At 36.7% G+C, this 72,089-nt stretch overlaps 7 protein-coding genes and 1 long non-coding RNA gene across 10 annotated transcripts in view; 5 read left to right on the forward strand and 3 right to left on the reverse strand.

Annotated features, from left to right (window-relative positions):
• Nucleotides 1-14,405: 14,405 nt before the first annotated feature.
• LOC144359854 (uncharacterized) lies at nt 14,406-25,269 on the forward strand. The gene is made up of 3 exons (XR_013422086.2): nt 14,406-14,677; nt 23,193-23,447; nt 24,456-25,269. It is a non-coding gene; the product is annotated as an uncharacterized LOC144359854 (long non-coding RNA).
• LOC100378437 (uncharacterized) lies at nt 16,842-22,039 on the forward strand. 2 transcript variants are annotated; one of them, XM_078012803.2, is made up of 6 exons: nt 16,842-17,309; nt 17,551-17,638; nt 17,821-17,873; nt 18,353-18,422; nt 19,678-19,805; nt 20,494-22,039. In XM_078012803.2, exons 1-6 carry the CDS (start codon nt 17,028-17,030, stop codon nt 20,749-20,751), a joined length of 879 nt encoding a protein of 292 aa, XP_077868929.1. In that variant the 5' UTR covers nt 16,842-17,027; the 3' UTR covers nt 20,752-22,039. The 2 variants fall into 2 exon arrangements, with proteins under 2 accessions (XP_077868929.1, XP_077868928.1); XM_078012802.2 differs by having other exon boundaries at nt 20,118-20,614.
• LOC102800487 (uncharacterized) lies at nt 24,702-31,261 on the forward strand. The gene is made up of 7 exons (XM_006821670.3): nt 24,702-24,713; nt 27,055-27,131; nt 27,300-27,375; nt 28,380-28,433; nt 28,843-28,946; nt 29,090-29,171; nt 29,549-31,261. The coding sequence occupies exon 7, from the start codon at nt 29,554-29,556 to the stop codon at nt 30,262-30,264; it is 711 nt and encodes a 236-aa protein (XP_006821733.2). The 5' UTR covers nt 24,702-24,713; nt 27,055-27,131; nt 27,300-27,375; nt 28,380-28,433; nt 28,843-28,946; nt 29,090-29,171; nt 29,549-29,553; the 3' UTR covers nt 30,265-31,261.
• A 1,087-nt stretch (nt 31,262-32,348) lies between these two features.
• On the forward strand, nt 32,349-39,669 carry LOC144359848 (uncharacterized). 2 transcript variants are annotated; one of them, XM_078012786.1, is made up of 8 exons: nt 32,349-32,909; nt 34,194-34,251; nt 34,384-34,461; nt 36,044-36,076; nt 36,359-36,438; nt 36,594-36,648; nt 37,398-37,641; nt 38,735-39,669. In XM_078012786.1, exons 1-8 carry the CDS (start codon nt 32,568-32,570, stop codon nt 38,931-38,933), a joined length of 1,089 nt encoding a protein of 362 aa, XP_077868912.1. In that variant the 5' UTR covers nt 32,349-32,567; the 3' UTR covers nt 38,934-39,669. The 2 variants fall into 2 exon arrangements, with proteins under 2 accessions (XP_077868912.1, XP_077868913.1); XM_078012787.1 differs by having other exon boundaries at nt 37,398-37,589; nt 39,448-39,669.
• A 657-nt stretch (nt 39,670-40,326) lies between these two features.
• Nucleotides 40,327-45,985, reverse strand: LOC146750874 (norrin-like). The gene is made up of 3 exons (XM_085495444.1): nt 45,771-45,985; nt 41,945-42,102; nt 40,327-40,699 (listed from the first exon to the last, which is right to left on the reverse strand). The coding sequence occupies exons 2-3, from the start codon at nt 42,092-42,094 to the stop codon at nt 40,472-40,474; spliced, it is 378 nt and encodes a 125-aa protein (XP_085351570.1). The 5' UTR covers nt 42,095-42,102; nt 45,771-45,985; the 3' UTR covers nt 40,327-40,471.
• A 999-nt stretch (nt 45,986-46,984) lies between these two features.
• LOC102800601 (uncharacterized) lies at nt 46,985-53,216 on the reverse strand. The gene is made up of 8 exons (XM_085501388.1): nt 52,756-53,216; nt 51,741-51,921; nt 51,002-51,188; nt 50,272-50,439; nt 50,078-50,144; nt 49,935-49,990; nt 49,028-49,258; nt 46,985-47,496 (listed from the first exon to the last, which is right to left on the reverse strand). Exons 1-8 carry the CDS (start codon nt 53,211-53,213, stop codon nt 47,429-47,431), a joined length of 1,416 nt encoding a protein of 471 aa, XP_085357514.1. The 5' UTR covers nt 53,214-53,216; the 3' UTR covers nt 46,985-47,428.
• A 3,205-nt stretch (nt 53,217-56,421) lies between these two features.
• LOC146750875 (lectin BRA-3-like) lies at nt 56,422-62,493 on the reverse strand. Its single transcript, XM_085502839.1, has 4 exons — nt 62,427-62,493; nt 57,864-58,032; nt 57,390-57,610; nt 56,422-56,561 (listed from the first exon to the last, which is right to left on the reverse strand). Exons 1-4 carry the CDS (start codon nt 62,491-62,493, stop codon nt 56,422-56,424), a joined length of 597 nt encoding a protein of 198 aa, XP_085358965.1.
• A 9,172-nt stretch (nt 62,494-71,665) lies between these two features.
• The window catches only part of LOC100378588 (transcription initiation factor TFIID subunit 9-like), a 7,952-nt gene continuing 7,528 nt past the window's right edge, over nt 71,666-72,089 (forward strand). The window contains exon 1 of the mRNA XM_002738899.3: nt 71,666-71,826. Within this exon, the coding sequence (XP_002738945.1) occupies nt 71,688-71,826 (139 nt within the window). The 5' untranslated portion in view covers nt 71,666-71,687. The remainder of the gene's footprint in view (nt 71,827-72,089) is intronic.

Genomic DNA, 72,089 nt, shown 5'->3' on the forward strand with positions numbered 1-72,089 from the left:
GAATTAGAGCAGGTGTGTGATGAGCAATGTTCCATCTTTTCACCTGATTTTTACCTTAAAGAATACATAACTATGAAATTGAGGGCGCACATATTCTACTCTAATTAAGAAAGAATTTGGACATGTGTGGCAGATTAAAAACTGCCATTGTGACAATATTGGGGTTACATGACATCGTTTAACATGGTCCGAACGTATTTGATGTACAAAATCAGGTGTTCCTCAAATTGTTTTGAGTAGTATATAATGTTGTTCTATGTGAACTATGTACTTACTTGCTTCATGTTCTTTTATCCATATGCGACATAACTGTAATGCCAATGACGCATTTTGCTATTGATGTTCACCTTGTATTCCAAGCTCCGTGTTTTGTCCCTGCCAATCATACTCTTTCAAATTAGGCATGACTCGGTGCATGTAAATATAGAATGATACAGTCAATCACTTGATGCTTTTTATGGGTAACACACACATCAATGTTTTATTTCTCTCTGTGACCATTATTACAGACTGTACGTCATGGTCTAGTGCGATATAACATGCAAATACAATGGCATACAAGCAGATTGTCCTGTAATAACCTTTGCAAATGTTAAAACTAAAGTGATTTTTAGCATATTACAAACAATCAACATAAATACAGAAGCCACATACACACATACAAAGATGGCCATACATGATTTTATTCTCTGGGTAATGTATTTGGTAGATGTATTTTGTCATTGCATACTACAATAGAAATATTCTCGTGTCACTCCAGGGATTCCAGGATCATGTGATTATGACATTAGAAGTCTGTTATGTACTGTTACTAACAAGATCATTTCTATTGCATTCAGTTGTGTAGGTTCCAGATCTCGCATATAGCTTATGATGTTTCTATCACTTTATATACGTGTAGTTCTTTTGCTCTTGCAATTATAGTATCAAAGCTGGACGACCAGAGGGGAACACACCAACTGTGAGATTTAGTCATTCACTTATGTGATAAAAATACGAATTTTGTCAGATATTATTTTATAAAGAACCTTGCATTTGCATTCAGGTACTTACTACCGATTTACTAACCTTGCAGATACCGGCTTTATGCAAAGCTATTTTGTGTAGAGTTTTTCCCAACGTTTCTGTATGATCAAAATCAATGCCGTTTATACCAGTGACAGTTGGATATCGGATATATGTTATCATATGAGGCCATATTATTAGAATACAGTTTATTTTACATGTATTAACCATGTATTAAGAATCAATTAACATGTAATACATTTCGAGTGAGTGTAACTTGTAAACTCTTATCTACCTGCCTATCTGTACCTCAATCTAATCGCAATACTCAGAGAAAGATGTAAATAACTTGATAGAGACACTCAACATCCAACGAATATCTTGGACGACCCGATAAATGTACAAGGGGCGTTCAATAAGTAATGCCCCTGACCCATTTCCCATAGCAGGAGATTAATGACACTTAGCACAGTTATTAGCCTTTCTCTACATAGGAACCACCTAGAGTTATGCATTTCTCCCATCGTTTGATGCAGCCCTGGACACCCCAGGTTGGTTGTCCAACCACTTCGTAACTTCAGAAAGCAAGGCTGCATCATCTGGGAAACGCTTTCCTTTCAAAAACAACTTCATGACTGGGAAGAGACGAAAGCCAGAGGGTGCAAGGTCAGGAGAGTAAGGGGATCGGGAGGACTTCATAGCCACACGCCCTGGTCTGGCAACATGCGAGTTGTGAACCGGAACATTGTCCTGCAGGAGGAGGATACCTTTGCTGATCTTGCCCCGTCTCTTGATTTTGATAGCTTCTCTTAATTTCATTAAAAGTGAAGCGTAATAGGCTCCTGTAATTGTGGTACCCTTTGACAGGAAATCTGTCATCACTCATTCGTCCTGGTCCTAGAAGACTGTGAGCATGACCTTGCCAGCAGAGGGCAGCACCCTTGCCTTCTTTGACTGGGATTTGGTCTCTGGGTCATAGTGATGTACCTAAGTTTCATCCTGTGTAATCAGTCTTTTGAAAAACATTGACTCATCTTACTGGCACATCTCCAAATTCATCCTCAAGCACTCAACGCATTCTTGCTTCTGGAAAGGTGTGAGCAGCCTGGGAATCCATCTGGTAGACACCTTATACATATGCAAATGGTCACGATTTCCACAAATGGTCATGGTTTCCACAGACCTTGTACTAATCTTAACATCTTGGGCTATTTGGCGAGCAGTAATGCGTCGATCTTCCAAAATAGCTGTCTGAACTTGACAGACAGATGCCTCATCAATGACAGAAGAGGACGACCAGGTCTGGGAGCTGTTTCCACAGACTTCCGGCCATGTTTGAATTCACAATGTCGGCGTTTTACAAGGTCATATGATGGGGCATTATCATCATAAGTTTCTTTCATTTCATCAAAAGTCTTCTTTCAAATTGGTGTGCGTCCTTTCAAATACAAAAACCGGATCACTGCGAGACACTCAACTTTCACACAACTTTCCATTCCACACCTGGCTCAGCTCAAGCACCTGTAAATTAGAAACCACAATTAGTTGAGAGCTGTTTTTGCAACATAACCCATAGAGATGCAAATCATTACACATGCAACATTTCATCTAGTTCAACTAGAAGTGGTTCAGGGGCATTACTTATTGAACGCCCCTCGTAAATATTGAACTGTGTATTATATCCGTTTTGTAGGGGGAAAACACCTACGCCACCACACCCAGAAGGCCCGATTTCACAACCCTACTTGGCCCATATTATTTGTGAAAACAAATACCAAATACCATCCAAACACGCCATAACCTGTCGACATTAAATCCAAAATCACAAAATGTTCAAAATTCTTAATCGCAAACCTACTTAATAGGGGGTTCTCGATTAATAAATAAAAGATAAGAAAATGAAACATCATACATTCAAAAGTTATCTAGTTTTGATGAATGGTCAATTAATTATTCATATTTATAATTGACCGTAAATGATTCATTCATTGAAATAAACATTCATTCATATCATGTAATACACTATAATATCAATAATAATATCTCCCATAATAAATGCGTGTCTTCCCATTGCAATTATACATTTCAATTTAAACAAAGCACGTTACAAGTTATCAGGTACATAATCTTACGTTTTTTGTATAAAGACTAGAAATGCCATTATTGTCAAGAATTGGCATATCTCGGTCAAATTCACCACTACAGTTTTCTGTAGACATCAAACAAATATTCACTAAAATCTTTTTTTGTCAGTGGTACACCATTGAGTAGGATTCTTTCACGAACTTCTATCAGATAAGGTGAGCTAGGAAGAAAGACTAACTGGTGGAATTGTATTCGTTATGTTTGGTAGATCGATAACTGTTGTCACATGTGTTCACTAAAAATATTCACAACCGGTATTATATGACAACTTACGTAACGATAATACGATGATTGCCAAGTTTATCATTGTTACTTACGTGTATAGTCCGGTTTTGAATCCATGTGTTCGTAATATACTTTCACAAAAAGCAGAAACAGAACCCTTGCCCTTTGTACCACTTATATGAATGATTTTCAAACCATCTATCATGTCAAGCTGAAATTAAATGAATTGTTGACAAAAACACCATGACTGTTTTAAAATACAATGTGATATAAGAGTCTTGTTATTTTAAAAAAAAAAACTGCGTGAATTATCAATTTGGAATTATTCATGACTGACTATGAATTCAAAGACTGGCGGCAAGTTCTTAGATCGATCCCAACGATCGTTCTCTGTGGTCGAATTTCAACGCAGATATTGTAGTCTCTTCTTAGTATTTCAAATCGGAATTTTACTCACCGTTAAAATGAGATTGCATTATATGAAATCCCTGGCTTCGACTCGATTGTAGGTGTGACCAAAACAATAAAATGAATTAAATGTTGAAAAGGCATGAGATTGATTGTATCTATTATTTTGTTTTCCAGGTTCATTAATTTCAATTTCAAAAGGTAATATTTACCAGTGTAACTCAGTCTCCCAATAAGGTAACATTTTCGCGCTGTTGTATTTTGTATAATTACGTTAAAAAGAGAAACGGATATATAAGATCCATACGTATTAGTTATACAATTACCATTGTAATTTTATTCTTTTTTATACTATTGGTATATTTTTTTACTAGAGTTTAGTAGTTTCTCTGTTAACATTTTTTAGCGTGTAGTAGTTGTCGTATTACGGGGAATATTACATCATAATTAACTTGGTTTTTTCATGTTCTTGATATTAGGCCTGAACGGGTTACCATTGTTGACTGTGTTGGTAACTTTTAAAAAGTATTTTCAATTTGTACAGCATATTTTGTAGAAATTGTTACGGTTGATAGTAGAGTAATGTAGTATGCTTGGCTCGCTTGGTTAGCTGAGATGCCCACTTTTCATCTGATGTATTTTCCAACTATTTTGTGCAATACTTCATTAGTTATTTATCACATCTCACTGTTGTTACGTCACTGAAACTACTATCACGGGGAATTTCTTCTCCTCTGCGTTCCCCACACGTGCCAGGGGGAAATCTCGCCTCTGTCTCTATACACGTCTGCTTGAGGTACGGGATCGGGAAAGTCACTTAAACTTTACAGTCAAATAGACGCACACAACGAAATACGTTTCAACTCTCGTCTTTAGTCGGTTGGTCGAGTACTCTATAAAACACAGCACCCTGGGGAAAAGTCCCCAAGACTATCGCAAGGCTGACCCAAGACTGCCCGTAGACTGCGTCTATCCTGGTGTACTCGCCAAGACCAACTCAAACAACTTTATTCACTTTCAAAACCTTAACCAATTACAGAGCAGTTAAAAGACTCTAAGGCGTGGCCTTCACACATCCAACCAATAACACTAAGTACTGAACACGTCATATCTTTTGATTAATCGTTCACTATATTACTAACTGCGAATACCAACTGTCAGAAATAGTAGTCCGAATAGCGACGGTTATATCATCACTGAGTCGAGTTCCGTCCAGGACCTCGCAAGAACCTAAATGATGACAGATATAACACCGCCATTCACAAGTAATCAGCTAAATAAGTCGGACAACAGATATGCGCAAACAAATTCATGACACTACTGCGAATAACTAATTGTCGTTCCCTACACTGATGATGTCCCCACAGCTCATGGTCCTTATGATATATTCGTGTCAATACACGGACGTCTATGGGGCGGAACGACTGTGTCCCGGTACAGGACCTTACCGTGGCTCAAAATAATAAAAATTATATTATTAATACAGTTTGGTAATGTAAAGCAAGCACGTGTCATTAATTTGAAATATCAACGCTCCGAAACTCCGACAATCACTTGTTATATATATAACAAGAGAAGAAACAAAACATGCACCCGGGACATGCACACATCTCAAAATACAAAATACCTTGTCCAAACCAGTTACAAGTGCATATACGACACTGGGATATTGCAAAATGTCGACCGATTACATATAAATCATATATTGTTTCACATAATTTCTGTTCCTTGTGATACCAGATCCACTGTTTGCGCCAATCTGTTGACAGAATGGATGTCAAGTGTAGTTTGCTTGTATGTTACTATAGATGGCGTGTAAGTATGTGATACGAACAACGTTTGATAATCTTGACTCTGATAGACGACTTTAAGCTTCAGTATAGACCAAGCTATTTTAAAAGTGATGATGACGGATTAAATCAGGAGCCCACCAAAAGGCATTTTGCTCAAGTGAACAATGTCAACTGCTAAAAACCTCACCCGTGTCCAGAATATTTGTTTTCAACATTCAAAACATACTCATGGAAAGACGGAATACGTTCTCTTCTGCTATGTGGGTTTCCTTTTGGTTTCAGTTAAAAATCGTTCTAGAAATATGTAAGATACTATGATCTAATAGAGAAATTATAAATGCTAAGGGGTCTTCGATGAGATTGGTACACTTGCTTGATTTAACAAGTCGGATTAGAAGTGAGTTTGGATTCTAGACCAGTGTATATATGCCAAATACCTCAACCTGTAGACAGTGAGGAAGACAGATATGTATATAAGCTTCAGAAGTGGCCTCAAAAATATAAGACATTAGAAGTTCGTGGGTGAAATATCAAAACACATGAAGACCTGCTAGCTACTGGTGTTTATGTCAGTATAAATGGCAAGTATAATCTTGCAGACCATTGAAAGAAAAAGTCATATATAATGGTTAGTAGGGAATTCCAATATACATGTACCAGTTTCATCAAGAACTGCCATCAGAATACACTACCCATTTGATACTTAATTAGACTGGTAAGAAAATTGTACGAGAGAACTGCTACATAAATTAAGAATGAAATTAATCTGAAATCAAAAACTACTTGTTCAAGTACTGTAACTGATTTTTCAGATATCAATAGGCAAGGTTATAAGCGACATAGATCTGATAGAAATGACATAGTTGAGTGAGTTTATTGTAGATAATGCACTTAAAAAGATATGCTCAGCTTATAATAATGATCGTGCATTAACTTTGAACTTGGAGTTAGTGCATCAGAATTTAAACCTACCAAGTACTAAGACTGTTCATAAAGAAGAATCTCATTCAGTAGTTTCTTAAATACAGGATCAGCGAGTATAGAGTAATGAATAGACAAAAAAGGGGCCCACGGCCTTATTGGGGAATGTTTCTTCTTATTCCTTATTCTTCAAAATGTTCAATTCAAGTAAACATTTGATAATATAATATTGCATCTCAGTTTTATCCTTGAATGTTTCTGAATATTTACTCCAATACTCGTCGATATGATTGTCTTGTAAGCTGCAAAGCGTTTACAATTCCAGAAAACTGGTGCGGGTCGTATCAAAACAAAAACAGGTGAATGGTGATTCCACACGAAAAAGCAACGTTGAACTTTACAAACTTTATTTCAGATTATTTGAGCTGAAGCTGTATGATTGGTTACCATTCACAATATGATTATAAAGCTCATTTACTGTTTGTTGTATGAGTTAGTGTATCTATAATTCTGTTAAATATAATGGACGTTTTGGAAGAACGCATGCGTTACCATAGACTAGATAGAATCACACTCAACTACTAATACCATGTACGTGTTGTGTCTACATACTTTATAACATATATCCAGGTTGGCTTAAGTAGCCAATGACTGCCCTTGGGATGATTTAATTTCCCATTCAGACAATCAACTTACGTTTACATTAGTTTTACATCAAAAATCATAGACAAAACAATCTGATCTTGACAATTAGAGTATTGACATGGCCAAGTACTTCACAATTGAGCAATGTCACTCGCACTACTAAATAAATTAAAACCCAACCCATGTAGCTGATTGTATCCTGTACATCAGGATGAGAAATGTACTACATGACAGTGGCTTTTTGGGGCACTATATGAATAATAAACAGACAAAATTGCCTAAAAGCAATTTCAAAATTATTTAATAAACCATAACTTTATTTGACAGATCTTGCCGTATAGTCCAGTCATTCTAGCAAGAAAAGGGGGCCAACCCGTCACAAATTGCAACAGAAATAATTTCTTCACAGTGCTTTTCGGAAAGGTATCTACATTGACATACTAAAAGTCTAGGAAAATCTAGGCTTCCGAAATATACCTAATTAGCATATATTCAAAATGGCCGTTTTGCACATTTTTACAACATGGAAATATAACTATTTGGACATATCTTTAATTCTACATGGGGTATTTTAAAAATTCATGGTACTGTTTTGAGTCAGGGAAGGTATGAGAGTGCTAAATGTGTTGATTGGGTAACTGAAAATTAGCGTAAATCCAATATGGCCGCGATAATATAATTATTTAATGTAACTTCTCTTCCGGCTTTCTTGTATGTGGCATAAGTAATAAGTTTAAGATGCTAGAATGCTAGAATATTTTAAACAGAATCATACAATACAGAAAAGATGTAAATAAATGATTTTCTGGGTAGACGGACGCTTCATCTGCATGAATCCAACATGGCCGTCCCATCTAAAAGAAAAACTAGAGGAATGAAACACTTTGGTTGGATCTACAAATCTGCTATACTATATACACAATATACCATTTAAACGTAAATTTTCAACTCTGTAAATTATGTTATTGATTTAACAAACTGTATTAAATAGTTATAATTCTGTCCAAAAGTTTGAAAAATGTAATTGCTAATCGTCATTGCTATCTTCGTCAGATATCTGGACTACATTTGCGCATCCAGATCCTCAATATTGACCACAATCTGCAGAACATTCAAGGTTGTGCTTTCTACAGGTACATCTGAGACTGCGACAGTCTGTGGAGCAGTTGCATCTCACTATCCTCAAGAGAAATTCAGGGGCTGCCTCCTTGTCAGTCATTACAGGAATGACGATTGATTGTGGATCGCGTCCTGGGATTTGCTTCCTGGCGAGAAACCTGATTCGTGTCTTTATCATGACTTGATTGTCCATAAAGACGACACACTCGTTCGAGAATGACAGGGCCCCTAGTTCAGCCTGACCTGAGGCGAGGGTGAGTAGGAAGATTGTTTTCCAAGTCAAAAGTTTGAGTGGTGCTGATCAGAGAGCACAACCGATAAGTTCCAATTGATTGGTTTCCTCATTCGGGCTCTAGGCCTCTGATTGAACAGTTAACAGTCTCCTAATAGTAGGATACCCAGCTAGCCTCGTCCCCAGAGAATCCTAATAGTGACAAAGCTGACCTATAGCCAACAGTCGCTGAAAGAACAAATCCATTTCGTTCAAACAATGGACAAAAAGTCAGCTGTCTGGCCAACAAAGAAATGACATGGTTCTCCCTTCCACTACACCAATCAGTGTACGCACGTCCTTTCGAGTCATAGGCTGTATTGGTGGGATCCCTATTCGCCAGGACGTTGGCAGCCGACTGAGTGAGTCAACCAAGAGCCTTGATGCATGTAAGTGGTACACCGCTGGACTCAAAGGCAGTGTGCCATTCAGTTGGGACAGCAGATTTGGACTAACATTTCCAGCAGTAGTGGAAACCAAACCTTGCTTGGCCCAGTGGGCGCCACCCGCGTGCAGATGCGCTCCTGTCTAAGTTTCTCCAGTACCCGGTGAATAGCAGGAAGGGAGGAAAGGCTTACACGTCCATGTGGGTTCACAGGGGTCGACAAGGGCTCCTGGAGTCGGCAGGAGTGTCGTGTACGTCGGGAGCTTGGTGTTCTGGGGTGTGGGGAACATTTGACATTTGACATTTGATAGTCCCATCGCCGAAACAGTCTGAAGGTTACCCATTGGGGTTTCCTCCACTCCGTGTTCTGGAGATGGAGCCGTCATGACAGGCCATCCGCTTGACTGTTTCTCGCCCCTGGAAGGTGCTATGTGGCTAGCTCCACATTGTATTCCAGGTACTAAAAGAGAATTTTCTCCGCTAGGACTGACAATGATGGGGATCTGGTCTCCCTCCTTGTAGCTATAGGAGACCACCGTTGTGTTGGCCGTGCGAAGCAAGACTCTGTGGTCTTGAACTAAGTGAAGTAGTGCTAAGCACACTTCTTTCAGTTCGAGCCATTTGATATGGCAGTCCTGAATCTAATGCAGGGATCATATTTTCCATTGGGCTGGTTCGTGCAATAGGTGCGCTCCCCAACACGTGAGCGAGGTATCCGTTTCCAGAGTCATAGCTGTGGCGAGTGGGTCCAAAGAAACCCCCTGCTTGAAGTTGGCAATTGCCGAACACCAGGGCAAGGCATTCCTCACTTGGTCCGAGAGTGTTACTCACCTCTCCAGTTCCCGGTGTTGCAACAAAAGTGTGCTATAACGCGAACTGGGGGAACTACGTTGCAAACCGCTGACATCATTCCGGTGATTCGCATTACATCTCGGAGAGACACAGAGGGGATGCTGACTAGGCGTTCAGCTAGGTCATTTAGGCAATGGGCCTGAGGTGACCATAACTCCCTGACCATAACTGTTGTGTTGGCTAAGAGTGGGACTTGATCGATTTACTAGGAAGCACAACTGGTCTAGAAAATCTGGTGTTAGCCTTACTGTTTGACTAACCCCTTGTTGGGCTGTGTAGCAACCAGCCATCTAGGTACACGTTTATGTGTATCGATGTGATGTGTACTGAGTGCGATAGAAATGTGTGGGTTCAGTGGTTCCACATCTGGGTGATCTCTCCTCCACCGAGGTTAGACCCCTCGAGGCCTGTAGAATTCGGTACAATCTACAGATATTATTGGAATAAAACTCCAAACATATTATAAGTGTTTATTTCTCTAAAAAAAAGAAATAAAGCTGAAAAACGACAAATATTGTATTTAGATTTTTGGCGTTCAAAAGAAGCAGATGACAATTTATAGAACCTTGATCTACTGTTACCCAATTGTGTGAGCAGATTGAATTTAAACTTGTATTCCACCTGACAAAACTATTTTGCTTAGATTTGGCATAAATGCAAAATTATAGGTTTCATATTCATGACAATTTGTTTTGGTTTCCCAAATTTCTGTCAATTACGAAAAGAAACTATGTCATTTACGACGGTTTGTTGATCTGAAATTAACAAAAATGTTAAGATGTGTTGTATTCTAAATAACCTACCTATCTTTTGAAACTAATTGAATGAAACTGTTCAGAATTGTCAAATTTAATTAACAAAATATAGGCTTTCCACTGTTAAAATTCATAAGCATATGCAAAATACAGCAACATCATTTCTTTGATTTCTTTTCTATTTTGCGACACGTGCAAATGGATTAGTAATTTTTAAATAATAATTATTGCTTATCCCTTGTTATGTTTCATGTAAATAGTTGACTCACAGTGACATCAGCTTTTTTTTAGATCGTCTCTAAACTCGGCCAAATAACTAGTCTCATACAATCCTCCTTCTCTAAGTGACTTGTTAGAGACTGTTGAACTTGATTGTCTGTATGACAATTACTCCAATAACTAAAAACAAATATTATATACTATTCACAAAGCCTGTAGTTCAAATACACCAGCATAGTACTAGATGTACATTCTCTCAAAATAGTGTGCAAATCAAGAATATAAATTAAGATGAAACTGTATAGTCATATGAATAAATTAATGGGCATACGGGTAGAATGTAAAGGGAAAATAACAAATAAAACTCGATGTCTGTTACTTTATGCTTTCTCGGGTATACAAGGTAATATGAGGGGGAATTCTTCTTCTCTGGTCTGGGGTTCTCCAACCCGTGTCAGGGGGGAATCTCATCTGTCTCTATATCACGTCTGCTTGAGGTACGGGATCGGGAACGTCACTTAAACTTTACAGTCAAATAGACTGACGTGCAGAAAATCACAATTTCATCTCATTGAGTATGTACACATGTTGGTATGAGAAGTTATTCCACCTGAGATGCTACATCGTCTTGCATTTTTTTCAAGAGAAAACCTCACCCTATAATTTTCTTCCGACATGTCTTGAAAACAAGTATTCAACATACATCTTCAAAACATTAACCATCCATTTCAAATATGCACAATTGTTTGCGTGTTTGTGTTGACAGATTTATAAATAACACGGTCCAGGGGTGTCCGCATAAACCAATGTTAACTGAGATTGATTGTAACGTGATTGATTGCCGTAAAATAGAGTATTTAGACATTACTTTCCAATGTCATATTTAGACATACTTTCCAATGTCAGTAGTTTCTGGCAAATGTTTTCAAATAATTAAACACAGTAGTCAAACTTCCATCTATAACGGCGCTCCTTGACAAGTCGTCAAATAGGATGGAGGTTAATTTATGGATGTGACATGGGTAGCTGTGGTTTTATCAAGAATCGAATTTATTTATACCTACAAAGAAAGATTGATAGTGGTTGTTTCAATTGTTGTTACATCACATATAGCCTCGGCGGATTAGATCTGTTTTAGTATCATATTAAACTATGCCTCGATGTATTTGTTAAAATACAATTCATACTAAGCCACGCATAAGGCAGAAAGGTAGCAAATTTAATTTTATCATTCATTTGGAAAGTTCTAATGTCATGGAGCTGTCATTGCCATGTACCCGGTTATATAATTATATGAAAACAGCTGTCTTACTCACGGATACACATTGCGATGTAGAACAGCTGCCTCTCGTAAGGGATATTAAGTACCTGTATTTAAAAAACTAATATATTGGTGTATTTATAAATATATGTCGCCTACGACAGTATTATCCAAAATGCATTTCGGTATGCTGTGTGTTTACTGCATCTGGCCTTTGCACATTTTTAATCAATCTAGCGGTTAACGTTTAGGCCCACTTTACATTACGCTTTTCGTGACAGTGGGACTGGCGACAGAGCTCATGATTGTAAAATCAGTTGTTGTCGGTCATTGACCTCGTGCTGACTACAATTTTACAATCATGGCCACACAATCTCATAACAGAATATGAGTCAATAAATCAACAACATATTTGAAGCATACATTTTAAGAGAAATTCTGAGCCGTGAGATCAATGGATATTCTGTCATGAATTTGTTTTTGCGTATCTGTTGGTCGACTTAATTAACTGATTATTAGCGAATTGCTGTGTTATGTCTGTCATCGTGTAGGTCTATTTGAAGTTTTGGACGGAACTTGGCTCAGCGGTTTGGAACTAATTACGAGATATCCGTCGCGATTCTGACAGTTGGTATTCCATAGTTATTGATGTAGTGAACGATTAATCAAAAGATATGACGTATTCAGTACTTAGTTTGATTGGCTTTATGATTGAAGTTTACGCCTTAGAGTCTTTTTACTGTTTTGTAATTGGTTAGAGTTTTGAAAATGAATAAAGAGAGTTTGAGTTGGTCTTGGCGAATACTCCACGATAGACGCAGTCGAGGCAGTCCTGGAGAGTCGAGAGTCCGAGAGAGTCCAGGGGCGAGCCTTGAGGCAGTCCAGTCTTGGGCTAGTCTTGGGTCAGCCTTGCGAGAGTCTTGGGGATTTTTTTCCCCAGGGCGCTGTGTCTTATAGAGTGCTCGATTGATCGACTAAGACGAGAGTTGAAACGTATTTCGTTGTGTGCGTCTTATTTGACTGTAAAGTTAAAGTGACTTTCCCGATCCCGTACCTCAAGGGGACGAGATAGAGAGACGAGACGAGATTCCCCCCTGACAGTGTGGAGACCCTGTGGAGAAGAGATTTACCCCTGATAATTCAATGCTGAAAAGCAAGAACATAAAATTAGTGCATATAAATACTTTTTTTAAAAATAGGCCACAAATACAGGACATACAACAATCAACCTCAAAAGATGACATACCAGTTTCCTAATATGATAGTCGAGTGCCCCGCCCCTGGGGATAAGCAGGAGACATTCTCCAAGCTTCGACTGATTACTGCCGTTGACGGCGTGCTTTAAGAATTTCGATTTAGGTGCACTCAGTCAATGTGTGTGTCTCATTTGTATACAAGAACACCTTTCACACCTATTGTTTTCAGTTGACCCCCATGCGGTTAAGGAATATTCCTTAATTCTTGGGCCATCAATATATCTAAGATTGTGGGATGCATTGGCAACAAAATTACGATTTTGTTAATCAATTCAATTGTGGTTTTTATACAATCCATCAGACAATGGGTGAACACACTTACGTTGAGTGCACAATTTAAGGCTGGAAGAGTTCTCTCACGTATATGCGGGTTTATAAGACAGGCATATTTTAACCGACATGAAACTACAAAAACTATTCGAAACAATTTAAATACCTAATAATGTTTTGAGAGATATAGTTTGAAACTATCCACTTTTCGAAGATTGCTTGCATGAACCAATGAAATTACAGGGATTTTTATAGCACAGTACTGAGATATCGAAGCCTAATACACTGCTTTATTACAGTGATCTGATATGATATATGTGATAAGATGAGTTATTATATATACAGTATTTATACGATCATGTGTTGATTATGTAATGGTTTCGTCCAATAGATGATGCGCTGACAGATCTTGCATGTATAAGATTTCGCCCGTTCTTGAATTGTGGAGTTGACTTGACATTTGTATATTTAAGTTATAGACTACATTTCAAAAAGCTGAATAAACTGACCTTCAGTTGCCCTGGGTATTTGCATAAATTTGCATTAAAAGCAGCCAGCCTATAAATAGAACCATTGTTACGAAACTGACCCGTCAACTCACACGTACGTTTCAGTTTGACCCATATACTACCTATGTATCGTCCATCAAACTATTTAGATTGTGTTAATTTGATTATTCGGAGACGGCGGTCAATTATTTTCTCCGGTACACACGTAGTTTATCGTTTGAGATCTTTACGAGTTTTCTACACCCACGCTGTTTGTAAAGCTGGAAATCCCCGACCACGTGACCAGCACGGTCATCCAATGACTGCGAAATGGGAATACCAGCAAATTATTTTTAGGAATTATCTCAACGGAAATTCCGAGACGTATTCTCTCGGTTCTATTGCGATGCAGGTTGGGCCTGTTGATTAGGCATTTTACGGTGTCTACCACCATGGTTGAAACTCCACGCGGCGTTTATCCCGCTTTTAGACTATATATTATCTGCAATGTCTTTGATTTTGAATACCTCCTTCGAAATGTCCCGCTTATCACGATGTCCGTCACACTGCTGATCAGCTGGATCATTACATAACGGTACCATCGTTTAACCGTTACGGGCTGCAGTATGTCGGATCGCGCAAAAGGTGGAGTCCATCAGGTAAGTTTAGTTCACATTAAAGTAACAAAAAAGGGTAAGTTCTTACACAGCGAATGCAGATTTGAATATTTAGGTGTGGTGTACAGTTTTGAATATAATGAATATAAATATTCATTGCGATTTCTGTAATTATTACACTGGGTAGTAGTTATTAGTGATTAGCCATTACTATGTGAAATATATTGTTGACTTTGCTACTTGGTACGCAGTTTAATTGTGACGATACGTGTAATTGTTGCATTATTATCCCTTTATATATCACCTAAAGAAATTCATATATCATATAATTCACAATTGTTGATATAAAAGGTCTAGAAACAATGACTTGTGATCCAAATTTACGTGAGGTGAGTGTGGCCTGGTTCGCGGGCGTAGTAAGTTCACGGGCAGTATGTTGAATTGATATAAGTGATATTTAAAATCGAATCCAATTGTTTATCGATACAGCAATCCGTGAGGGCATGCAGTACAACTGTGTCGATATAAGTGATGTGTATGCACACCACATATACTCGGATATATGCATTGAACCCCACACGAAAATTCCATTTGTGGGGTTATTTGGTCATTTTCGAAATTGACGAAATACATTGAGAACATTTAATTATGTATATAATATATATATTAGCTAGCAATTGTCGTTATACATTTTTTTAATGAAGTTTGAAAATTATGTGGTATTCTCTTTCGAAGGTGGTTTGGAAAGACCTATATTTTTTCACCAAATCCTAGTAACATATTTTAATTATGTGCTATCTTGCCATGAGGGAACTATTTGTTTAATACATCATTGTCATTTTTGGTGACTACTGTATTTTAATTACTGCGAAGAATCGAAATAAATGTTATGTTATACATATATATATAAATATAGTATACATATGTATCGATGGCGAACATTTCATATTGAGAAATACCATAAAAGAAAGAAAATAACACACACACACAAATAAAAGCCAAAATACGTTCAAAGTTCAAAACTGAAGAACAAAGTATTTTAGATTTTTTTTACAATCTTGCCTCCCATACGTCTTATTGGTACTCAGCTCAGCGACCTTCACAGTAACCTGGACAGTCAAATGACGAGTACAGGCAGTGATTCCAAAACACTCATGTATGCATATTTATTTTGTTCAAGTCAACACTGATTGGTTCATTTCTATTTTCATTTTCTACAAGATCGTTCTTTCAACTCAAATACTCAGTTATTTCGATTAAACTCCCTTTTTTGTTTAAAAATGTACCCCCCCCCCCCCTGCAAAATTCACCCGTCGCCCCATCACAGATTATTCTCACAATTTTACAATGCGTGCACGTGGTGCCGTCCTTCGTGAAAAACTTCCGCTTCCGCACCTCGACATGATGGCAAGATATGCGCTCGAAAAAGTTCCGGAGCTCAGCCAAGACGAATTCTGGAATATGGTGCGTATGCCATGCTAAAGGTGGGTGCAGAAAGAGAGGATGTCCTTGATAATCCGTCGCCGAGGGCGCAGAAGGGGTATATGATGTATACTGTGATATATGTAATATTGAGCACCAAATACATGGTCATGATTTGTCATTGGCCTTAGTGCACATCATTTATAGACGATGAACGTCATGTTCGTATAGCAGATAAAAGCTGATTATTTGCAATAACCTAATTAGGAGAGACATTTATAGAAGGGGTAAACGGGCGCGTACTGTTATTTGTTTTACTGATGTTCAAAACTGATGCTGAATGGGGTAAAAGGCGCTTTATGTGATATGTAATCTTAATTAAGCGATGGGTGTAATCGTTCACGCGCTAGCGCTACCAATACGGATACCACCATGTATTCGCAGATAAAATAACAAAAAAACAAAGACACTAGGTGTAATCAGCGCCCTCAATAGTCTGAATTTTAACAAGTCAGCACCTGTTTGAAATCTAGTCCATATGCTCAAAGGTCATAGGGTATATTATGTTAGCAATAAAGATCGAGTATCGCCACACAATACCGTTTTAGTACCTGTGTTGTTGCTGTATTGTTGTTTCCTGCACAATAGCTTGAGCTTCGATTGCGTTCTAGTCAAAAAGGTCCCAGTACTTTGTGATAAAAATAGTGTATTGTATGCCTATCCCAGTAAATGGACGAATGCCAATGCAAATTAATTTGAAGTACTTTGCACATATACGCCCCCACCTTACAGATGTCAATATGGATAAGGGTGGCTGACTTTAACCCAGTATGTTATGACCACGAAATTCTAGGAAAAAGCCCCTACCAGCTACATGGTATAATAAGACCGGGGTTAACACGTATGGCATCGACAGGTCTGGTGACGGATTGAAGTTGGTTTTAACGATTTTAAATGCACTACTAGCACAATGAAGGCAGCCACGAAAACTCAAACGCGGACGCTCTGGTTGATTGGTGGTGCTGTGATCGCTCTCGTCATACTGTTGCCGTTGCTGGCTGTTGTTCTTATTGCACATGTCAGAATTAATCGGTTAGAATTAACGTTGTTAACAACAACTGAAAATCTGCAAACTCTCGAAAGACGGGTCATGGAATTAGAAGACAGACTACGTTATTCGAATTCTGAGGACAGCGGGGACAGTGAAAACAACGACGATACCGAACAGTTCATGGTAGGAGACATTCTGAAGGTAAGCTTAAACTATTGCGTAGATAGATACAGTTCTTCATGATAAGCGTCACTGTTGGTGACTGGTGCCGCAGTCTGTTGTTGGCTGAGTGTAACAATTCAGGCACCTGTCTCCACAAAGTGCGAAGTACGGCCTGAAAAATCTTTGCACTGAAACGCGTTGTGTAAAATCTCTTCGTTGATTCATTCTTCTCAAAACAAATCATTGTCCTATTAATTAAGCTACGTATTTTGTCTCATAGGATGGTGTTGACGCTGGCAGAAAGCTGTATGAAATGTTGAGTGACAGAGTTGATACGCAAAGCAGGGAGAGCTCGGGAGAGTCATTGAGTGAGTATCTTGATAATACTAGCATATCGGCAATGTTGTTAGTCTACAATTACCATCCTAACCAATGTGTTTGAATTCACGTGCGTTTGTAATTCCATGCCTGATATGCTCGCTGAGAGGTGCATCACATTGAACCAAAAGATTGCCAGGATTCATATTGTGGCTTACTTCTTTTTCTGTAGGTAGGATGAAACGAAAAGGGAAGAAAAAGGACAAATGTAAAAAAAACAAGAAAGGTAATTACTTTTATTAAAATATAAAAATATATTTTATTTTGGTTTTGTATGTGCTTTAGTTCCATTGTAAATGAATATTGACATAAGGGGTTACCAAGGGTAATACAATAAATAAAATAAAATAATACATAATGTATTTGATAATTAATGTCTCTGTTTCTCTATTATTATTTTTACAGTAAGTGGTATACAGTCATAAGTCTGATTTGAATTGCAAACTAAGTATACGTTCTATCATATTTCAATCGATAAATATTCTATTTTCTAGTTTATAAATTTATAATTTATTCTAACTCGCTAGTTCAAGGTGTAACATACTGTGAAATCTGTGTAATTACATTCCCCTTGTCCTTTCCCCAGTGTCTAACGGTTGCACATTTTCAAGGTGAAGATGGCCCTGACCGAGTTAGACATACTGGAAAAAGTAAGTATATTTTCAATACACTCATTTTAGTTTATGTATATTTTTGTATTATAGTGTGGTCCTACTGCTGCACATATTATTGGGGATGGCAAATACGGAAGAGCGACCGTGAACGTAGGAAGAGGTAAGCGAAGGGATATATACCACGGACGCATGACTCGGGTGTATCATCTGCGCATGCCCAGTATACATCATGCTATATCCAATATCTATCTGTATAATTCGGACCCATAAACTTCTACCAAACTTATAATCAGTATATAAGTTTATAATCATATCATAAAACGTATTTGATATGAATACTTCTATCTGGACACTTGCATGTGGTGACCTTTGATCCTTATGTTAATGAAAAATCCTGGTAATCTTTGGTCGCTAGGCTCAATGTAAACAGCAAACTCTAAGTAACTATATTTAGGATCACGGTAGCGTTTGTTTCTATTTTGCTAGTTTATCTGGGGGCAAGAGGAATAGCTGGCTACAGGTTACAGAAAATAAAAATGGCATTCACAGTAAACAAAATAGGTTTTTACACTTTACAGATAAAGCAAATTCCTAATTACATTTACATTTTTATAATATATTTGATAATTTGAGTTTAAGAATCATAATTGGAAATTGCACACGAATTACGACATTTAATGTCGGAAATTCTCTATGCGCTTACAAAACATAAAATCTGTGTACACATTACGGACGAATAAAATAGCTCATTACATTTTACACCTTGCCCATTTCTACGAATTTACGCCTTTTATTTATTTAAATTACATTATTACGATATTAAAAACAATTGATTACAGCTTACGAAAATACCCCCTGCCAACCCTCTATCTGCGCCTACTGGCAAAAGAGGAAGTTCAGTATGAGGTCATTGTGACTATTGTTATGTAAATATGTATATGTGGTTACTACTCATAGATAGATGAAGTAGGTTTTCTGAACTTAAAAATAATCCAATCAGATTCCAGATGATCCCAGAGGCTTTGACATTAGCTTGAACTATCATGACATATCTGTAATGTCGTTATTTTAGTTGATTGTCCATCTTTTTATGTAATAGTTGAAATATTGGCGTCTCAAATTATGACAAGAATGTTTAGTCACATATTCACGTTTTGTTATTTCGTTATACTGTTGTTCTTGTTCTCATAAGTATACATTTCTACACACTCAATGTGAAGATAGTTGAGGATCAGAGTCTCCTAATAACACCCACTGTTCAATATTTATAGAATTATTTCTAATCATACTGGTTACTCACTCTTTGTCTGTATTTACTCTGACCATCATGGGTCCATGATTTATTGTTTACAAAAAAAGGGCTTTTGGCACTAAAATCATTGAAATACTGTAAATGCTATAATTTGTTCTTATAGATGGGGTATTAGATCTTTGGCGGTATGCAGACTGGATGAGAGATGACCCAAATAAAGAAAAGTTTCTACTCAGTGTGGATGGAACTATAACGGTTATAGAAGGTGGCTTGTATTACGTCTATAGTCAGGTAATTCCTTGGTTCTTGGCGGATTTTAAACTTGCTGGGCTATGATACGTGTTTTTATAATTCTGTTGTAAATTTGTGATTGCAAACTATTTTCATTATTTGTATTAGAAAGTGAAAAAAAATATTACTGATAATATCACGTGGTGTCGAGCTACTCAACTCTAAGATGACATATTATATATATTACTTATATATATTGTTTATCAATTGTGGTCTATCTTTTATTTTGGTGCACAAACATGTTGCTCCATGCTGCGTCTCTACCAGGGTCAGCGCTAAGTGTTTTAACTAGTATTTACCCGTCATTTACAGGTCAGATATTACGATAAATTGACAATGGCGCACGTTGTCAATATTAATGGAAACCCCTTTATTACGTGTACTCAGTCGACTTTGCAACATTCGCTAGAATCCAAGGAAGATGCTGACCCTCCGGGGATTGATGAAGGGCAGTCCAAATATAATACTTGCTATACAGGCGGTGTAACTAAACTAGATGACAGGAGCGAGGTCACTGTTAATATTCCGTACCCCAACCGTGTAGTGAATATGCATAAAGATAGCAGTTTCATCGGGTTTATTAAGCTAGTGGCTTGAGCATGACACGACCACATCCCAGCCTTTTATGTGCACTCCTCAAGCTCATCGAAGTTTACTAAACTGACTCGAACCTTCTGGTCGCTTACAGGTCACCTACAAAGACGCCAATAACCCGTTTGTTGGCCATTCGGTTTATGTGGGCCAGGGTAGGAAACAATCATCCATTGCCAGTTGCAAGTATTACCACTCAGAGTACGCCTTTCACTCCTGTTTTACGGGTGGGATCGCCTTCATCCAGCCTGGCGAAAAAATACACGTATCAATGCTTACTGATGGAGAGGAGGTGTACAGTATTGCAGGGGAATCCGATACGACTTTTATTGGTTTTCTTAAGCTAGACAGTTAGATGTGGTACGTGCTCATACTCAAGCCACATTTCTCCTGATAAGTTGTGTTTTGCGCTATATCCAGACATAAACGTTACCATGTGTATATTGTATATAACTATGATTTTATTTCTATTATGAGTTTCGTGCAGTACGCTGTTTCTGCATGTGTAGATTTGATGTACAGTAAAGCAAAAGTTATCTATTACATGTGTCAAGGTTATATATAGTTCTACACACTTTCATCTCGTGATGTCCAAGATTTTTTTTATTTTGTAATTTAATCAAGATGTTACTGTAAAATCAGAGACTCTATAGAAGATATGATTTATTCTGGAACCATCGTTTCCCAATTTATGACAATAAGTCTTTTTATATGATATGAAATGCAACCTAGCCTCTGCATTATCTTATTATCCAGTGTGTTTTCTATCCATCATCTATCGAGTCTATGGTAAAATGTACAAATTCAATGTGGAATATATTTTAGTTTTGTATGTGTATGTTTTTCAATTCTTCGGAAAAATTTATTGTGAAGTGATTTTTTACGACTGAAATTCAATATGTTGTTTGGAAAAGTTGCTATTATAGCATTTGTATAGATATACATATCTATATTTGTTATTATTATGCTTTTGATCTTTGGTGATATGTTTTCATAATACCAAATATAAATCCTTGAAAAAAGAATTACCTGTCGGCCAAAGTTTTACAAACCACAACACAAAGGATGCTGGGAAAATAATGAATAATACAGTAAATGGACCACAATTTAGATTAAATAGGTCGTAACCAAATACAGCTTAACGAAAAGAAATTTAACAATTTTAAAATGCTAGGCCTGTCACTTTCTATACCGGACGAATGCCGATATTATCATTTAACAAATATTCACTTTTGAAAAATAAGTATTTTCTTTCATTTTTTGTGAAAACCCTCAAATTATGGGACTTCAATCGTAGATCATGGTTCATGTTTTGTCCAAACAAAGATATCACCAACGGGCGTCTGAAGACCACAAACACATTGGGATACATTTCTGATTGATCAAATGGTTACAACATTGAAACGTGTTCAATTGTTCATGTTATTTACATACGTCACTTCGAACATGCAATCGACACGTTTCCTCTACCTCCTTTGGCATGTAAATATTATGTGTATATGAACTACGAAGTGTGTGTGCAATTTTAACGCACTTGTAAATATGTTTTACCCTTACATTTTCATTTCAGTTGATCTTTACGTGTTATCAAGATGTAAAAATATATATTTACACTAATAAATGTCCCATTTAGTGCACAACAAGATTGCTTTCTTGGTATATGTGTATACTAGTGTGTGATGTGAGACGCAGTTAAGCGTGGCTAAACGCGTTGATACGCACAATGATATGACGAAGGATGGATAATTTGCCCAACGCGCTCAGCGGATTTACATATACAATTATTGTCGTTTTTTTTATTATTTCCAATTTCCTTAAACTAGACATGTGCCTTTCTTTCCTTCTGAAATCATAACACGTTCATTGTTGGAAATAGACGTGTATTTCAGACAGTATTTTCTTCTCGCTATCCTGAATAATTTGGAACTGATATGCCACATATGGTTGGAGTATTGCCAATAATCCGTGAATCGGTAAGACGACCCTGGGTGCATTCTACCATACTTATAGTCATCTACTTTCTGTCTCCTCCTATCTCCTTCACCTTTTCTGATATAATAATTATTGATATAATTATTGTAAAATCCTTCTGTTGACTTTATTTAGTTGACCCGGCTTAATCCTATTCGCAGTTGTTGATTGTGTTCTTACCTCCACAGCTCTTCTCACCCTGTATTAAAATCTGAATTTTCATACATATTATACAGATTACATATATTTACTTGATCAAAACATAAAAAGTACACACTGAGTACATTACTGAGTTTCATCATGGTCAGAACTCAATCATTTTTGTGACTCCAAAGCATGATGTCCACTCCGAATATTCCGCTAAAATAAGTTGAATGGCCTATACAGGCACAGTTTTACAGGACAATAACTTAAAACTCTTCCACGGTTTTGTAATTCAATGATATTGATGAACAGTCACGTAAATGTACTGGCCAATCTGACCGCAATTGATGGGACCGGTAGATTGCATGAGTGTGTATACACTGAATAATATATTACGTATTTTTTTAGAAATAACAATGACGAAAGCTTGACTACAATGACTCCAGTGTTGTTTACAACAGGTTCGCAAATATATTGCAGAGATAGGTTCTTAACTGTACAAATAATATGCCACCAACCTAGTTTTTCTGGAAAGCTTACCCTACTACCATCACTGAGTAATTCATATATTCGACTATGTAAAACGACCTTTTCAAGACATGTCTTGATACTGAATGATCATTTTCTTAAAATATAAAATAATGCGTAAACCGAACTTTGTTTTATGTCTTGTTTCAACAGTTAATCGACGGAAAAGCATTCACGCCCTTCCAGAGTCCATGTCAAAAAATCGATCATACTAAGTGTGTTACTTCGCTCACAAACCTTCTAGTTGTCAACTTATACATTGACGTTTACTTGATAGTGGTTGAATTTAATGGTAAAAATGTCTGGGAATGAAGGGTGCACCACCCAGTAACGACAGCGCATCTGGTTGCATGGGATTGGTAATGAAGTAGTTATGCAAGAAATCGGCCATCTTTAAGTTGATGTGTTGTAAGTATAATTGTGTGTTATATGGGGCATCCGAAAGCACCGACAAGAGCGGAATACCTCGGTTACCCACTTTAACACACATGGTATTGGCATCTATCTGGGTCAAAGAGAGTAAATCACAATTACGCCTATTAAAATCAAGAGTCGATAATACGCTCCTAGTCATAAAGCTAAATTGAACTCGTTTCGGGAAAAAATTCTATAAAGTACCATAAAAATCATTATACAGTATTCTGGTGTATTTATTCGCTCTGTTATACCATGTATGAAATGGCTTATTGAGTTGATTTAAAAAAAAGTATTTTGAAGGAAGTGCCAAACGGGATCGAGTTAAGAATAACGGGATCGGACGTTCCAGGTGATGCTTTTGGCTAAACATTTTTAAAGTGATTATAATGTGATGTAAGCATGCTATCATTGATATGTTCACTGAATATGTTTTGTCAATATACTTTCCCGATGATATGTCATACCCAGTAATGTAATAGTTATTTAAGCATAAAGTACGGAAGAACATAGTAAATATTCTTTGTCACACAACGAGATGATAACAAAAACACACTTTGGTGCAATCGTAAAACATTTAGAACAATATTCATATGTCAACAACAAAGTTTATTATACATTTGTCTTTATATTAGTTGTAAGATAAAATCTTGAATACAGTAGTCTAGTTTGGTCCTTCGGGTCTAGGAAAAATATGGAGTTATATGAGTCTGTACGAAGACGTGCATATAAGTTGACATGTAACAATTATGTAATCGATTATAAAGAGCGCCTACACATGTGTAAACTATCACTAAGGAGAGAAATGATTAATTAATTAATTAGTGTAATATTTTTTTTAACTTGTCGATACTAAAAATTAGTACGTTTTGAAGCAGCAGAGCGCGGGCATACTTACCAGGTCTAATGTGATGTTAGTAAATTACAACCAATAAACAAACAAACAAATCAATCTATCAATTAAACCATCATTCAATCAATAAAATCTCTTTCTGCTTTCAGACTTGATATGTGATGCGAATACATTGGCTGTTGTAGTATCTGGGGCAATTGGTATAATCTTCAAATACGAGATAATTAACACAAGTGGTTGTTTTTATTTAATAAAAGAAGAAAATATATAATGGCGAAGACAAACTTCAAAGTTGATTGATAAATTGTTTACAATGAATGAACAAATGGAGGATGTTAAAAACTGTCATGGAAGATATATTACATAACTTGACAATTTGGATTTGAATGTGATACATACCTTACAAGGTGAGATTATTATTACTATGATCACAAACATACATGTATGTCTACTGGATTATTATTCGTATATGAATTGTGTAATTTTAACAACATTTATACTTTGGATGTTCTTTGCGTATGTTTAAAACTTGAGTGAATTAAATAAGTGATATATAATTCTGTACACCATAAAATGTGCTATTTGGTTTCCAATTGCCGGCAATTCATTTATTTTACAAATTAACACAATTAATGTGCGAGAATATATTAAGCGTTATGATGAAGTCACTATTAACTCAGTGGATTAAAGTAAACAATACTTTTATGTGTTTTGAATATGATTGTGTAGTTTCATATTCGTTGTTTGTGTCGTGGTATTTATGAAACAATAACGAAGAATACTACAAACAAACAAACAAACAAACCACAACAACATGTCTGTATATTATGGTGTTAGACGACAGGCGACAAAAATCATCGGCTATAAAAAAAAATTCCGTCTGTTAAAACGAATTTTAGCTGTATCTATATATCTATTCAAATACTAAATACTGTTGTATTAAATTGCTCTTGAGACCACAAATACTGTGTTAACGATATTTATCTTTTTTTCATGTCGTCATATGAGATCAAAAAATGTGTTACTTACTCACTTAAAGACACTTGAGGCTACATAGTTCACAATATAAATACTGCACATGCAAGGTATACGTATTTATATAACATACACATTACACACAGATTCATCCATATTATGCAATTATTTAATACATAATGATGTGACATGGAGTACTGTGCTTGCTGAGTGATGAATGCTATATTTTAATTACATTTATTTGCCCTTTTTAAAATCTCTCGACTTTCTGAAAATTCAACATCGTAAAGATACATGCGATTTGGGGTAAAACCAGTTCATGGTAAATGTGAATATAATAATTTTAATTGACCTTGTCCCAAAATCGTGTCATGTGCGTGCTAGATCGGACGACGTATTATTTGAAGAGCGTCCCGGGCATTGCACTACAATTGCATCAGTCTGCTGACCAGGTTTGACCCTGTTCGGTGTCCCTTATATGACCTGGGTCTACCGTATTTGCACTGACTGTGAAATGATACTCATACTTTCTAAGAATTGACCTTCTAAGTGTAATTGTTTAATGAAACAAAATGAAAGTATCAAACATACCTTCACTTACATTTACAAAAATAATGTATTGTTTTTTGTTTCTAAGATGCCCAAATGACAAGCCTGAACGGTGCTATACGAGTAAGCTGTTCTCAAACGTTGGTGCTAGTTATGTCTAATCGTAAACCGCTTTAAATAATTTTATTTGCGTCTTTGCAAAGGCCACACAATTATCAAATCGCAACAACTTTCACTCTCACCATATTAGGCAGTTAATCGGAAATATGGTAAGAGTTTATACCACACTATATCGTTCGTTTCGGGTATCAACAGTTATGTATAAATATATATCACAAATGATCCTATGAAATGGTAAATTGTACGAATTAATGGAAAACCAGTGAATACAACTGTAATATTTCACCAGGTTTATTATTGGTAGAAAATGATATGTATATTATAAGGAGATGATACAATTTCTAGCAGATAGGGCACATTTTTTTAACAAATCAAGATGGCGGCGATCTAAGACTTGCCAGTGAGGCACATACAACGAGAACCTGGTCGACCATTTAATGTGTTTACCCGTTCGTGCGACGACCAAGTCCTGTCAATCTTTTTTGATGTCGCCATAGTGTACACTGATTCGTTAGTCTGGTACCCGTCCGTCATTTCGAAGTGGGCGGGATTGCCGGGTGGTGAGAAATTGTAACATTATTCTCAACTCACCTTAAATTGCAGAATCCTTGGACATTTTCTTTCGCCAAAAAGATTCTGAATGTGATTATATAGTGTGTCGTTGGATGCATAGGCGACACCGACTGCACTGTGTGCCAAAATACCCACGCATTTAAATAGAAACCAGAGTGTGCAGTGCAAAGAAACCGCAATTCTTAGAACTACAATTGTTGACATGTCATTTCGTTGGATCCACTGGTTAGAGCAAAGGTCAATTGAAAATTATGCCACAACATCAAAACATGCTACTTACATCCATCCAGGGAATAGAATAAACAGTGTTGCGTGTTGATGTTTTTTTTTTCAACTTAAAACGTCAATAGTCTTTGATAATGGTGTTCAACATAGCTGCGCACAAGATGTCTAGCAAGAAGCGAGCATCTCATAGGGACAGCCTGAGCGGGCGTCTAGTGGCTTTCTTATTTATCTTGTCACTTACTAATACAGTCGCTCTTATTTTGGGATTCGTGTTTTTTAACCAATGTGTTAATTCATTAAAATTAGAACTACTCGAGTATGGGTCGTCGTCCCGTGATCAAGAAAACACAACTTCCAGCAACGATATTATCGCTGATACAAAAGTAAGTTTGAACTACTCTATAACACACACGTTTATAGAATTCAAAGTTGACGTTGGTTTACACCCAGTTATACAAATTCAAAAGTATTTTGCCTTAATGCCGGGACCTGTTGAGTAATTCGTGTTGATAGTCTTAATTTTACTGACATACATTCACGCTTTACGCCAGGTCCGTGTATTGAACAGATATCAGAGGGACGACGCCAGCAGCGGTCAAACACAGTGTCAATGTCAAGGTCCACAAGGTAATGTATGGTAGTGGGATTATACTAGTAATTATAATGATATAAACTAACATGAACTATAAATCACTTCTGACTTATCGTGTCGTCGTTGTTCGCGCCCTTTTCAAACGACTTATTATATTCTTTGGTGTGATTGTTGACAAACACGCTTGGTCATGTGACTACCTCATTTGAATAAGGGGCTTTCCCTTCAGAGAACGGGGAAATCCCGCGTATAACTTTGTTGATCTCAAGGACAGCGGATTTGAGGCGTAACATAACTAGTCCACCTTCTCACTGCTTTGTTACACTTCACGTAGCGCACCCTAAGCATGTGCGCTTTATTAGATCAACTTGAATTTAAAAAACAAAACAATAAAGGGCGATGGCCATTGCGCCGCGCATGCGCACGATATGAGACCCATATTAACAAAAATGGCGATATTTGCGGAGATAGCGGCATGTAAAAGAGATTCTATCAAAATTTAATCAAAAACGTATTTATAACACTCCGAGATTCATTCTCTCAAGACAAAACTCCAGTGATCAGAATAAACTCTAGCCTCCGGTTAGAATTTTGTAATCCCACTTGAATACACTGATACAAAAGAGTCAAAACCAAACCACAGAACAGAGGTTGTTAGTTGTGAGGGCATAGCCCGAAACAACACCCTGATGTCTTGTGGTGTACTGACTGTTTTAATATGAATGCAAAAAAACAAAACAATCAGCAGTATTGCAATATAGCTCACAATTTGGAAAACAAAATAGCAATATTGTTAGTTCAAATGTAACTTTATTAAAAAATGATAAGCAACTTCTAAAGACGATGTCATTTGGTTTACGAGTTTTCTCTACAAATTAAAATATTCATGTAATTTCCAAACAAATGTGGGAAACAATTTAGAAAAAGACAAAAACAGTTTTACTGAATAACATCGTGGCAGTGGAAAATACCTTACACCCTCCTATACCGATCCGATTAGTAGACTAAGATAAGTAATACGTGTTACACTTTTCTACAGGCCCACCTGGTCCAAGAGGAGAAGCTGGAAGAAAGGGAGATAATGGCGCACAAGGTGAGAATCAAACGTTCGTTTTCTTTATCAAAGGCTTATAGGTTTCACACCACAAGTTGTTTCATGTTTTGTTGTAAAGTGGTACCGAATGCAATCCATTCTATTTTATTGAAAAAAAAACTTTTACAAGAATGGCATACCGGTCGTTATTTCTTGAAACTTGTTTTATTCTTTTTTTTTTAAATTGAGTATTTGACACATTGTATCTATTAGTAAAATAGCCCCGGCCTACTTTCCGGCTTTACACATTGTCGTCCATTAGCAGTTAAATTGTATACCAAGGCCTTGACACACGCTTTGCACCAAATATTGTTGTAGTTGTCTAGACAAGTCGCTGGACTTTCGGTTTCGTATACAATACATGTGTTGTGTTGAAAAGCCTCACGAATTGTTGCTAATTTGTATATAGGTCCTCCCGGGGTGTCTGCAGTTCCAGGAAATCCCGTTGTACGTGACACGTTTCATGAATACTTGTATTGGCTTTATCAGACTGGACAGTTGCATCCAGAATTGGTAAGTATTGAGGTCAATCATACTGCTACAAGAGAAATGACTTTCTAAAGTTCTCGCGAAGCCCGTAATTTTGAATGAGATGTTCCCATTGAACCCAAAGCTGGTTTGTAGCACACTACACAAGATGTCGTCCTTTCTTGCAGATCCCGGCTTTCAAGAACAACCGAATTGCTGTTCCAATCGCACACCTGGAAGCCAGTGAATTAGACCAATTTGTTATCAAGGGTATGTTTCTTTCTTTCTTTCTTTCTTTCTTTCTTTCTTTCTTTCTTTCTTTCTTTCTTTCTTTCTTTCTTTCTTTCTTTCTTTCTTTCTTTCTTTCTTTCTTTCTTTCTTTCTTTCTTTCTTTCTTTCTTTCTTTCTTTCTTTCTTTCTTTCTTTCTTTCTTTCTTTCTTTCTTTCTTTCTTCCTTCCTTCCTTCCTTCCTTCCTTCCTTCCTTCCTTCCTTCCTTCCTTCCTTCCTTCCTTCATTCATTCATTCATTCATTCATTCATTCATTCATTCATTCATTCATTCATTCATTCATTCATTTATTTATTTATTTATTTATTTATTTATTTATTTATTTATTTATTTATTTATTCATCATTTGTTCTTATAGAAAAAATGGCGACGCTTCGTAACTGGCATGTCATGCCATGGACAACCGAAGAATCGTTGATTTATAACAAAGCTACAGGACAATTGAAAGTGTTAATTCCTGGAAAGTATTACGTGTACAGTCAAGTTTATTTCTCTGACAGTTCTTTGCCCGTTGTGGGTTATTTTACTTGCATAAACAACCAAGCGCGCATACGCAGCCTTTCGTCTACTACTCGAGATATAGGAACGGACAAACGGACATTATCCGCTGGGGGAATATTCCTCCTTGAAAAAAACGACTTCATTTCCATCAAAATACCGTTCGCAAACATCTCACTGTTCTTGGAGAAAGAAGGCACATTCATCGGTGCCATGTTTCTCGACAGACACAACGTACCGCACAATTTTTCTGAAATACCAAATCTCCAACCTAAGGGTGATAGCGCTGTCGATGTACCACAAGAGATATGCAAACCGGAAGCGATTCATATAGTGAATTATGGCCGAAATAAAATTTGCATTTCTATTGACAAAGTACCGCAGTGTCCAGTAAGATGCAGAAAAGAATTGTTCAGAAATAAGAAACTTGATTTTCATTGCGTTAAATCAAACAAATCGTTTCCCTTATTGTGGCAAATGGTTACCTCGAAACAAGCATTTGATGATAAGCTGGCGACAATGAGGTCTGATAAGTCTGCAAGTGTAGACATTCATGATAGTTGCCAACCAATATAATTATTGCTATTTTGTTTTACAACTACTACTACATGGCTGATAAAACTACATTACGTCATTACAGTATCAACACATTTCGTAAATAGACAACACAGCCATAAGTAATTGTATGTTTGTGAGTCTTGGTGATCAATGTCCTATATTAATAATAAAAATATAAAATATTGTCATATCAGCTCCCATTATATCGTTAAATGTATGTCTATGAATGTTTCTCCAGAAGTATAAACGGCATAAGTATACTTTGCACAGAAGTACACCTATAACCAGTGTCTATTTGTGTACAAGCAGTGTTCCGCTGACAGTGGCTGCTTTTCTCCCAGTACTCGTATGTTCACTACATGCCAGTTAATAAAGTGGATTTCGTCATATATGTAAAGACGACATGCTTATTTTTAAAACGATATTTCTACATTTTGATTAGTTAATTTACACACTTAAGTTTATGTCATACGTTATAGTCTGATTAATAAGTAGTGGGACTATAACTTCAATGTGTCCGATCTCGACTCTACTTTGTGTTTATTACACTGTGTGTTACACGCTTTATTATATTCGTATCAATTTCTTTCATTTTGTTAAGTTAATTACAACTATAATTTTGTAACTCATAGTATTTTCATTTTTGTTGAAAAATAAAAAAAGAAAAACATGTTTCCACTTTTATGTATATCTTATATGTTTTTATATTAATTTCATTTATTGAAAACTATTAATATATAACTCTAACGCGAATTATATATGCTTTGTCCACCCGGCACATTGTATTTTGGAACGTCTCACATGCGACTAACCTGTTTGTGTTTCTGACAAAAGTTTGTTATTTTTAGATATGCGTCATATTTATAAAATATATTAATATCTAGAAAATTGAAATTTGATTTTAGAATTGTTCAATTTTACTTTTAACGTGGGTTTAACATACCAAGTAGAAATGTTGTTATTTTAATAGATGTTTTACATTTTATAATTCAGTCAATAAAGAGTTGTTTTTAAATCTGATGTGTTTAATTCTATTACGGTATTTGTTGTATTGTTTGTTTTGTTGGATCCTGTGAATGTGTTTTGTGTCCATTGCTAATTAATAAATAAACGAACTGCTGCGCATTTATTTGTGCAATGTCACGTTTTTTCAGATGTTGAGAGAGATCTTCGTCCTCGACGTAACAAATGGGACGCAAATTGATCGCGATTTTTTGTTTCAAACGGGTTACACACTTAGTGATTTTCATAGCAACGTTTCGGATAATATTTGTTTAGAAAAAAATCTGCCTAAAAAATGCAAAAAAAAAACAACATAGTTGTAACAATTTAAAGTTAAAGCATTATTTTATAAACAATAAGCAGAGTGTCCTAATATCTCCTGACGACTAAGAATTCATTTATTAATTAAATGTAACCAAGAACATTTTGAGATATGATGTCAATTTTTCATCATAGGAACCAAATACATCACAAAGTCATGTTTTATGCGTAAAGTAATTTGGTGATTATATATTGTTATAAGGCTTTTTTGTGAACAGCACCATCAATTATAGTTTAAACGTGAAAAAACGATCATTTGTTTCAGAGATAGTGAACTACGTCAAAGCGACTTTTTAACATAAGGAAATGCAACAAAATAAGTTCAACAAGTCAACTCAATTTCTCATTAGTCAATCTATGAGCATAAATCACCAAGTCACTGTAATGTATGACCAAGTGCTTACTTAAAACATAATAACATTTTCCCTTTTTAAACAAACTAAATGAATATATAAAACCGCGATATTATCAATATTTGTGTTATTTATTTATTTATCATCTCTCCAACAAATATTATATATAATATTTGAAATCTTTGTGAAATATTACCTGTATTTCATTTGAATGGAAGAAAAAATTTATAGTCACTGTCAAACAAATCAACTGTGAATCTTTATTTTTACGCAGTGGTGTAAGTAAGTTGTATAATTGTTAAGATAAATTTAAGGTCAGAGGTCAGTTTCTCTGCGAGTGATTGGTTCGTTGAGTTGTAATTTGTACTTTGCATTTCAAAGTACACATTTGTATTATTCTTGGAAATCGAGTGAATTTCTCGTTATACCCCTGGAGATATAATTCCTATAAACACACTAAAATAAGGTAAACGTCTCTAAGCTATCGTTATCAATATGCGGGAACACAACTTCATCGCCGGAGTCATGTTCAAATTAGGTTTAAACACCCTGATACCCGAAGAATAGGCCAGGAACCCAGCCGACCTCGGTCCTCACCCGGGGGCGCTCATAGTCCACTTTGAAAGCATTAACGTCACAAAGAGCATGGCTAGCTCCAAAACAAGGCAGCAACCGCCCACGCTGGTTATCGGAGTTATTGACGAAGTGTCCGATAACGAATTGAGTTCGAGAAGTCCACATGCAGGTTGGAGTCTCAACAATACATTTGTGCTGTGTATGTCTATTCTGGTTGCCTTGCTCTTGGTCGCCGTGACAGCCCTCGGCAGCGTGTCTTGTGCGCTGTATGCCAGTAACATAGCGTTGATAAGTAAACAACACGCGAACGAGAGGAGGTTCCAAGCTCTGTATGATATAACAAGCGAGGTGCTTGCCATGGAGGGGCTAGACGATTTGCAACGTAGATTCAGTCAAGAGTACGGTGACGAGGTAAGTGAACATCCTAAACAAGGTACACCGTAAAACATAATTTATGCAGGATTATATGGTAAACAAACAGGGGAAGAATCGAATGCCAGAACCCCCTTCCCAACTATATGCCCCTGGGCGTGGAGCTGTAACTTGGGGGTGATTTACGTTATGTACATGTCGGGGGGTGTAGCGTCTATGTGTGGTTACAAGTGCTCTAGATCGCAGTCAAATTCATTGTACTTCGTCCTATATAACTCACGGTAGACACACATACAGTGTCAGCGTAGGTACTAGTAATTCACGTACTTAATTGGTCTGAATGGCGAAAACATTAGCATCAGCCTGGATGTGATTATTAATGTTTAATTGTATTCAAATTAATAACATCGGAACAGTGAATTTATAATCCAATGTGGTGTTTTACGTCTGTATTAGAATTATGAAACGGGCTGTTCGGTAATTTGGTAAAGCAAATTCTTTGGAAAAATCGATGAAAATGTTAAGCAAATTAAGCCAGGTATATCTCTTTAGCAATTGTTGTCAGTTAAATTGATCGATTATACAGAGGCGGCGGAACAACTTTTGCATGAGGGGCGAGATCTGAAATCCAGATCCTCTGAAACGCTATTTCCTGCATTTTGAGGGGCAAATTTTACTGACACAAAGGGTTTCAGCTTGATTGCCACCCCCCCCCCCCGTGCCACCGCCACTGTTATAATACGTGTCTGAGATCATTCGGACAAACTTTATGGTTTGGAAATACATGTATTGTGTAAAATGTGCGAATTGCCGAATTGTTTGAGCATTTGCCTAGAATCAACGCGAATAGATCAAAATGAAATTCAAACAAACAATAAAATGCGAAGTCGAAACGACATTCGGTCGCGATGACAACCAATGCGGAATATTCAACATTTCCTGTTTTCTGATTGATATTAAAGATTTAAAATACTAATATCTCCTGCCAATATTGACGCCCAGTTTTACGTATTCACCCCATATTTACGTATCCTCCCCATATGTACGTATTCTCTAATATTTAATTATGCAGTCCTTATTATGTATGCAATACATATCTACGTTATATACGCCCTCGTATTTTCGTATCCCTTCCCCACATAGACGTATTATCTTCCTATAGTTACGTAAGCCATTCCAATATTTTTTCCAAATACGCGCGCATAAACTCAGTATTTACATATCCCTGCCTATTAGTAACAGGTGCGAATTCACGAAGTAATTGACCACAGACGACCTATTACCTATTATAAATGCTGTATTATTTAATGTATTTCCGCTCAGAGCAAGCTGACTGAAAACGTCGAAAATGATCGTGACGTCAGGGACACGTCGGACAACGGTGAGTATGGTGTCGACGAAGATAGAGTTTTCATTTCTCTTTGCCTTCAATCTTTAAGTTTTAATATTACTACATGTTGCTGTGTACACTAACACTTCTATTTTGTTTTATTTTCAATAATTTTCCACCTAGCGCCTGAAATACCCTGCCCCTCTGAAATTGTAGTACAACGCGTAAAGCGTAAATCACGAAAGAAACCAAAAAGAAAAGGTATGGTGGCGCACTATATATTTGGCTTCTGATGAGTACTCTGTCTCCAAGTACATACAACGAATACGTACGGATATGCATCGTTTCTTTCTCGGGGCATTTTGGTTTATTATGTGTACAGATGGCATGGAAGCGTAGTTTACATATTCCATGTTATACATGACTTCACGCTTTATTATTAAGAGTTCGCTTGTCCGTGCATGAACAAAGACCCTAAGGTTTTAACATGCGAGATCGTAATAAAATAGGGCAACGTGAAGATTAGGGTAAACATGGCCTCGTTCCAGATTCTTTTTTCAGTCTTCTCTCGTGTTACCTTCTTTCAGTAGATGTACATGCTATGGTGACAATACGTAATATATATTCTAAAAGCTTAAATATAGGGTGGGTGGTGATTCGCGCGAACACATTTCGACAGCAGCATCGCGGCGCCCAGTCATCTGTGCTGTAGCCTTAATGTCAATGAGCAAATATAAGTATTGTGTTTGGATCTGCTATCGTTAATTTATTTCTACTAATGTGAACATTCCTTCATTTTGAATTTGGGGTGATGCATGTGTCGGTACCATGATGTTCACTATATTTGGCGTTTGGTTGTTTACATGGAGGCAGAGTAAGTTACTCTATCAGATTGTCGCATGCAATATTAAAATACTAATAAAACTAACAGCTAAATAAACACGAGAATCTTGTGGTACTAATGTGGGTGCTGGAGAAATTGATACATCCGTATTAAATGTGACAATAACATCAACCATATCGTTGAAACTTCAATCACTCGTTTTTTCACTATATACTACATTTACCGGTACATTTGCACTTATTTCACTGGCAAACACACATAGCTGATAATGCAAAAATTTGAACATTGTACTGAACTGTCTAGACAATGCTATATCAATTACCGACTTTTTTGGGGGGGGCTATAAACTGTATATTATCCACCAATCAACCATCAGGATTCACGTGACACATACACAGATGTGACCTAAAAAGACGAACTTGCTCAATATATCGCATACACTGAATAGAAAGGAAGCTTCTTACTGCGTGATGGTTTAATGGAAATCTATGTATGGTGTATTGTGACTGGTGGCAGCAAAACAAACAATTATAGCTTCAAATCAAGGCAGAATTCATAACAGTTTTCGCAACATGTTCCGTTCTTGATCATATTAGTTTTGACTATATACCATTATGTCATGATATTAAGAGGGGGTCGCTGCTGAATGCACTCGCAGGTGACACGTGGATAATAATGAATGATTCGACTTTGATACCAATTCTGCTTGTCAACATGGAAATGGTTTCCGATCACGAGTGCAGCCGATGCATTACCGGAACTTTAGCCTTTGGCCCAAGTAATCACCATAGAGTCTTTAGATATGTACTATTCATAAGAAATCCTATACAACGTAATTCTGAAATCGAATTTAGAAAAAAAAATCCGAAAATCAAGTAAAGTGAATTTAACCCTAAAATCGTGTTTGGTTTGGTTAATGGCGTGTTGGCAGAATATCTACTGCCCCTTGGTGTCAGCCTGTATTTCAAATATATTCATACCAAGCATATATTCTTACAGAAAGAAGAGTAAGATGCGTTCAAGGTCCACCAGGTACGTTTAAAACATTTAAATATTCACAGTATTATTTGTTGCAATGCCGGCGCCAGTTCGACTGACCCAACATTGTAGGTACATTGTTGTCCTACGTGCGACGTTGTCGGTCACATTGAATAGGCATCTTCACTGAAACCGATGAACCATTAAGCCCTCTGACTGTCAGTACTTTTTGTATATGAAATTATTTTCATAAGTTGGCCCCTCTAAAATCTATAAGCGCTTGAATTCTTTCAAATCATTTAGTGAACTAACTCTCATTTTATTTACCACGTGTAGGTCCACCGGGTAACTGCTCTTGCAACCTGACCTCCTTACTCGAAGAGGAAATGACGTCACGAAAGAGGATTGACGTTTCCGTATGTATATCACGAATTTTTAGATATTGAAGAATCCGTATGGGGTCACGCCTTTTTATTCGCCAGGTGGATTATATTACTTTTCGTTCGAAGTTTATCTTGAATGTGAACTTGCTATTGAGTTAGTATGACGTAAGCTTAAACTTTCATTTTAGAATGGGTTGTCATCATTTCACATGATTGGACACGAACATGTCATCACAAGTAATGGTAAGTATAAATCAGTTGTATGTACTATATCAATACACCACTCTATTGACGAACGCTTCTTGACGTAATCACTACGCAATGCCGCTCAAAACGACGACTTTGTTTGGTTTCACAGTATTTCGTCGTCTATAGTATTATTTCCTAAAAATCTAATCTCCATCGAATTGCGACAAATGAAAACGATATGAACGGTTTCGTTATAGAATAGTTTCTTCAAGTTTGATAGAGGGCGCCATGCGTTATAAATATGGACATCTCAAACATAATTGTCTGATCACGTATGCTAATAAATATTTAGGTTGTGAAATAAAAAAGTGTGTTTGTGACAGCATTCGTTCAACACTGAAAACTCAGTGACACACAAAAACATTGATATTGAAAATACATGTTCTCATATATGATAACATCGCCGATTAAAATGCGCATGCGCACTTGTCCCAAATGTCCCATGAAATATTGTTTTTTGTTTTTTTAAATTTAACCATGATACATGCTTAAATCATCGAATGACTGCATCAATCCGTTTCTCGAGCACCACCGTCCAAACCAACGAGAAACAATCGTGCTTGGAAAATGTCATGTCGCCATATCACTTTTAATAACTGTGCATAGTTCCATGCATATATAGTACATTCAATGTTGATAAGCATTTAAACATGAAAAGTCAACTTATTCCTTCATATAGATAACTTTTATTTCTCTCGCATAAATAAAATTCTTGAACACTTTTCACTTTGATCTGTCTGTAGGAGGGTACTTTTCCTGGAAAAGAGAATATACGGAATCGTACTTCGAATTAGCCCACGACAGAATTGAGTCACGTGGTGGTCACGAAGTGCAATATATTACAATAACAGTTCCCGGCTATTATTTCGTGTACTCCCAGTTGATGTATGCAGATGGCCGTTCCTTGAATATTGGACATAAGACCGTGGTTGAACGTGGTAATGTGGAAATAGATATCATGCTCAGTGGTGCCACAGAACAGACAGGGTGAGTTAACTAATTTAGGCGTCCTTTCGGAGTCACCTGCGCATGCGTCAGATGGCCTTAGCGTGCCGTTGTTTACAAACAAGCGTCGTCGCCTGGGACTCAATTCCCGCGCGTGCGCAGGTGACGACACAATTACGTATGACTACAGAATTTACATATTTGCGAGTTAATTAAAAGCCTGAAATTTCACGGTTCGTAAAAATATCGCCTCTAGGAAAGGGTAACACAAATCATGTCTGTGGGTGGTGGTGATCTTGTATCACACACCCGTTTTAGCTAAAATTCAAAACTACCTGAAATAGTTGTATTATTACAATTTATAATAATAGTCATTCAAGAGATATTGCGTAAAACAGCCAATATCTTGGGATGTTGGTGCATGTCATGATAGTCAATTACGATTACCATTATCCTTGTATGAACCAATCAGATTATGCGGATTTTTATTACGTCATGATAGTGTGAAGATACCGACGGGGTGAATTTTGCTGCCATTTGTTTTTGTTTATGACCCCCGGGCTTCATTTTTTAAAGAAATAATTAGTATTTATGATAATTATTACAAAAATAATCACATACAAACGTTCATCGACATTTTATAAGAACCTTTCACAGCGAAATTATTCTGAAAACCCCCTATCAAATTGTTAAATCACCGGAGCAGAACTTATTGATTTGGTATTTTGACAGTTAATCTCCAGTCACATGACCCCATGTAAACAGTCTTTGAAAACATGAATTATCAAATTCCTGAATATTTCAGCTTTCAGAAAATATATAGTTTGCCGTCAATAAGTTTTGATTTGAATTGCTCAGATCGTTTTAACTAAACGATGGGATTTCCCCGGGTGCTACCTTAATGCGCTGAACTGGCATGATATACGAGATGAACTATTATAGTCACCTCCTTTTATATTATGTTATTTAGATGGAACATTTTGTATTGATTTGTCTCTACTGTATGGAATGTTCCTTGCCTCTCCATCACCAAAATATAAACAAAAAAACGTTGCATTTGTACCTATGAGGGCGTTATGTTTGAAGGTTCGGCGAAAACATCACTGTTATTCAGTATGTAATGCATATTTTACAGATCAAGAAATACTCGTACACCACCCGCTGATTCCGGTTACCATGGCGGCGTGTTCTATCTTCGACGTGATGATAAGATCGGTATACAGCCATTGTATGCAGGAGAAAAATTTGTACTCGATCCGACTAAATCATTTTTTGGTGGTTTCCGCATCTGGGCTGGGCATGGCGACGACGGCATCGACAGTGGGTATGCTTGAATGGCGCGCAATGAGTCTAGATTGTACAGACAGTTAAGGTGTTACTAGATCGTTTCTGTACTGTGTAATGGGTCAGTCAGTGGTAATTCTGTTATGACGGCGTGCCTATATCATCTTGCATATGCCAGTGATTTATACAACAATGTGTGTTGTACGTTCAACCCACAGCAACTTGAAAGTGCGTAATATTTGCTGTTCTTGCACTAAATTTTCTGGACTAGCACGGCTGTGATATTGTTAGTATAGCCGCGGAAAAGTTGATATCTGAGCTTCGCCGGTATGTTATTTGCCCCTGACGCCAATACTAAGTTTTTCAAACCGTGATTTTCTTATCAACTGAGAATAAGTAATTTGGTTGAGTGTTCATCTTACACGCTGCCTAGTCGTCATTATATTTGATAGTAAACTTGAAACATTCCTTGGTTTGGCGAGAATTACCGTCCCTTCGTGAATGTTTATATTGACATAATAACCACGTGACCCCTCGGTAGACTCAACAATAATGGCCGCTGAGATGGTAATTTGTGTCGTTCTCAGTCAATGTCCAAAATATGAGAATATATATAGTGTTCTGACTGCCTGACTACTAATGTAATTTTATGTTATACAATTTTATGCAGAGTCACGTGACGTGCCAACCCTTCCACGCATACGACCACGTTTTTCATATCAGATTTTTATGACAACAGTTGTATTAAACAAGACTGTTTTGTAAAATAAATACCAATTTATAGAATGCACGTGTGTAAATTGTTCATGAAATGTATTTTATATTTTACCAGTAGAAAGCACACACACGGACTGGCCCAGTGGGTAGAAATTGGGACCTACAATCACCCGAGAGAAGTATCGTAGACATTATTTCTTTAAATACATACTTTTATTGGGCAGACTTTATAGTGACAATGATTCTGCTTAAATAGCGCCCTATTTGTTGGAAATTCTACGGAATCGTTTGCTTACTCGGCTGTCAATCCCGGAAATTGCATACAGGAAACATGGCACATCGTTGTTTATTTTACAAACTCTATTAATTAATTAATTAATTAAATTTGCTGTGAGTTTAGGCGTCCCTTTAACATGAACGTCTGCACCATCTTTAGAGATAAAGTCGTGTCAACGAACAATATATATATATATTGAAGGTTTAATGTGAAACTAGAGTAAATTCATGGTAAAATGCAGGAGTTAGCACCACCAATATTAACTAATACACCATTCCTGTTAATCGCGCCCTCTAGCGAAAAAGTGCTTTTGTGACGTCATAATTACGTATTGGCTGAAACGCTACTGTTCAGTGAGTTGACCACAGATTTAAATAATATGTGGCTATTTGAACGGTCTCCTTTCACCCATTTATCCCACTTAAGTACTCACAGTTGCCAGAGGGCGCAACATGTCCGTGAAGACAAGTTTTGTCTGTTTGAATATTAGCTTTCCATGCAAACGAGAGAAATTGTCGCAAAATCAGAACGATAGTAAAAGTGACGAAGACCTTCGAACACAAATTGCTGGGTTGTGCTTTGTTTAGTTATGCGTCACGGTTTACATACTGCACAGCCGCAGGAGAGAATGTATCTATATGTTGCATAGGCGAACTGGTTCTTCCTACAGCGCAGGCGCACAGCTTTGATGTTCGATTGTTGGTCTTGGCAACTTTGGCATTTATATTTGAAAGGATGACGTAGAACGTCGCGAAACGTCACAACTGGGTCGGTGGATGAAGTGTCCTCACAGCTTCCACTGCAACGAGACATCAATACAATCTGCGGAGAAAATGTGTATGGTATCGTGAAAACAAATCTAATTACTGCAACTAATTAGAAGATGAACTGCATTTATCACAGAATGTAAATAATACACAGAAGCAAGAAAGAAGCTATTCACAGAAAATTATCTTATCTTATCTTATCTTATCTTATCTTATCTTATCTTATCTTATCTTATCTTATCTTATCTTATCTTATCTTATCTTATCTTATCTTATCTCATAACAATTCCAAACAAGTTTCATGCGAACACAATGAACGTTCAATAGACAGAACATTAAATTCTAATACTAGTAGTTGTAACCTCATTCCACGAGGTGCGAATTTGAAAAGGTGCAGTTAATGGAGCCATTCATTGAAAAAGCTATTCCAAGAAGATTTATTGAGGAGAGAACTATTGCTATTCTTTGATTACAGGGTTGAAATTTTGCAATTCTCTCCAGACAAGAAATATTGCGTGCAATTTCTGCAGTATAGGGAACGATTTTGAGATTTGTTTGAGGGGAGCTACATTGTAAATCTTGGGTTAGAGAATTTTCCTAGATTGTTTAGGATTGTTTTTAGAGTGACCATTTTGTCCATTTAGTGAGACAAAATTGTTCGGATCCGTGTATGTTCCTGCATTTAAAAAAAGGCCAATCTTATACAAATTTCTGGGCAGATGGAAAAAAACAAAGAATTATTTTGCGGGCAGGGAAAAACGTGCTAAGAAACGTGTGGAAGGAAACATGACCTTCAAAAAGATGGGAGTGAGCAAAAATATCAAAAGCCTCGTATGGAAGTTGGGAAAATCTCTAGCCAGAGGGTAGGATATGAACGGCTTTTAATTTCCCTTTCTAAAAGTCTACATTCCAGGCCAAATTTCTAGATCTTTGAAATAAGTTTTGTCATGAAAAGAACATTAAGGTATATCACTCGTTGGTTGCACCCGTTTGAACCCGTTCTTGGAACGACCCCGCACTCGCTCGATAAACATACTGATAATATACAGATGGAGTCAGTTATCGTTTATTAAAACCCAAGGCCCCAAAACAATTAGACACACTACGACAATTCCATCGTCAAATCTGCGTCTCGTTGGCTAGCCTTATTTTAAGCCTGTGTTTTAGGTGGGGACAATAAGTTCCAAAACTGAAAAAATTGACCACCATTCTCAAGCATCCATTAAAATATACTTAATGTTGACGTCAGACTTGGCATGGACTCGGAGTAGTACATATGTAGAATATTCTCAGTGGTTACCTTGTCATTACATTTCTTCTTTGGGTGAGTGATGCTCTGTGTGTAGTAGTATCTCATGCACTTCGTTTCCATGGCAACATCTTGTGTGAATACCACAATAAGAAGAGCAAACAGGAGTATTATATATGGTCTATGTAGTAAATCATCCATGCCTTTTCCTGTAGAAATTAGAAAAATAAAGTTCGATGGATATAAAAGAGAAAATAAAGTCGAACCAGGCTTTTCTGATTACTGTATATGGTGACTTAATTAATCGAAATTTTCCCACGTGTTGTGCGACAGTGAGTCTTTTCTACTAGAAAGAAACTATAACTAGCAATAATACACACGACAGTACAATATAGGCTAACATTTCTACGGCATTCTTGTATTATCTACGGTTATTGCATCTACACATGTGTATGGTAAGAAACATTGTAATGCGGTGCACCCAAAGTGCCAAGGGTACTGGATTTTTCGATATGACTGATTTCCAAGAAATGGAATGTTGCATCTCGATTGTTATAGGGTGAATAGCGCCCTCATATGAAATGATCAATAATTGCTACATAACTGTGTAATTGTGTTTCGTTTCGAAATGTGTTCATCTAGACTATAAACATCTGGCTTGGCTTACATTAAACATTAATAAAGTAATTGTTCACATTAAACTATAATAAAGTAATGTTTTGATCGAAGTCAAAGTGATGTGACCGAGAATAAAGTTTCTTAAAAATGTGTTTTAATGCAGGGGAAATACAAGCATATTTAAATACAATAATGCACGAGTTTATATGGGAAGGTACTTTTAATGTTGTGAATGTTTGTATCATAGACGCAAACTTAAATAACTGTGATTGAATAATGCATTACAAAAACAATTATTATTGGTGTAGCCGAACTTGTATATTATTTTAGATTGGAATATGAATAAAATGCATGCAAATGTGGTTTAGGATTCAAAAACTAGTACGCCAAGAATTGAATACAGTCATTCACAAGGAATAGTACAACAAAGTTTCAAAAATTTGTGTTCCATTCCTAGGAATGTAATAGTATTACAGCATCACTACCAGTAAGTGAAAACAATATGCTAATATAATATTTGGATGTAGGCTAGATAGGGGGGGGGGTCAATAATGAGCAGCGAAATATGTGACTTGCACGCAAGTCTCTATGGGAGTAAATTTAAAATGGTTCATTGCCCGGTAAACTAACAAATGATTTGCCTGTAAATGTTATATAGTTCGCGTAATACTCTGTACCTACTCTATTCTGGTACATTCTAAACTAAAGATGTCACTACTCTACTAATCCCACGCAACGTAAGTGAGTATCGAAACATGTGATTTCAGTTAGAACTAAACATTCTTTTAAAATTCATGTGACATTTTCATTAACTTGTTCACCGTGTGGCTGCTGTCACAAGTGTGGAGATTTTAATTGTTGATTTTAACAACAATACTTATAGGCAAATACCTATCCGCGGATTCCACGGGGTATTAGTTTGAAGGATATGTATTAGTAATGGAATGTCCAGGAATACGATAGCCCGGACATACACACTATGGGTAACACTATTTAGAGTAAATAAGCAAAATGTGTTGTTATTTATTGACATTGTTGTTTAAACCGTATTTATTTATTTGTCATTAGCTAAAATGTACCAAGCTTACATCGAGATAAACTGTAGAACACGTTGACATAGCTGCATGCAATTTTAGCGGATTTGTCTTTTGGAATGATTTGACAGAATCTTAATTTAGCTAAAGTGTCGACTATCTCATTGTGAAAATATAAATTAGCTGCATCTTGAATTAGCGAAATTATAGATTAGCTAAATTAGCTAAAATAACATGCTAGCTAAAAGACATGTTTTACGTTATATGCGCGTGCGTTATTCTGTCACGGCCAGTGCGAAAACAATTGGGTCGACCTGGTATGGTAAGATCGGTTAATTTCCTCTCAAAACGCGCAATGATATGCAATAAATAGTGCTCTAACTAAAATGTTATTATAAAATTGTGAGTTGTGAGTTGATATGAACAGTCCAAGTGTTCCGTTAACCACTATTACTACACTTCGACTAACTTCACCATCCGGCAAAACATGGCTTATATACGTCGTCAACAGTTAAATACTGCTCGGACCAATAAATATGAAATATAGTATGCAATACTAGTATTTGATAATCATTGCAAATATTCAAAATAGCTAGCCGTTTCGGACATTCTGGTCCTTAATCAACGGTTTTCGTTTTTTTTTTATATTATATCAATAAATCGTGGTACATAGAGTAATAATGGTGTTAGTTGTTGTCATATGCTATATGTACCATCCCGTCTAATCTATATGTCTAAGGGCATCCATCCAGAAGCGCTTTGGAAAAATAAAACATGCAACGTTATTTTTCCATGCGCAGCGCCACAAAAAAGTGAGATAGACTAAACCGTGAGAAAGTACGTTCTAATTGTTAATGCATGCAGTGGGTGTGCCAAGGCCTAAAATAGTATCCATATCAAAGTGCAACAATATTACATGCCGTACGTAATGTGTCACTCCGCGGGATGTCGCAACCCTAATTACCCCCTAAGTTGACAAAAATTAGAAATCCTGCAAACTGGAGCGCGCGCGATTCAGCTGGGTTTGATCATTTCTCAAACTTGTGACGTCAGAGATCGAAATTGTGCGTCAAATGCTGGCCTCTGTCGGTGAGGTCTCCCGCTATTCTGCAATTTCGCACAGACCTGTCTGCACGTGGCGGAAATGAAACGTAGCACTGTGATGCCAAGCTCAATTTTGTCGGGAGATGGTCAATTTTATTCCGGATTAACTGTTAATCAAACAAAATGACTGTGGACAACGTCAAACACACAAATTGTTTTTCAACCTGCGATATGACGTCAGACGTCACGTCGAAAAAGGGTGAATTCAAGTTGACTAACGATTGATATAACGATTCTCACGTACATTTAGAAATCACATTCCTGTATAAGTACATCGTCAGCTCATAGCAAGATATCTCGCCCCCTGCCTGGTTTTGTATATTATGACTGCAGGATCCATTGCACATTTTCGAGGTCTGAATATCGAATTTGTTAAAACTGTCGCCGTTTTGTTTTGTCGAGTGGTTTCCTGTCTCTTTGTGCAACATTCCCTGACATTATTATTTGAATGCATGCCCGTTCTATAGCTTTTACTCTGGAACATACTTCATAGAAAATAGGTTGTTACATTGTAATTGTGGCGATTCTGTGTCTATATATGAACAAAACCAACCTGGAAATGTGCTTGTATCGTCGCGCTTCGACAAATTAAAAAGTGATATAAATAAGATCTAAACGTAAGTAAACTTTCATCATGACAAAAAAGTGATAGGTCTGTTTCGTAGACCAAACATTTCTATCGCTTGTTTCTGGATATAGAATGAAGTGAATAATGGAACGTGGTCAAATTTGTAAATATATAGAAGTGTCTATAATGGATGTGTTGAGATTGTCAGTTGGTATCCATTGGAGCATTTTCTTTCTGAAAAATCGACTCAGTGTTCGAGGTTTCTCTGTCAGAGTTACATGGGTTACATAGTATACAAATACAACTAACAAATGTAAGAGTCGTCGATGCATTTATTGATATTTTAATGCCTACGTACTGTATTTTACAATGCATTTTTTCTAAGATGTTGTTCGTTTTGGTAATGAGGTGTATGTTCAGCAGAGAAGATTACAAATGAAAACTATTATTTTCGCCGTGATGTGAACAAAAGGTTGCTCGAGCTAAAGCGCAGACTGAGGCTGAGGCGAGGATATGTAAATACTACTGAATGTATAACAAGTGAAAGGCTTACCTTAAAGACGTGAAATACGCACACCTATAGTTGATATCTTACAAGCACGCAATAAATCTCAGTATGGTTCAAACGCTTATATTGCTGGAACATAAGGCACTCCCATCTCGACCCCGTTAATCTAGTGAGATCATCATATACAAATCGGAGGATAGGAGATACAGTCGACTTGTGGTTGAGTATGTATGCCCGAGCGTTGTGGTACGAATCCAAACTGCTGTCTTTTGACAGCGTTGGGTTAAGTCTTGTCAATTAAACATATCGCTATTACGCAGGAAACAAGCGCGTCGTGAGAAGGAAATTGAGAACCTCGCTGTGTTTGTTTTGGAGTCCTTGATCGTCGGCAGGGAATTGGTTCGTCTGGTTGGTTGTGGTGTCGAGTATGGGAGTCTGATCGATGTGGGTAGGTTATCGAATCACGTGTAGTCGCCGGCACCGCTGTGAATAATATTGGCTGGCGCATTGGGTGGCTGAATTTTAGTTTAACGAGAGTAGGTGAGTGAGAAAATATTAGAATTGTCTCATTAGTACAGCAATTGATGACGCAAGAAAATACATGGTCGGTAGATCACGAAAAGTTTCATTGTCCCAGTTTAGTTACGATTATTATGAATATGAGTATATTCCATAAAAAGTGCAGATAGCTGTTATTAACAAATCAGTGGAATTTTCTGAAAAGCTGTTTAATAAAATTTATAGAAAATAACAATATTAAATTTGCGTTGATATTGAATCAAAGCGAATACAATAGTTAGATTTTCAAGTGCGGGCGTGTTGGAGTGGGCGTGGACTGCAGACTGAGTTTCTCCGACCACCGTATTAGGTTCCAGGCTTAGTCACTAGTACTACTGTTGTATTAAAGAATAATTTACCAATTTACGTGTTTCGCATAAACACAACATCTGAATCAGGTACAATCGTTATTATAACTGTAATCACGAGGTACCAATAGTGCATGTGATTATTATGTCAACCGCATTCAGATTAAGATCTCTAAATTAAAGCGGGAGAGTCGTCACCTGCGCAAGCGACATACGGCCATAGCGTGTCGTAGTTTACAAACAAGCGTCTACCCGTGAGCCTTTACATGAAGTTATGCGAACTGCCAAGAACAAGTCACTAGAAATCAATTAATTGTGTCGCTTAATTTAAAGATTGTAACGCATTAGAATTTAATTGTGTACAATGAACAAAGTTAGTAACCAACCACGTGATTTACTAAGCTGTCTTTCAATCCATGGTGATTGGAGTTTATTTCTGTTGGTATGCATATTATAATAAAACATACACCTTATAAATTAAAAACATTATAATGTTCTAAGGATTACAGACACGTTTAACATGTATGTCATGATTTCGTGCATTGGTTGATAAACGCCTGAATAATGACGACAATACAGCGTTACGTGACGTATGTAATCATGTGTTTAGTGACGACATCTCTGGTAAATTAATCTTACGGGTTTGTATTTGCATGAACACCCGACTCATTTGCAGTTGCAACTCGACAGTTAATCCATATTTGACCTACTCAGTTACATCATTATAGTTCTAATGACACCGATATGTATGTACTAGTATTCACTCTTGTCAAAAGTCGTGAAGTTAAACTGTACTTGTGCAATTGCGTACGATCGTGTTGGTACTTCGTATGGTAATCACGTGGTACATCCAGAATCCCAGTACGTGACATACTCATCCTGTAGTTTAATCCCAACGCTGTCACCTGGGTTAAAACAAAATAGCACCCTCGTCAGTTTTTCGCATTTAGAGGTTTAAAACGGAGTAATATGGAATAATATGTTTTATTTTCTTTGTTTACACATTATTTGGCAGATTGTATATAGACAACGTGTATTTAGTGCGCCATCTCTGGCAATACATGAGATATTTTCTTCAATTCATTGTCTAGTCAAAATACTCGTTATAGCTGCATCACGGATAAAATTGTACGGTAGAAGTTTACTTTCCAGCCAGAGATTGAGCTGACAAATTACTATCTGTTACCTCGGAGCTTAAAATACAACTGACTAGACCAATTCATTTTATTATTTTGTTTCCCCATTTTAAACTAAACTAAAGAAACACAGCTATGATATACGGTCACCGTGAAATGTACGGTAAAATTCGTGTGCTTGGTGCAAGCTATATGCTCTCAATACAATGTGAACATAGATTTTAAAAAGTTCAACTTTTAACCCCCGGGGATAATCCCTTTGGGTTTTTTGTTGTATCTGGTCTCAAATGGGATCCACATATTTCAGGGGTTTGGTCTATAATGGGGTCCACAATGACTGTTTGTCAAATGGGTATGGGTCTAAAAAGGGGTTTATTTTTTTCAAATAGTATTTGAACTTTTTTTTTTTTTGCATTTTGTGTAATTTACCGGATTTTCCAAATGTTTTTGATAAACATTAAATTGGTCTAAAATGGGCTCTGGGTTTTCACAGTGCGGGCTACACACCTACACCATATCGGCAGCCAAGTACCCCCCCCCCCCCCAACTGTATTTACGGTGTAAGACTTCAGAAATGTTTTCATTATTTTGCACAGACCGACCCATGCCCGAGGTGGAGACACCGTCCCAGGCTCCGTCATGGTGCTGTACATCAACGGAACGGACGCATGGAATAGACTGCAGTGCCTGCGTCAAATACGCGTCGTAACCGATTTAAGTGGTAGTCGACATAAAAAGTTTGACCAGCTGAGGTTTTTGTTCAGTACTAGGCCACATACCGAAGACAATCCTGAAAAGTGGGAACAGTGGAAAGGTCGCCAAACATTGCATCGGCGCCGGATTCGTCGCGATCGGCTACACAACGGTACATTTTGTTTATGAGCAGTTGTCAAATCCGTAAAAAAGTAAAATATGAATGACATTTTTTGAATGATTTACTGTGATGGTAATGGTAAAGAACTACCTTAATGAAGAGCGTCGGTATTTACCGTATATGCTATGTTTTCATTGTCCACATTTTGGAGATGGCCATTGCAAATTGGCGCTAAGGACACAGTAACAATGTTTAACTTATTAAAAATAAAAATCGGAGAAAACGATCGATAGTTACAGCTATTGTCGCTTTAAAGGGCGGTGGTCGTCGCGAAGCGCGTGTTCGAATTTCATGTAAACAAACAATGTATTTTAAACGCCACGGTGTTCTTTATGTCGCGCGACGACCACCGTCCTGACACTGAATCGACACAGCTACAACTTGAATGGTATGAACAATCAAGTGAAAATACTTCTTATTAGTTACCTTTCCATATCCCCAAATCACTCATAAATTCAAGAGAATCATTGGTCCTGCTATAAAATTCAAACATCGATCCATTTGATGCACTCAGCCAATCAGCCTCCGATAAAGAGTACCACGTGGGATTGCCGGCTTCTTTGAATACATACGCTCCACTATCGCCGCTGATGGCATAAACTGTATTCGTAGACGCGTCCATTCCGAGAATGTTTGAGATTGACATGATCCCTGAAGCTTTAATGACAACATTTGTATGATATATTTTTTAAAAAAATGGTTATAAATTATGACGTCATGTAGTAGCCAGTATAATGTTAGTAAGCCATGACTTGCAAACTGGGATTGGGAAATATGCCCGATTATCCTAGTATATGTTAATATTTTTCCTTATTTCTGGAGGCCTAAATTATAATCTTGACTGCTTTTTAGGAGATGGTTTATTTCACATTTAGCAATACACTTTCGCCATAAGTCGCGCCCTCTAGTGGCGAAGCGCTTTTGTGACGTCAAAATGACGTAGATGAATGAAAGCAAAGTCGTTCAAATCGTCAACTCGTCTGGCTGTCTAGCTGCACGTTATTTATAAAATATTAAATCTCTCGAAAAGACAAGACGCTGTGAACGACACAAGGTGACTATCATCATCGATGATTGCGACTGACGAAACACCGACCCTTGTTGTTACACACGGTGACTACCTTTGCTGCAAACCACATTGACTGCCGTGGCCGTATATCACACATTAGAAAAAACAAATCATATTTTCCTACCGTTACCCTCAAACGGTAATGGTCACAGCAGCCGCCAATGTGGTTTACGTCATAGGTGGGCCTGTATATAATCGTTCCTCATCAACTAGGACGTAGGTCATCTTATCTAATTAAACGTTTTGATTTAATGTGTCACTCACCGTGAATGTTTGTTGAATTCACCTTGTAGATTTGAAAGCAGTATGGCGAAGAATCCCTAGAACATGAAATAGGAAATAATGTGTTAGTGCTAATGCAAATATTTGTATCGACTCTGTTCGATTTGTTGATATGTTTTACTTACTTTGAACTGCTGCAGGCAAATAACGCGTCATTTTCAGTGTTTACAAAATATCCACGATCGTATGAATCTGCCATTGGAATATAAACAAGTATGATATGAGTTTACGTTCATGTTTGCTTAAAAAGACTAATTCGAATTAAATCAACAATCTGAATTTACAACCACGTGTTCAATTTTGTGACGTAATTGCTTACCTGTCAATGGGCAGAGTTGAGTGATCAAATTACAACTGACACATCTCTGGTTTTGATTGTTGGGTATATGACACTGGCACTCCATGGGGTTGCAACAATCACAGTTATTCGCATCAAATGAGGACGAACCGTTGTTACAATCGCAGTAACTGATATTTTCTTGCACAGCTGTGGAAACGAAAGAATCGGTGATTTTATGTTTACTGCTTGATCTCCGCAAAAATCGAACGATTTGATTTTGTACTAGACTTTCTTTTTTATAGCTCTATACTGCGTTGAAGTACTCTTACTTATTCAGGTCTTCCACCAAGACTCGGTAACACTCGGTCGAACCAACGTACTGGTACTTATTTGAATGAGTGGGGGAGGCACACATTTCAATAAGAAGTGATTACCGCATCAATCAAATAGTTTAAAATACAGACATAGTGGCCATAATACAAGTGAACTTGTGGCGTCACTAAACAGCGCCCTCGTGTGGAATTACTTCATGCATGTTTTTCTGTAGTTTTGTATTTGATTATATACGAGTTATAAAGGCTATACACTCTCTGGATGCGTCCACGTTGTCCGCTAGATGTTGTGTCATACCTTGATAGTCTCCACGTCATCATTTTATTTATTTCACAATACGATTAATTCATGTGTATAATTAACTATTTTATTGTAATTTTTATAATTGAGAAAGAAGATGAAAAATGCGAACATTTAAAAAGTTATACATATTCACCTATAACTGTGTAAGAAAAATTCACATTTATCAAGGATTCTGTGAACAGAGAGCCCTCTCTGGAACGATAATGGAGCTGGATAATACCAATAAATTCATGCACTCCAATGACGTCATCGCTGTCGGGATCGATTAAAAGAGTAATTTGGAATTTCACTTCTCTGTTATACAAACCAAGATTACCTAACTGCATTGAAAGGAAATATCAGATTTAGATTAGAATATATTTGTATTATTATTATAATTGAATTGGTATCGTGTGTCGAAATGTGTAATATTTGTGCAATATCAGGTTTCCTATGTATGCTTATAAACAAATGAAATTTGTTACAGACCGGAGACACAATCAATTATTAAAGAAATAAAACATTAGTTGGCTTTTATTTATCGTAGTGGTTACGAATAATTATCGAACGATGAAATTAAATTATCTATCACGCGAACACGTGCTAATAAAGTTTAAAACTATTTAAATAGATCTGCCATACAAATTTACACCGAATTTGTGGTGAAGATATTCATTTTTGCGCCTCAGAATATAATTACTGAAAATTGATAAACTTTTATTTTTAATTTATCAATAACATGACTGAGAATGATTGAATAATATACTGTACGTACGTACGTAACATATATTTCTAATTGGAAACCCTTGTGAATGTGACATATATTGCATTGCCGGACCCTGTGTGATAACACGTTATTGATCACGAACATATACGATCATCCCCTACTTTACCTGGAATTGTATAAGCGTGTCGCGTGATTTGTCTACTTCCAGCGTGTTAAGGTGTGGGGAAGAAGCGGAGGCAGCTGAAAACTTGACGAACGGACTGAGTATCGACGTTATTGTAACATCATAAGCCATGGCTGTCGAATCGCTGCGATGACATATGGACGTAGATATGGTTACATTGTCCCTGAATAAAAACAACGATGTATGCAATTAGATCGTGTAAAGCATAACATTATGCACGGTTTTCTGTGAAAACATTCTTTGCCTAATTGACATATGGCTTTTTCTGATAAACATTGCCCAGACATACTGCTGAAGCTCATCGTTTTGCTACCCTGTTCAATTCACAATGGCTGACTAACGGCAATTTTGTAATATTCTTAAGTGACTGTGGAATATGTAGATGTATCTACATATTCAAAATGTATCTATATGTTAATACTATGTGCACTTTAATTGTGCCTGTGAATCTGTGAAAATTTACATAACTAGCCGTACCACTAAGCAACTTCACAATTGGTATGCTTACCCATAGTGATTGACATATCATCTTAGTAACATATCACATGTACAGAAACCAACACAAAGTAGTCACATTGTGTCGGTGACATGTTACATCTATGGAATTTCAAGTTAATTGTAGTACTAGTAATGTGGACAGGATGTGAATTTCACGAGATGAGCTGAAAGCTATGGCATACATCATTTTAAGATTTACCAATCAATCTCAATAAATCGCAGACATTTTCATAGAATCATGCAACAATAGTTAATAAGATTATGAAACAAAGTTTGGATAGATACAGATATTGACTAAACTAAATATTAAATATAGCTATTTTAAAAGGACATTTTTTGGGAGCCTATGCAAATAATTGTTTAATAATGATTTTTATAATAATTATTGTGACAATTATTATTATTATTATTATTATTATTATTATTATTATTATTATTATTATTATTATTATATATTATATAAATATAAATTATATCCAACGCTCAGGCAAACCCTTACCCCGCTGTTGCCGCCGCTGTCAAATCCACTGATGCGGCAACCTGAAGTCTTGGTAAACCCACGTAGGCGTCTAGACTTAACTGCCCAACCCATATTGTATCCGCCCCATTATTGTACGTATACTGGACACCAGCCTTGAACCAAATAATGCTGCCGTTTTCCAAGCATGGGAGATCGTCGAGAATAGTCGTGACAATGACATCTAAACGATTCTGCACGTTGTCCACGTCACCGCCAATAACATTTAAATTTAAGAAATCTAACGTGATTTTCTGAGTATCGTTAAAGATGGGACCTACTATCTCCGCCGCTGTTGATGTATCAATATTCACACCAATATTGGTGGACACATCTATAACCGGTAAGATGGGACAAGTCGAATTTTCGGGAACTAAAAACACGATATGCGAAGAAAATATCCCTATCGGTATCATCATTCTCAATGTGAAGTAGACCATTTCTCCAGCCATGAGAGTCATCTGATCTCCTTCCTCATTGCTACTCAGTTGAACTATTGGAGTTTGGATTTCTGGTGATAAAATACAGGATGTACAATTAATTACATAAATGAGCGTTGATAATATTGCCATTAAACGTTATTCTACATTGATCGTTATATTCTGTTTGAAGAGGGGAAACTGCATTTGGAAGAAAACGTTACTAGTGGACGAGGTTAATAGTTAAAATGAGAAAAAGTTAATAGCTAAACAAATTCTTGTTTTTAACTTGAGAATCTCTTTGTATAGATTAACTGACAACAATATCAGGTGGGACACCGGAGACGATGGTGTTGATGTTCTTGTATTTGACGAATTGAGTCGAATACTTGTATCGAATAGACATAATGAAAAATTATTCAGCCCTTGCTAGTTTCATCAATATCGCGGAAAGAAATCGTTAACTCGTGCTTGTGTTGCTGTATCTCAAAAAGACTGTATTGGGTCGTTACCTATTAACAAAAGCAGAAAATCAAATTGCACTACAGATCATATCGAACAGTGATCGTTTCACCATCGTTTCATAGTTACACGTTATGCCTTGTATAATTGAAATAATGCTAGAGCGGGAATAATGTTATAATGAGAACTTATACAAATCGACAAGACATGTGACACGTATTGATCTTATATGATTATTGAACTGCATATGTTCCAGTTCAATTTTCACATTTTATGTGTTTTAATTGAAGTTGTTCTCCATCAGTAATTATTCTAAGAGTAACTTTTAGTCAGTAACTGCTAGCCTGCATGTCCATTGTTATGAAACAGGTACCATCATGGGGTGTATCAGCTTTATGATGTAAGTAAGTGGTGGTATGCATATACCTATACAACAATATTCAGTCCTTCCGTGTTATGATAGCATTGCAAGCTTGAGGGATATAACCATGACAAACATAAGCATAGGCTGGAACAATTTAAAATATCTACTCATGACAGATGCCTTTTATTTAACCCAACATAGTGTCAGAAAGTAGACCAATGTTTTATGTGATATCTATTTTATCAGCATGAATGTCCTTCCACAGTTATTATATTTATAGTATATTTGCTGTGACAAAGCGCCCTCCCTGATATTTATGAATGTCTAATTCACAAAGGGCAAGAGGTACAGGGGTGGAAGTCTAATCAAACACAGAACGGTAATATGTGGTCTGTGGAGATATCATTTTGCAAAAGGAACATTCCATACAGGAAAGGCAAATTAATAGACCCTTAGTCAGGGCTCTCATAGTTTCCTGTGGGACAGGAACTCGGAACAAGGGGAAATAGCTTGATTTACTTTATATTTCTTGTTTCTTTTAATATAATGCGTCAGTGTGTTCAATTATAATATTGTCAGTATATTAAAGTAGTTTTTCATGCTTTATTATCAGTATTTTATAAATGTCGAAAAGTATCTACAAGTCCAAATTTAATTAGTGTGAGACAAAATCCTACAGTCAATGAAAGGTAAACATATTATTACATTTATAATTTATGAACTATATTGCCTGGCTGCAAACATAGTGTAAAATGCTACTAAGCAATTAGTTTTCTCTACTGAAGGCCGTGTGTATGTGTTTGACAGAATTTTGCTGGAGTGGATCAAACACGAGCAGATGACTTAAATTTCCATTAATTGATAAGTCTGTAGGACTGCATTCGCATAATTACGCTCCTCTAGCATATATAACATGAGGTAATAATGTCAGATGTGTATTGGGTTAAATTTAAATGTAAGTATTTATATGCAATCACTCGTTGTGTGCTTTTTACCTGTACAACTCGTGTTATCAATGTCCAATCTGTATCCATCGAAACACGTACAAGTAAAACTTCCAAGGGTGTTTTCACAAACGTGTTGACAGTTGTCTAATTCTTCTACGCACTCGTCGACGTCTGGAATATAAGAAAGCGTGACATGAATGTAAACATATAACCAGTATAGTCTGGCATAATATTCATAAATATCTTGTTAATCTTCGATGGTGCCATTGAATTAAGAACATTTAATTAGAAACTGGTTAATGAGAAAGTAATAATAGCCACGAGGCAAAAGCCCGGAATGTGATTGCGACGAGAAAAATCTAGGCAGCAAGGAAAAGAATATTTTGTTTCCATCATTCTTATAACTTTACATTTATCTTTGACCAATTTGCACAAAATCACTTGCAAATTGCAAATGATATGTCGGTGAATACACAGAACATAATGCGACCCATAATTATTTTGTCAAAGCTTTCCTATGGCAACATTCTTTCAATTATATATAACGCATCCGATACTTGTATTGCTATTGGTAACATCACTTTACATTTTCCATGTGTTTTTGTGTTTACCTGTACAACTAGAATTATCGGCGTTCAATTTGTATCCATCAAAACACGAGCAAGTAAATCCTCCAATGACATTCTCACAAACGTGTTGACAGTTGTTGGATTCACCCACACACTCGTCAATATCTATAATAAAGGAAGGGTTTGTAAAACGATAAAGGCTGGTATTGAACCTTAATATTTACTTTGGTTTGTAAATTTTACAGATTTATTACAGCTGTGTCAGATTTCATAAGAGCAAAATTGTAATAATGGCAAGCGATGAACAAATAATTGGAGATAGTGAGACACTCGTCTTTGCAATGATATGAAGTAGTCTAGTGTCTAGAGTATTTATGCAAATTATATTGGAAGTTTAATACCAGTAACATTTTATATGAATTGCCCACTCAGTCAACAAACATTTCTTTCAGACTCAAAATATAATAATTCGAGGTGTGCTTACACATATTCTGCATATAGTAGAGTGCTTAACCTTATTAGATATATCTTCAGTATTGTTGGCAGTGGAATCACCACCACGCTTAATATGCACGCCCCCCCCGCTCGAACATATGAAGGCGTACAGAAATCTCATTCAGATAAACAAAACCCTGGAGAGAGCCACATTAATGTAGAATGATCAAAGACTGTAATCTTTTCCTAACACTCACACTCCCCTTCAATGTCAATGGTAATATGCTTGTTGTGCTTCATGCTTAAATAGCGGATCACAACACTGCTAGTGGTCTGTCGCAGGCAGTGGCTTCTTTACATGTTAACTGTGGGTTATGCTCACTTTCGGGGACAGGCCATGAGTGCAGTTGTCTGCAAGTCACAGTCCTTCTTATAACTGTGTCAACCTTCACTCATGTAGTATATTTACCTGAACATCCTGCATTATCAGCGTCCAGGTTGTATCCATCAAAACACGAGCAAGTAAAACTTCCAAGTATATTCTCACAAACGTGTTGACAGTTGTCTAATTCTTCCATGCACTCGTCGACGTCTAGAATATAAGTTAACCGTACAGAAAAACAAACGAATAATGCACAATTTATTTGTTACATGAAAACTGTTGGACAGAGTAACCTAAAATCTACATCATTAAATGGTATATGTACGTATTAATGACGTCTCTGAATGAAATGTAACTACTGTGCCACATTGATAAATCCATCTACACTGAGTGGATAAACATATACTGTAAAATGACTAATTTTCACTGGGTTTAAATTTCACTGATTTACCATTACAGGCATATTCAGTGGGTTTTAAATTCACTGTTTTATCATTTAGATAATGTGTTCTATGCTAAATTTTACATATTCACTGTGTTTTAATTTAGCGCATTTTTCCAGTCAGCGAAATAAGCTAAATTAAAACCCAGTGAATAATTACCCCCTTTACAGTAATTAACATTTTTATTGACTTCACATTTTTATTTTTTCTAGAGACTAAAATTAAGGTGATTATTATTCTTAAAATGAGTTCAATTCTAATAGTGTTTACAATCCTATACGTAACGCTGCACATAACCATGGTGATAGGATCAAGGGTCCTTGCTATCAACCGCTGGGTATCATGGCGTCACTATTTTGAGGTGTATATGGATTAGCGGTTTCTATCGATGTATTCATTTTACATCATTGTCCCGGGGGACATGACCTTCTCTTTTTACATGTTAAATTCCTACATATATGTATTAATGATATATCCCCTCTATAATACGATACTAGTTCATATATATGACATATTCACATATTAACATACTAGTTATTAAACATCGACTGCTCTGCACTTAATAAACATATATTGCGATTAATTAACGCCATACCTTTCTTGCACATAACACCACAATCCGCATTTGAATTGCAGTCGAACTCTTTCCATTTAAGGGTATCACCATTAATTGTCATGCAGTTCTTACTGTCGGAGCAGCACGAGCCACTCCACGAGACAAAGTCTGTGTTTGTGATTTCTTCCCCGTGCACAGTACGATATTCTGCGTTAACAAGTTCATCATGTACACCAATCCATACAAACTTGCCACTAGGACTGATTTTGACAAAGGAAAGAAAAGGGAATATAATAATTAAGGAACGAAAGGCGAATACGTAATAAGAAAGAAAGGGATATATAATGATTAAGGAATAGAAAGAGACATATAATTAAGGAAAGAATATAATAATTAAAGAAAGAAAGGGGATATTATAATTAAGGAATAGAAAGGGAATATAATAATTAAGGAATAAAATGGGAATATAACACATAGCTGTCACAAAATATATAAGTTTTTTTTTATTCTCACCACTGGTCTGTTGCAAACACAGTGTTCATGACGTAATTATTTTCGGCAGCATCTTTGATGTCTGCTAGATGACCAAGATTGTTGTCCTCACAATAATCTCTACTATCATACCATGTCATTTGTCCCGTCACAATCTCATAGCAATAACCATTGTAAACATAGACACACCCTAGAAGATGTAACATTTGCTCATCAGAACTCATTTGATAAGATGGTATCTGATTAAACAGCGCTAATATCTTCTGTGTTACCAGTTAATTCGGTCATGGTGAATCTAACGCTTTGATTGTCACAGAAGTCGTGATGCATGTCTTCAATATGATATATAAACCGTTCTAAATTCCATCAATTTAAAATATCTCATCTCGTATTTAAAATATGTTTCTGTGAAACAAAGGTTTGAGAATTTCAACTGCAATATTGCTTATAGCATCAACTAAGTTCCAATTGACAACACAACATAGAATTTATTGGTGGAGTATCGGTAGATGACTTAAAAATGACACATCATATCAAATTCGTCATAAATCGTGTTCTGCACTGAAATAAAAGTTACAATTTAGTAATATCAAAACTGATCACCAAAAGCGACTGACTGTGTTGAGAATATAAATAATATGTTCGTCGTCGCTCTGAAATGCTTAACATTTTTACATCAATGCTTAGAGTAGAATAAATACAAATTGGGAAATGAATGAATGAATTGATTACAAGTCGTATATTGGGAAACTCCCAAAACTAAAGGACAAGTCAAAGTCAAAATTGGTTCTTACAGGTATAATTATTATATATACATGTAATTTAATGCAAATAGAAACATTAGCGAATTGTCTCATCTAACAATTCCATTGCGCGAGCGTCTGATTTAAAACTGCTTCGAACAACAACATTTGGGTGGCGGTGGCGTTACTGCACGGCGATTGCCTCATTCCTATACGCAGACTCGAACATGTACCCCATTAAGAAATAATACCATTAAAACCTTCTCTTTTGTTACTTTGCTTAATTATCTATTCACAAGTTGTCAATAATGAAACAAGAAATATACGAACACTAATGCGTTATTGAATAGTTTGTTACGTAATATTAAAACTAAAGACTCTCTTGCTTTTAAAACGAACGTGACAAGTGGATGTGATTATATCATGAATCGATAAAATGCATTAAAATATGTTCAATCTCATTATTTGGATTTGTTGTTATGTTTGTCTCGTACGTGAATTGCTTTATTTTTTTAATATCGTGTATATATAGTCTAATTAGTAGAAATCCCAAACCAATTCTTTTCTTAAAATGAGTCAATAAACTGCATTATATAATCGTATCGTATTTCGTTGATTGCGTGCAATGCTCTATAAAACTAGAAGTGGTCTCGACGTACATACAAGTTTCTTTTAACAACGCGCATAATCAAAAGAAGATTATTAACTATACTATTGTATTACAAATAAATAGCTAGACATTCAGCAAGGCGTGTTTTTGTCAATATTTAATCTTTACAGCATGTATATCGTAAGCATTGTAGTGTAATAAGCCAACTACCGTGTGCGGGTATTATTCAGTTTAGTGTGGGCATTGCAGTGAATTGCATCAGCTGCCCAGCTGGCTAGTTAAAACAAAAACCAAACATGCACGGAAAAGGAAACTCGCGTTTCCATTGGGATATTTGTTCACGTTCAGGTTAGCATGTAGTATGATTAAATCAATAGTGACGTCCGTGGTAATGTACACGGAAATAAGAAACTCAAACCCTTGAGGGAAAATGCTACTGGTTCGTTTTCCCTATATATTACGCATATTTCAACGCATGTAGCAAAGAAAATAGTTCGTCTCAGAATGTGTATATAATTAATCATTTTAATATTAGTCACCTGTGTGTATTGCTTATTGTTTTGAAAACATGTCAAATAATATACACAAAATCATAATTTTAGTTTTTCGCAATCAAATTACATTTCGTCATTAAAATCCCCCCAAAAATAATTTTGTATTTCATATTTACATGTACCCTTGTTCCCTTTTGAGATAATGAAATATATCCTTGCCACAGGAAGCATTATTAAAATGCGCTACAAAATCAAAACGTGCTATTTTCATCCCATTTTGAAAATCATTTTTGGAAAAATCTTCAAATAAGCAATATCACAGATTTCTTCTTACAAATGTAAACTGTCATTGTTAGTACTAGTGGTGCTATTTTGTTTTGTTAAATGAATAATTAGTTACGTCAACTAAAAAAGAATGATTGTACTTTACGCAATCTACGCTATCTAATTATTTGTATCTTCATTTATTCACAAATTCGTCATTACTTTAGACCATATGTCTATGAATTCGAAATAATTAATTTAAAACATTTGCACCAGGATTCGATGACGTCAAACTAAACAGAAAGTTTTCTTGAAATCTGATAAGTCGTTTTTGAGATAATAAACTAAAATAATAAACAGTCCCAACAATAAAATAAGCAGACTCAGATTCAGGTGGAAACCTACTTACGAATGTGAAACCCCAGAATTTATCCTTCTAGAAATAAAATGTACGTCAGGCCAATATGAGTAATGTAAATGTTTAAATTAGGCCACCAGCCAATTTTTCGAGCAAATGATGGTTAATAGTAATAAATAATGGTCATTTGTTCTGTGTTAGGACGCTTTTAATATTTGTTTCTATGGTGGAGATAATATGCTTATCTCAAACTCTTTGACTGGTGACGTCATGCTGAAAACATCATATATCGTGATTGATACGTTTTGTTATTGTGAATTATTTTAAAAATCTTTGTTTTTAAAAGTGGCAAAACATGCTATTTTGATTCGACACTGTATGTTATAGAATTACTCCGATTAAATATGTTTTTAAATATTTTTTGACATGTTTCTCAAATCACAATATTGTAACTTGCAAAGAATACTGTCTCTAGTTACCATGGAAGTATAGCTCAATGATTATACGTAATAAACATTCATTATGAGTGTGCCTTCTTTAAGGCATCATATAATACGTAGTAATCCATTATCGAATCTTTAAACTGATACTATCGGTTTTTAAAAATGAAAATATATCTATTAAAGTAGAATTTGCTCAAATAACAAATAATTGAATAGAAATAGAGTAGTTATACGTTAAAGATAATCTTCTGACAAAGCCATGACACTTACACAGTTTTGATAACAGGACTTGAACTGGATTTGAAAATGACAATCAACATCTTAACTTGAGATAATACTAATAAACAATTTTATTTACGATTTAGATATACACCAGCAAACTGAACACGTTCCTATTTTTAATAGTAAATATTGTTTATCTATCTTATCGGGCATGCATATGCGATCTAATGGTTCTTTAATGGACATTCACATTTACATTGGCATAGATAGTGTACATTTACGCAGTGCACCTATGTCATTACAGAAACGTTTTACATACAACACTTGTCCGTTCCCTTTTAAAATACTAAATTACAAACTGTCACGTAAAGTTTATATATAATAGACATCATGTTAATTTTTCACTCCTTCGCCGAGTTCTGCTAGCTGTAAAAGGTGTGTGCTATAATAAAAATCAAAGCCTTGCTTGCAAGACGAATCATTGTTATAAATTTCCCGCGATGTGAAAATACGATTGTGCATTCACGCCACTGGTAACATTAGATTATTAACAATGCTGTTTTCCCTTCAGCGCCGTGTAATAATTAATTATTACAATCATGTGTTATTTGAGTTCATTAAGTGACTGTAGATGCAAGAAATAATTTGGAGATGGTGCATCGATGTTTACAGTAACTATAAGTTATACACAACGCGCATTACAGAGGGGATTGAAACATATATATAGCATCGTTTATGGTTAGATTTATAAAATGTGAAAAATAATATAAAATTATAAAAGGCAACCTCGTCATTGTGGTCAATGGAACCTTTAAGTGCTTTGTAATAAAATCTAAGTAATAACCTTATGTTGATAATATAATTACAGTCAGTGATACTATGACAAGATGCTACGACGATTGAAAACTAAAAGCTATGGCAGTATTAATGAGAGGGAACATGTATAATGTCAAATATTACGCTAGTAGGACTTTATGTAAAATAGGTTGTGTTCACCGATTCATAGGTTTCAACAACTCCATACTCAGATGGACGCTTTTTTCAACACTATATGCAGTACAGTAATCAAAGTTATAAATGCCAGTTAATAATTAATATAATGGTCCCATACACTATATTCAAGTTGTCTGGCTCTCATGTACTCATATAATAGTGTTATAGTATTTCACATGAACGTGTGTATTTTAAAAGTGTACGCCGAAATAACGGCCATGTTCTGACGTCAGGAACGGAAAACAAGTCACTAGTATCAACAAAACAGCACAACATAAAAGGACAACAAAACAAGAGTCCCATTTACTGGTTACTGTCCCTTATTTTACCACCAAGTAGTACACGATAAATGATATTGGTACATATGGTGTGGATGCACATGACAATGTACGATATGCATGTGTACGCTCAGAATTACCCCAGTCTGAATAAAACTGACATAAAAATAAACACGTACCTTCTGTGCCAAATCTGACAGAGATGATAAAGATTGCCAATATCTCGACGAGTCCATACATTGTCATTGTAACTATTTAGAACACTGTACTCAGTGATGCTTAAAACGTAATATCATATTCCCGCTGTTGCACACAAAAACACACCGGGGGAGCTAAACCTATATTTGCATTCAGTCTATCAAGACACGGTGGAGATGTCATTAACACTTTTAACTTGTGGCATGTTCGTTAGATGCGGGAACTTAGTGTGTAAGTTGTGTTTATGCATTACGACTAATGATCATCTTTTTATGTTCAAACTGAACAAATTTCTTTCTGATTTTATCTGTTTTTAACTAAATGATTGATAATTGTTGGCTGTAATGATTTTTCAGTACTTTGTAAAATCTCAGTATTTACTGTAGATAGAAAAACAATTTTCGAATATAAATAACATTAGTATGTTCGATTGTGATGATGATGTGGGTGCTGTAAAACAAAGCACATACTGAGTACATAATTGCAAATATATATATATATATTATAATCTCAAATATTGAAGTACTTGTGAATGAAATAACTTCATGGTGATACATATTGACTGAAATAGATAATGTCTGTCTGTCTACACATTTTGTCCTGATGGTGATGACTACATCTTCCCATCCGATAAGTATATAATTGGTAATCTTATGGATGCATTAATTGCGTTGGCATTTATATTTTACGCTACACCAGTATACTTAGAATTATCATAAATCAATATCTCAACATTATTTTACCACGTAATTGTCATTATATACAGTTGAATTGTTTTGATTAGATTTGATTAGAAGCGTTATGTTGTTGTTTGTCAAAGTGTTGTAATTTAATTCTAGGCGTGTGTTTGCTGTATAATTGTGTCGACAATCGTGCAGTGTTTGTCAAATAACATTAACTAATGTGTACATTTATGTAGTAAGGTTGTTTATAGGGCTTTTATGCGCTTTGTGTATTATGCTCGGGCACTTGGCTTGTATGGGTAAGATATATGATTGTGCTGCAAAATCAAAAACGTTATTTTTTAATTCATTTTTAAACTAAAATTTACATCCCGTTTTCAATAAAATGTGGACATTTTGAAAATTCAAAACACCCTTATTCTAAGAAATACTGGCTTTATTTCTGAACAGGGCGATACACCTTTCTTGTTCTGTTTGAAGGCCTTCATGTAATGTATTTGGTTCACGTTAAAACCTCCAAAACAACAGGGTCATCCATTTTTTATGCATTCGCAAAGTCAGTTTTTGTTTTAAAAATTTCATACATACACTTTTGGGGTTTTCGTAACATACGATCTCGAAATATACCCCCCTTCCGCGTAATTCTGAATGAACATGCATATTCCTAGACCATACAGGTGGAAGGGGCTCAGAGTTCTGCCACTATGGCTGACTCACTGAGCGGTGAAACCATAGAGTAAATCGTTGCAGCGTATACTGTTTAGCACTAGGAGAGTGGCGCCTTTGGGTATGGCCAATAAAACAGTCGGTGGTCCCGCATTGCCTGCCTGCCGTCAATGCACGTTTTTGTATCAAATAAAATAAAAAGTAAAATCATGTTTTGTTTTGTTTTCAGTAATCAACGCGTTGCTTCGATATAATAAATTGAAGCGTTCTGGTGGTTCGATATTGACGTGGAATTGCAGATTGAAATTAATCATTCTTTTTTGTGCCGTAAATTATTATAAAGTTATACGATTATTACTCTGTACATCTGAGGTCAAATGATGGATTGGACGAGTCTGTGTCGTTAAATATTTTAATACATTTAGTCATTCATTCATTCACAGTTTCACATTTTTTGAAGTTCAATTAGATGGTTTGGGTTTATCGAATAATACATTTGGAAACATTAAATGAACCAATATAATACATACCATATTTGATTAATTAATTAATTCATTGATTGATTCATTCATTCATTCATTCATTCATTTATTAATTCACTCATTCATTCACATATTATTCGTTCATTTATTAACATTTTGCAATCTGTATTGAGTACGGTGTGTATTTCTTCAATTATTGTTTTCACAGCTCAAAGTTCAATCTCAGTACTACAGCACTTTATTTTGAAACAAAATTGTATTTAGTTTAACCTGAACATCAATGTTTTGCAATTACCCATACACAGGGCGATGTTTACTTTGTTCCCAAGAAAAGCAGCAATTATTGAAAATGTACCAGTGGCATTGCTGTATAGTACTACGTCTAAATCACATTGAACAGAGAACGAAGTTTCCATTGTGTATTTGTTGGCTCAATCAAAAAGACCCGAAGACAATTTTATGACATTCTTTACTGAGTAAAGACAACCTTTATTTTCAAATTGAAAGCGATCACGTCTCTGTACAAAGGCTGACAATGAAACGGAAAAGCAACCAATATAACATCATGAACGCATGTTTACTGTGTTTAATATAGCAAAGTGGAAGGTCGCAGCAACCGTCTACATTCACTTGAACTCAGTAGTAATAATATTGATAATATATTACATATGCCCGTGAACAGATTTGAACCTTACGGTGGAAGGTTTATATGTTGATTTATTCCATTGCATGTTTTAGTAAGTAGTTTTTGAATCGCACAAAATGTATTTCAGTCATCATTTTAATATAACTGCATAAAGGTGGCCAAATCTTACCGAAATATTGTTTCAGACACAATTTCATGGACGAAGTCAACAAGGCTAATGCCACAAGAAATGTGTAAACTGAAGGCCACTTTCGTTGAGATAGGTCACGTGATGAGAATCATGGATAATCTTGACGCACAACGCACACTATTATGAAAATTGGCACATAAAATCACCAGTGAGAGGCCGACAGCGGAAGGCTTAGCCTCTCAAGCTGGCGACGTGTTTCGCCCGGGGTTCTCGGTAAGTTGTCATCCCTGTACCGTAATACGTGATGTTCGCCTGACAAAACTGGATTTCAAAAGTGTATGAGACCTAAACACAACCCCGCAGCCATCTTTTTTCACTTGTAAGTTATTCAGCGTACAACGTAATGACACAGTAAATGTTTTATTAAATATAAAAATCAGAGAAAAACAATTGATCGATAGTTAAAGCTATTGCCCCTTTAAAAATGAATGAATCTTCCACAGCCATATTAGATGAGGTTTATGGCAAGACAATGCGTGAGACGAATGCAAATACATTATCGCACCCAGACTTCGAATCCAAGGTGTACATTGTCGTGTGATAACGCAAAGCTGTGACGTCATAACAACTTCTATAATGGTGAATCGTATATAATACCCCGAAATGTCGACATATTACATATATATAGCGACAGATTGAAAAGAAACAAATCGACAATATATAGGCCTTAATGTGATTAGAATCTTGTTGGGTTAGTTGTAAACATTCCTTACATATATGGTAAAACTTTGGATAGCTGAGTCACGTGCACATTATTGTTCAAACACTGGCCAGTTAACAGAGCTCTCGACATGTACAGGGTCGCTCAACGCGTATGTAATAACTTACTGTAAAATTGTATTAACTTTTGGCTCGGCCGATTACGTTCAAAATTGACACTGACAGGCAGGTCACATCTGCACTCTAGTTTGGTGGGAAAATCTATAAAATCCTGCCTCACCGTTATCATGGCAACAGCTGAAAACTGATACTTTGCGCCAAATGTATCTATTCTTAAAATGTTGGACTTATCTCATTCTACTCTGCTTGAGTATGTGCCTAAAGTTACAATTTGATTTTGGTATCTTTATTTGTTGCCAAGTAGCTGGTGGTAACTTTTTGTGTCAGAAACTACGTTTTGCCTTTTGTTTTATAATGTCGTATTATATATTTACGGCGCTCTGAACCGACCGCAGTTTTCGCAAATATATATAATTATAGTAACACAAAGGTTAATTCGCCCATATAATCTGTTGACTATTTCACATGAATTAGTTTACGTTCATCACTACAGTTCGAATTGTGTATATGTATCTTACACGCGATCGTATGACATATATAACGACGTGATGCACTGACACGATGCGCTTTTAGATACACGCTGCTATAAATAAGTTGTCGTTTCTAAATTCGTGATTCAGCTTTGAAAATGCTGGAATATGAACCGCTGTAACGAATTGTACTTCCGTTTAACGGCAAGGGAACCGCTGAAGTACTAGTATACTTATTAAATAAAGGCTTCGCTGTTACTATTATACTGGCTAAAATGGTTTATTCAAGAGACGGAGAGTCGAATTCCTTGACAGATCGATGTCACTGAAAATATATTGATTGATGTAATTAAACACGGACTTACTCTCCATGTGTTCGTTTATCTGGTTTTAATAATATTGCTAGAATGGGGAAAATATCGCTGGTAATGCGAACATCTAGTTACTATTTAAAGGAGATGAACTGTGTATTTTGAATTTTACACAGTTTTATGATGTCACGTAATACTGAGCCAAAATGGCGCAAATACAGGGATGTTTATGTTACGTAATATTTAATCAGCACCTAGACAGCTGGAAAATCAATTGTTAGTCGCGCTATGCCCAGTATTTGCATGTTATTATTATGAATACATTGCATTTCGCTGTGTTTATTCATTTGGTACCACCAAATAAATGTCGATGTTACATGAATTACAAAAATACCGAAAAAAATATAAAAAAACGCAGCTCACTGTTTTAATTGCAGTGCGTGTGTTATCATTATCTATGCAGTAATATAATAGTACCTTCTATTGTATTTTCCGGAAAAAAACGTCGATTTGATATTTAGATGCATGTGGAATGCATAAATCACCGAGTTTCCTGTTGCAATTTCCACCGAAAAAAACGTACACCACTTCCAGGGTACTTTCTTTCCGTAATTAGTCGTATTACAAACACACACAGATGAATGGACGGATGTACCTGTTGTCGGGCGCCTATTGAGGCGGTTGCGTGGTTGATCAATGATAGGCTAAGAGACCAATCAATTCGGAACCGCTACCGACCTGTAAGCATAGTATGTTTGGTTTAACTTGAATAATGGGCTCATATGTCGTCACGTGGGAACCGCATTACGTAATGTAGTGTACGAAGTGTTCTAAGTTGAAGAATTGCACTTAATACAGCTCATTCTATGAATTAATCAGCACTTTGAAAACAAAAAGCTTAATTTATTTACTTTTTGAATGCATTTTATTGAATTTATTGAATTGCATCAACATGCACTATAATTGGTAAATGCATGATCATATTACGAAATTTCGTAAGATGAGATGGTTGTCACAAATTATTGTGTATTTCTGATCAATACTATTTTTCGTTTACGAAATACGAATATTGAATATGGGTGAAAAAACAAAACGTCGATGACTTGTATATAAATCAATGAGTTATGCAACAGTTTTGAAAGGTGTAATAATTTTAAACATTGACTAACGTTACGATCGCTGCCACTGTTACCACTATCGTGGTATCATTTGCACATACGGACTTACTCCCCTTGTGTCCGTTTATCTCGTTTGTGTTCAGTACATAGACATGTGCTCAGTGGATGGACTTGCGTTCAGTGCATAGACATGTGTTCAGTGGATGGACTTGTGTTCAGTGCATAGACATGTGCTCAGTGGATGGACTTGTGTTCAGTGCATGTACCTTGGCTCAGTGGATGGACTTGTGTTCAGTGCATAGACATGTGCTCAGTGGATGGACTTGTGTTCAGTGCATGTACCTTGGCTCAGTGGATGGACTTGTGTTCAGTGCATAGACATGTGCTCAGTGGATGGACTTGCGTCCAGTGCATATACATGTGTTCAGTGGATGGACTTGTGTTCAGTGCATAGACATGTGCTCAGTGGATGAACTTGTGTTCAGTGCATGTACCTTGGCTCAGTGGATGGACTTGTGTTAAGTGCATAGACATGTGCTCAGTGGATGGACTTGTGTTCAGTGCATAGACATGTGCTCAGTGGATGGACTTGTGTTCAATGCATGGACATGTGCTCAGTGGATGGACTTGTGTTCAGTGCATAGACATGTGCTCAGTGGATGGACTTGTGTTCAGTGCATAGACATGTGCTCAGTGGATGGACTTGTGTTCAGTGCATGTACCTTAATTGGCTCAGTGGATGGACTTGTGTTCAGTGCATAGACATGTGCTCAGTGGATGGACTTGTGTTCAGTGCATAGACATGTGCTCAGTGGATGGACTTGTGTTCAGTGCATAGACATGTGCTCAGTGGATGGACTTGTGTTCAGTGCATGTACCTTGGCTCAGTGGATGGACTTGTGTTAAGTGCATAGACATGTGCTCAGTGGATGGACTTGCGTTCAGCGCATAGACATGTGCTCAGTGGATGGACTTGTGTTCAGTGCATAGACATGTGCTCAGTGGATGGACTTGCGTTCAGTGCATAGACATGTGCTCAGTGGATGGACTTGTGTTCAGTGCATGTACCTTGGCTCAGTGGATGGACTTGTGTTAAGTGCATAGACATGTGCTCAGTGGATGGACTTGCGTTCAGTGCATAGACATGTGCTCAGTGGATGGACTTGTGTTCAGTGCATGTACCTTGGCTCAGTGGATGGACTTGTGTTAAGTGCATAGACATGTGCTCAGTGGATGGACTTGCGTTCAGCGCATAGACATGTGCTCAGTGGATGGACTTGCGTTCAGCGCATAGACATGTGCTCAGTGGATGGACTTGCGTTCAGTGCATAGACATGTACTCAGTGGATGGACTTGTGTTCAGTGCATAGACATGTGCTCAGTGGATGGACTTGTGTTCAGTGCATGTACCTTGGCTCAGTGGATGGACTTGTGTTAAGTGCATAGACATGTGCTCAGTGGATGGACTTGCGTTCAGCGCATAGACATGTGCTCAGTGGATGGACTTGCGTTCAGCGCATAGACATGTGCTCAGTGGATGGACTTGTGTTCAGCGCATGTACCTTGGCTCAGTGCATGGACTTGTGTTCAGTGCATAGACATGTGCTCAGTGGATGGACTTGTGTTCAGTGCATAGACATGTGCTCAGTGGATGGACTTGTGTTCAGTGCATAGACATGTGTTCAGTGCATAGACATGTGCTCAGTGGATGGACTTGTGTTCAGTGCATGTACCTTGGCTCAGTGGATGGACTTGCGTTCAGCGCATAGACATGTGCTCAGTGGATGGACTTGTGTTCAGTGCATGTACCTTGGCTCAGTGGATGGACTTGTGTTAAGTGCATAGACATGTGCTCAGTGGATGGACTTGCGTTCAGCGCATAGACATGTGCTCAGTGGATGGACTTGTGTTCAGTGCATAGACATGTACTCAGTGGATGGACTTGTGTTCAGTGCATAGACATGTGCTCAGTGGATGGACTTGTGTTCAGTGCATGTACCTTGGCTCAGTGGATGGACTTGTGTTAAGTGCATAGACATGTGCTCAGTGGATGGACTTGCGTTCAGCGCATAGACATGTGCTCAGTGGATGGACTTGCGTTCAGCGCATAGACATGTGCTCAGTGGATGGACTTGTGTTAAGTGCATAGACATGTGCTCAGTGGATGGACTTGCGTTCAGTGCATAGACATGTGCTCAGTGGATGGACTTGTGTTCAGTGCATGTACCTTGGCTCAGTGGATGGACTTGTGTTCAGTGCATAGACATGTGCTCAGTGGATGGACTTGTGTTCAGTGCATAGACATGTGCTCAGTGGATGGACTTGTGTTCAGTGCATAGACATGTGCTCAGTGGATGAACGTGTGTTCAGTGCATAGACATGTGCTCAGTGGATGGACTTGTGTTCATTGCATGTACCTTGGCTCAGTGGATGGACTTGCGTTCAGCGCATAGACATGTGCTCAGTGGATGGACTTGTGTTCAGTGCATGTACCTTGGCTCAGTGGATGAACTTGTGTTAAGTGCATAGACATGTGCTCAGTGGATGGACTTGCGTTCAGTGCATAGACATGTGCTCAGTGGATGGACTTGTGTTCAGTGCATGTACCTTGGCTCAGTGGATGGACTTGTGTTAAGTGCATAGACATGTGCTCAGTGGATGGACTTGCGTTCAGTGCATAGACATGTGCTCAGTGGATGGACTTGTGTTAAGTGCATAGACATGTGCTCAGTGGATGGACTTGCGTTCAGCGCATAGACATGTGCTCAGTGGATGGACTTGTGTTCAGTGCATAGACATGTGCTCAGTGGATGGACTTGTGTTCAGCGCATAGACATGTGCTCAGTGGATGGACTTGTGTTCAGTGCATAGACATGTACTCAGTGGATGGAATTGTGTTCAGCGCATTAGCATGTTTGATTATCTGCATACAATAAGCAAATATTTAATTCAGTAACAGGATTTTTACAGTGATAATCTACAGCCTAACTGAAACGAAATTAGACTCAAACAAAAGACATTCTCCTCTTTTGATCATTGTACCTGTATATTCTAGTGGTGTTTGCTCAAACTTAGTACACGTGCAGTCTATCAATATAAAACGTACATACAGGAAAGTATACATAAAGGGGTTATTTGTATGTTGTTTCTAAGTTATATTAAGAAAGTAAATGTATCAATGACCTCCAATAGGACATATTGAATATCTTGTTTTCACCCGAGCATACAAAGCACTTAGAATTGACAAAGAACACCCTAATTTTGCGTATTCAATTTCTGGGCACAGTAATAATATTTATATACAGATAATTATACCAATCATCGTTGTTACACTTATGTAATGGTTTAATTATACCATAGACCCTCCATTGAGACTGTGGTTACACCAAATCTGGAGTATAGTATCCCTGCATGGACACCATATTTTCAGGACGATGTGATGAAATTGTATTTTACGTCGCCTGAGAGCTTTTATGATACATGTGTACCCGCTTTTAACATTTGTATCAAATCTCCAATCCATTGTTTCTTTCCAATAGTACAACAAAGATTCGGGTAAAAAAATAGTGCTAGTAAAACACTGAGGCTAAAGTCTGTCACCCTAAGAGTTATTTACTCCTGGAGTGAAGTGGTTGTGAAAGCTCTCGTCAATTAGTGCCTTCAAATTGAGATTTGATCATCAATCACTATAATTATAGAGACTGTTCTGGTTTATGCGACTATAAATTGGTACAGTCCTTTGTTTGAATTTACTGCACGACTTTACTATATTAATTTGTGCGTGTTATTTAGAATGGTGAAATGGCCATTAGGCCAACAAAACTAGTATTAATGTGTTGATGTGATGTGATCGACGCAAGGGGGCGCTGTGTTATAGGGTTTGTTTTTTTATCAAAATGGCGGCGACGAATACAACAACAACGCCGGCGAAAAGCAGTCCAAGAGATGCCCAGGTTATGGCAGCTATTCTTAAAGATATGGGAGTTAGTGACTATGAACCTAGACTGATTAACCAAATGTTGGAATTCACCTTCAGTAAGTGGAAACTGAATTCACAGTTACGCTGTACACACATACACATCGCACGGCTAAATGTGGTCGATTATTGTTTTTGTCGAACACGATTTGGCAATTCGAACTTCTTGCGCATTTTCACGTTGCGTGATTCAGTAGAACTGCACTGTATATTACATTGTGTGGGTCATGTAATGATATGAACTATTAGTATGATCGTAGTAAAGACAGCTTGGGCGTAATAGTATTTTGTTGTTTCTTTGTTGCAGCCGGAGTCCTGTGAT

This window comes from Saccoglossus kowalevskii, chromosome 1 (assembly GCF_978046115.1).
Source record: "Saccoglossus kowalevskii chromosome 1, keSacKowa6.1, whole genome shotgun sequence".
Classification (NCBI taxonomy): Eukaryota; Metazoa; Hemichordata; class Enteropneusta; family Harrimaniidae; genus Saccoglossus; species Saccoglossus kowalevskii.

Bases quoted from the DNA above. Each gene is read 5' to 3' on its own strand.
- LOC102800487 (XM_006821670.3), top strand. From the start codon at position 29,554: ATGGCGACGCTTCGTAACTGGCATGTCATGCCATGGACAACCGAAGAA.
- LOC146750874 (XM_085495444.1), bottom strand. From the start codon at position 42,094: ATGGATGATTTACTACATAGACCATATATAATACTCCTGTTTGCTCTT. The intron at 40,700-41,944 runs GTAACCACTGAG...TTTTCTCCGCAG, and splicing joins AGAAGAAATGTAATGACAAG to ATTGTATTGATGTCTCGTTG.
- LOC100378437 (XM_078012802.2), top strand. From the start codon at position 17,028: ATGAAGGCAGCCACGAAAACTCAAACGCGGACGCTCTGGTTGATTGGT. The intron at 17,310-17,550 runs GTAAGCTTAAAC...TTTGTCTCATAG, and splicing joins TGGTAGGAGACATTCTGAAG to GATGGTGTTGACGCTGGCAG. The intron at 17,874-18,352 runs GGTAATTACTTT...TTTGTATTATAG, and splicing joins AATGTAAAAAAAACAAGAAA to TGTGGTCCTACTGCTGCACA.
- LOC144359848 (XM_078012786.1), top strand. From the start codon at position 32,568: ATGGCTAGCTCCAAAACAAGGCAGCAACCGCCCACGCTGGTTATCGGA. The intron at 34,252-34,383 runs GTGAGTATGGTG...TTTTCCACCTAG, and splicing joins CAGGGACACGTCGGACAACG to CGCCTGAAATACCCTGCCCC. The intron at 36,077-36,358 runs GTACGTTTAAAA...TACCACGTGTAG, and splicing joins ATGCGTTCAAGGTCCACCAG to GTCCACCGGGTAACTGCTCT.
- LOC146750875 (XM_085502839.1), bottom strand. From the start codon at position 62,493: ATGACAATGTATGGACTCGTCGAGATATTGGCAATCTTTATCATCTCT. The intron at 57,611-57,863 runs GTGAGAATAAAA...TGTCAAAATCAG, and splicing joins GTGTTTGCAACAGACCAGTG to TCCTAGTGGCAAGTTTGTAT. The intron at 56,562-57,389 runs GTATGGCGTTAA...CTTATATTCTAG, and splicing joins TGGTGTTATGTGCAAGAAAG to ACGTCGACGAGTGCATGGAA.
- LOC102800601 (XM_085501388.1), bottom strand. From the start codon at position 53,213: ATGGTCTACTTCACATTGAGAATGATGATACCGATAGGGATATTTTCT. The intron at 51,189-51,740 runs GTAAAGTAGGGG...CTTTCAATGCAG, and splicing joins ACACGCTTATACAATTCCAG to TTAGGTAATCTTGGTTTGTA. The intron at 47,497-49,027 runs GTAACTAATAAG...GTTTTAACCCAG, and splicing joins TGATTTGGGGATATGGAAAG to GTGACAGCGTTGGGATTAAA.